General features: G+C 38.2%; 2 protein-coding genes across 3 annotated transcripts; both read left to right on the top strand.

The window, feature by feature from the left end:
- Positions 1-16198: 16198 nt before the first annotated feature.
- On the top strand, positions 16199-26853 carry LOC135683467 (carbonic anhydrase 7). The gene is made up of 8 exons (XM_065198728.2): positions 16199-16448; positions 22230-22259; positions 22569-22784; positions 23480-23586; positions 24296-24388; positions 24598-24670; positions 25747-25904; positions 26412-26853. Exons 1-8 carry the CDS (start codon positions 16394-16396, stop codon positions 26625-26627), a joined length of 948 nt encoding a protein of 315 aa, XP_065054800.2. The 5' UTR covers positions 16199-16393; the 3' UTR covers positions 26628-26853.
- An 8618-nt stretch (positions 26854-35471) lies between these two features.
- On the top strand, positions 35472-58923 carry LOC135683465 (major vault protein). 2 transcript variants are annotated; one of them, XM_065198723.2, is made up of 16 exons: positions 35472-35579; positions 36437-36613; positions 37213-37350; positions 37914-38094; positions 38786-38889; positions 39069-39191; positions 40092-40217; positions 40367-40477; positions 43350-43475; positions 45808-46193; positions 54750-54947; positions 55221-55362; positions 57268-57479; positions 57771-58014; positions 58206-58394; positions 58623-58923. In XM_065198723.2, the coding sequence occupies exons 2-16, from the start codon at positions 36464-36466 to the stop codon at positions 58734-58736; spliced, it is 2544 nt and encodes an 847-aa protein (XP_065054795.2). In that variant the 5' UTR covers positions 35472-35579; positions 36437-36463; the 3' UTR covers positions 58737-58923. The 2 variants fall into 2 exon arrangements, with proteins under 2 accessions (XP_065054795.2, XP_065054794.2); XM_065198722.2 differs by having other exon boundaries at positions 45805-46193.
- The last annotated feature ends 360 nt before the right edge of the window (positions 58924-59283 follow it).

Genomic DNA, 59283 nt, shown 5'->3' with positions numbered 1-59283 from the left:
TGGAGGGCTTTTTTGACATTTGTACATATAAACTTGGCACCAGATGCAAAATTTCAAAAAGTCGATTAGTTATAGCAGTAGCTTGCGGTGGTTAGCTAGTTTTAAAACGTCTTCTAATTTGCTTAGCGCGATGTTATGAGCAATGTCCTGTTCACTACTTATTTGCACAAGATCTTCAAGTCTGTCAGGAGACATAGCAGCCCGTAAATAGTTATTAATTATCTTGTCTTTGCTGTGAGTGCGCTCACATGATGCCACAGTAACTGGCATGGCTGCAACAATTGTAATAACCCGAAACAAGTCAGCATACAAATTGTGCAAATCATTCTTGCTAAAAATATCAAGCAGCGAGGGCAAGCACATCCAAGGTTTCCTTTTATCTTTCCTTTCCTTTACATATTTTTGGTACTTATCATATTCGCTTTTCCACTCACAGCATTGCTGTGATTGAGAAAAAAGGAGAAACTGCTGCCCTACCCGATTGCTATAAAGCTTATAAAATTTAGCTATTGCCTCGATTTTTGACACATTTGCTGAAAAGAGATTGCGTGGATGTAAAACCGCTGCATGTGACATCATTTCACATGCTTGGTCAGAAAAGCGCTTGTCGAGTTCACTCAGCATTTTATCTAAAAATGGAAAGTAGAGCTCTCGTCTGAAGCATTCCAAATCTGATTTGCCATCTGGTCGATTGCATGGGACACTTGATGTTTCAAGAATTGTTTGCCCATCTGTGACACGAGCTGGGACTGTACGCTGACGTTTTGATTGCAAAGCTGCTGATTTCGGATCCGTGAAGCTTGTATCCAGAATTTGGCCGCCACGCTTTTCAGCAAAAGAAGTCGCTTCGGCGAGAAAGGTGTCGAACTCCTTGTCAGAACGAAATGATTCCATCATGGCTCTCAGATCTCGAATGGCAGCCACTCCAGAAGTGAGATCCATACCTTTGTTTTGGAGATACTCTGAAGCATATTGACTCAATGAAAAACATTTCTTGAGTATGAGGCAAGCTGCTACAAATCGAAATTGCCTAAGACGAACCAGCAAACCAACCAGTTGCTCGGAATACTCCTTGAACATTGACAACAGGACAGGGTACACATTCAAAACAACCTCTAAGTTGTCTGAGCGAGCAGACCACTTTGTATCAGAGAAGGCATGCAAAGCGATCTTTTCAGAAGTGATTCCTTTTGCCTTCAAGTGGTTCTCGTAGTGACTTTGGGTCTTCTAGGCGACCCTTCCATGAAGCGATATATGTCTCCAATGGTTTCGAAGATTGCTTTGATTTTTTGTACGTCCTTTACGCTATGCTCAAGAACAAGATTAAGTCTGTGGGCAAAACAATGAAAATATATTGAAAATTCGGCACCAGCTTCTGTCAAGTGCAGCACCTTGCAGCACCATCGAAGCTTTCCCAATTAGATTTTTCAGCGGAAGCTTGAGGTCGTCCAATGTCTCGATTAACACTTCAGCTAAAGATTTTCCTTTCAGGCTGGACACCTGCACAAGCCTGATACACCGTTAAGTTATTTTAAAATCTGTCACATACCGAAGTATAATTGACATGAAAGCTCTTTTGTGAGAAGTTACTTCGTCACACTCAAAAGAAAAGTGGTTGGCTACACGTACTTCGTTGCAGATAATCTCAATGATTAGGTTGCTGAGAATACCGATCATCTCATTCTGGCTCATGTGGGAGAAATATGTAACATTCTGAGGATGAGTATCCATCCATTTCCTCAGGGGTGCGTGGTACTTTGAGACAAACTCGAGTTCTTCCAAAAAATTTCCTTTATTCTTGGACTCTGCCGATTCGTCATGGCCAGGAAAAGTGGTGTTCTGTTTGGCCAAATGTCGAACAATATCAAAGATTGTCTCACCAATACGTCGATTCTCGATCCTTTCTTCCTCTTTTCTAGCCCTCATTTTATGGGCAGCATCATTAAGCTGGACGTCGATAGGAGTAGCTGATGTGAAATTGTGTCTACGCTCTACAGAGAGCATATGCATCCTTGAATTCGCATGTTTCGCTATTTTCCCCCTCTCCCCTGCAGCATTTTTCCAATGACCAAATCCAGATTTTGTGAAGGCATCATCTGAGCTCCCAACTGAAATTTTTTTTCTAAAATAGTTACTAGAGCTCTTCCTGCAATTTTTAGAATGAAATGGAAAACATTCATCAATCAAGGAAACAACACCTCAAAAACTTGTTCTAGGATAACAAAGAAGCTTTTATTAAGCTGTGCTCTCATTTAAAATCTTTCATCAGTAAACTAAGCACTGGGAGAAATTTATTAAATAAACGCCAAATATTCAATTTCACGGCAGAGTATGAAAGCATCACAATTAATGCCTTGGTGAGAGCTTACAAAACCTTGAGGCAAATTATGAGTATCTAATAAACTTTCATTCACTCGGCAAATTCTTAGTTTCTTTATGAGAATTACAGGAAGAATCTGAGAAACGAGTGACTAAAGAGGGACAACATGATTGAATTAATTTCTTTTTACCAAGAGAGCCAAAGCATCTGCAAACGAAGCAAAACGCAGCGTCTTTTGAGATAGAATATTCAAGCCAATTGAATTCTTCGTACCACGTTTTTTTAGAAACATAAACTTTCTCCCTGCTTGTTCCGACTGTGGAAAATCTATTTAAGGTCTTATCGGACCGGTTTCAACGACAAAGGCTCTGTTCGCTTCATTCACGATTTAACAGGATGTATCTCTTCCTTCAAACATTGTAAACTCAAAGAATTTAGGACTCTTTGCTCGGCTAGTTGTTGATCATTTGATGGCAAACTAGCAGGAGTTGTGGTATGAGCGGACACAAAACGTCATGAATCATTGAACGTTACATTACAGGATAGACAGGATGTAATAAAGCAAACCGACACTTTTAGAAAAATGCCATTAGAATACCAGCCGGTATTACTTCTAGATATAGTTTGTGATTGAGATCCATTATAAATTATGGCGGAAGCATCTGTTTGTCTTTCAAAGGAGTCAGCAATCAGCTATTCAGTTACAAAACCGAAGATCTATCGACACATCATTCTGTTTCAGTATGAGGGCATTCAACAAAAGATAGATTAGATGAAATATCGGTGTTTTTTGACAATTTCTTCATCAAGTAATTTTCCATAACCTAAAGTGGCAGTTTCTAAAGCATAAAGTTTCGGGGGAAATGAAAGTACCTCACAAAGATCTCACCCCCCCCCCCTAATAATTTCTCCTCGAATTCTAGACGAATTACAGAATGGATCCCGGCGAGAACTGGGGGGGGGGGATTTTTCATGCTTTTTAAAATGAAAATAATTAATTTCCACGTACGGAAAGAAAAACAAAAAACAAGAAAATCTTTATTGCCAAATTTGTGAGCTGCTTGCAAATAGTCTTGTTTTTCTCCGTCGCGATTGTTTTGACCGAAATGTTATTTTATGGAAAAGCCAGTGATGGTTTAGGAATAGAACCGGCTTGGGTGGGGGAAGGCTAAATTTTAACCGAAAACTTGAGATTAAGATTCTGTGTGTCATTTTCTGCAATACATCAAAAAAGTTTTGCATTTCAGTTCACCTTTAAACTGAAAAATCTCCTTCACACAAAGCTGACCCTTGACACCCCCCCCCCCCCCCTAAGAAATGTGTATAGCGCTGCCCTTGACACCTACTCTTGAGTGTCTATGATTGGCTCAGCACAACACGAACTGGCTAAGTGGCTTTCTGAAGTTTTGGACCCTGTTCTTCAAAAATATTCAAAACATTGTATCAAGGGCTCTTTTACGTTCGCTGAGTTCATGCAAAACTCGAACATCGAAAACGAAACATCTTTCATGTGTTCTTTCGACATTAGCAGTCTTTTCACTAATGTCCCTTTGAATGAGACCATCAAAATATGTGCCGACGCTTTGTACCGGAGCGAGCTTAATAGCCCACCATTCCCAGAGGAAGTATTCATTGAACTGATGGAAACTGCAACACGTTCAGTTGAATTCAGTTTTAACAATGAAATGTACCAACAGAAGGATGGTGTCGCTATGGGTAGCCCTCTGGGACCGGCCTTGGCCAATATCTTTGTTGGCTTTCATGAAGAGCGTTTGTTTGACTGCGACCAAAAGCCAGGTGTCTATTTTCGGTATGTGGATGACACATATACTATTTTCAAAACCGAGGCTGAATGTGATATTTTCCTAAAACGCCTTAATGGCCTTCACACAGCCCTACATTTTACATTTTGAAAGGAAGAAAATAACTCCTTGCCATTTCTCGATGTTTTGGTTGAAAAATCTGACACTGGATTTCTCACCAGTGTATACCGTAAACCCACATTTTCGGGGTTATACACTCGATGGAGCTCGTTTTGCCCAAAACAAAGAAAAATCAGCCTCATCAAAACGCTTACACATAGGGCACTGATGATTTGTTCCAAGTCTAAACTCGACTCGGAACTTGAAAAACTAACTAGGTTTTTTCTGGAGAACGGCTATCCAGAAGATGTTATTTCAGTTTACATTAAGGAGAAGATAGGAAATTTCTCGGCTGACGTAAAATTTGGTCCTCAAAAGTGCCCGGTCTATCTAAAACTACCCTGGATCGGTAACAGCTCCCTACCTTTTGAAAGCCAAATAGAACAGGCCATAACAAATTGTTTCTTCGCGGTTAACCCACGTGTTGTTTATAGTACAATAAAGGCCCTTCCGTCCATTCAAAAGGACTGCGTTCGTGCCACAAAAAAAAGTTCTGTTGTTTATGAATTTACGTGCCAGTGTGATTCTGGCTACGTAGGACGCACCACCCAAAGATTGGAGGATAGGATAAAACAACACGTTCCATCTAATATTAGAAACAAAACAGATCCCCAAAGAGAACAGCCACCTCGGTCTTGCAAATCTAAATTTACAACTAAAACCTGCGATTCTGCTATCGGGCAGCATTTGCTAGAAAACCCAGATTGTGCAAAAAACTATAATGGCGACATGTTTCGGATTATTGGTAAAGCTCGATCGTCGTTCCACCTAGCAGTTTTAGAATCTATCTACATAAGCACGAAAAAACCGCTACTGTGTAGACAAAAGGAGTTCGTTTTCACCTTAGGACTCCACTGGTAACATTCTAATAGGTAAGCGGCACTGATTGGTCAACCTTTACAGTCATGTGCTCGTGTTTCTGATTGGCCTATTTCGATCCACAACTGGGTATATATATTTCTTAGCGTAGAGTTTTCGATCTATGTTCTGACGTTTTAAACTCTGAAGAGTGTCAGACGAAAAGCTTTAGTTTACTAAATGTTTGCTTTTTTCAAAGCCATTTACTCTTGAGTGTCTTAGTTTCAAACTTCTTTGTTGACCTCAAGTACTTACGATTCATTACGCAACGCCCTATTTCCTCGACACCCCATTTCTTACACTTGACGCTCTGGAACCCAGGATAATCCAGGGAGTGCAGAGTGCTTGAGCACCGGTCAGATTTTCAAAGAACTGTTTCCTGACCCTGTTTCCTGAAAAAACAGTTAACGATTTCTACTAATTAGACGTTTTCTTCTATTGTGCATGTAAGATCTTATTTTATCTAATGAATTTTCTTATCTTTGACAATCGTGGCATATCCACCAGTACGAGATTCTGGCAGAATCCAAGTGCTGAACAACAAGATGGCAAGTGACGGAATCAAATGCAATATTCGACGATACTCCGAGCACCTATGGGTGAGTAAAATAGAGTTCTCACGAACGAAGCTAGCCAATCAACTATTTTCTCACTGGCGCTCAGATCCAGCATTAGCCAATCATTTGCATTTTCACCGGTGTTTGACGTCATATGAGCACATGTCAAGTAAGATCAGTGGCGTAGCGTGAGCGCAGAAATATACGGCTATGTTGAATGAATATATTTGTAATTTCAGTTTCTTAAAAATACAAGCGGTAACTAATGATAATCGTGATAATAAATTTTGATTTTGAAAGTAACAAATTGTTTGTACTCTAACTCTAATCAATCAAGGTGTCTATTCTTTGCATTAGAGGCTCCGACACAGGTTGGAAAGTGAAGGGGGGGGGGCGGGGAGAAAAATTATCACCCATGCGAAAAGTTTTTGAAAAAAGCTCAATCGTTTTACAAAATTTTTCAGAATAACTCCTTGTTCTAAAACCGTTTCGCAAAAGATCTCATTCATTCTTATTCATAGTCCTCAAAAAATGGCATCAGCTAAAGCCCACCTGTGTAAGAATTTTTATGCTATAATGCAGCTGGGGATTACCACAAGGAAGAGCTCTCCACATTGCGAAATTGTTAACACACTGCAAAGTCTAGGCGAACAGGAGCAAAACTTTCTGCTCACTTTCTACTCTCATAGTTAACGAAGATGACAATAATGAGCCGTGAGTGTTGTCAGAATTGAAGATGCGTAATGGTTTCAGAAAGTTGTTCTTTGCCGGCGGATGCAGTTGAATAGAAAGAGTACACCCACCCTAGTCCATGATGCTAAAAGAACACCCTTTTCACTGACAATGAAAATCAGAATGACCCCCTTTTCATTGACATCGATCGGTCTTCTGGATGAAATTAGTACCCTTTTTTAGATACCCTGATCTCAGAAATACATTATATATATAAAATTATATATATCATAGATTGAAGAAAGTAAAATTACATGGTTTATCTCTACAAGCCTGTTTCGTGAGTAACTCACTCTTCAGGAGATGTTGAGTATATCAACATCTCCTGAAATTCATATGTACATACATATGAATTTGAATATATATATTCATGGTGTGATCAAACATAAGTATTAAACCCATCTATTTTAACAAATAATCACAGTTTGAATAAATTATCATGCTATGGAATGCAACATCACTATTGATCAACTTTAATGGTTTGAATTAATATGAGAAATTCACCCTGTAGCTAGAAAAACAAAACTTTAAATAACCAATTGGTGAAGGGGGTTTCTTGATGTTGAGGGTCTTATAGATATGATACATTGCTTGTGAAAAGGCTGGCTATAACATATATATTTGGATGTCCAATGCAAACATCTAGGGCAGAAAAGTTCAGTAACTTGAAAAAGTTATGGCACCCCTAACCAATTTTACCCTTGAACACATCGCATTTGTCTATGTTTCTAGGCGAAAACACAAAAGCACTACAGTGTATAACACTCATCATTCTAGTTGACGCCAAATTCTTAGGTAGAATAGGCCTAATTGGCGCTTAACCTACACTTGGCCTATACCTTAAACATTTAAGCCTTCCTTGCACAACCTTGGTTGACCTCTAAAAACATACATGAATTTTACATTAACATCCATTCCATGAAAATACGAAACATTATCATTACGTTTAACTAGCGAGCCAGCGTCTTCAAAATATTGAGCACTTTTTCGGATGCACACCCACACAAGCACAATCCAAAGAAAGCTCCTTCCTAGCATCAACGCTTATCTCGCAAGAAAAGGCCCCATTTCTTTGTAACTCAGGGGTGCTATGGGGGAGGACATATCTACTATTTTCACTATGACAATTCTGTATGCGTATTTATTCATAAATCCTTACCATGGCTTTTTCCAGCAACATCATAACTTCGTAAAAGCTTAATCTGCAGAAACTTATTTGTGAAAAATGCAACTGCCGTTTGAGGTAAATTATCAAAAAGTATGATTTTCAAATCATGGTCCCTTTTCCCGTGTAAAACCTGGTATCTGAAATCTAAAAATCTACTCTGCTGATCTCAAAAACATATTCTTTTTGCATCAGTCAGATTTTTCTCTGGACCAAGGCCTTAGCTGTGTCATAATTAACTATGGTGGACCATCCTTATGCTGAAGTCATGGAATGCAAAAAACTTGGTCCTTGCTTGAAAAAAATACAAATCTGCTTCTACTAGAAATTTGAGCCAAGAACAATTGCTGAATTTCTGCACCTAAGTTACAACATTTGCTTCGGGTATACTATTATGGCTGCCAAATATTTAATCATCACATTGGTTCTGGAAAATGTGGTATAATAAAATGGTCTTCAGAACAAAATGAAGAGGTATAACAAATTTGTCTAGTTGATGTCCCTCAGAGTTGAAAATCCAGGCTACTAGCAACTTCTGTAGCAACTTCATTGGGGATTTTTAATCAGTAGACATTATGAAGGGAAATATCACATGACTGTCTAAGGCACAATATTATAATATGCAAGTTTTCTTAAAACTGTGCATAAATAAGCTTGTACAGTAAAGCTTATTTCAACAAACAGTTTTATGTAGTTATTCGCCTTTCCAGTTTGCTACTTTTATTACTTTTATAACAAGTACTTTTATTCTTCCTGGATATTACTCATTAAACTATTATTTTACATATTTTATAGTTGTTCAGTTACTTTGTGATTTTAGAATTTGTCTAAATTTGCCTGTTTTTCAGGATTCTAGGACCTAGGATTCTGCTCATTTAATGCCCATTCTCAGTGAATATACGGACACGGGTGGTGTAACTTTTTGCATAAGACTGCACCCGCCGGGCAAATCATAGGCAAGGTTTGCGCTCAGGTCTACCGCATGCCCTGGTCCGTAAATTCTGACTATACTGGAAAGCCTTTTGACTTGAATTACGGAATATGGATCATGACAAATAGACTTTGACCCCACTGTGACGGAACTTTTTCTACTGTTAACAGTCACAAAGTAAAGAATGGAAACTAATTAGATTTAAAATGATGTATCACGCAAAGAATATTTGCAACAAGCAGTTTATAGGCAGAAAAATGTTGGATTATCAAATATTTGGGAATGCTTGCGCTAAGGTTGACCGCAAGCTCCAGTCTGGAAAATTTTCACTTCTTTTATATGCTATCTCGAGCTGCACTGAAGCTGCACTGGAGCATCGCATGTTAGACAGGCAAAAAGAGTGATGTGTAAGAAGGAAGAACCGCAGGATAGGCTGTCCGCCAGATTCTGTGAAACTTGCAATGAGTGATGTTACGAAAGATATTCAGGAACAAAGCAATATGAAGACGAGAATCCAATGTCACAAGATAAAATTTTCAAAATAAATTAAAGTTAAGGAATATACTAATATTTTGCCCCGGCATACACATACAGGGCTTCATCAGAGTGAATGAAACGAACGAGTGAATGAATTTGAAATGTGAGATGGTGATGCCGGATTGGTGGATGTTGAATTGTGTGAATGCAGCGCAGTGGAGAAAAAATGGGATGATGGAAGTGGGGGAGAGAAGGGTGGTGGGTGATGTGAGGGGATGTGGGTGGTGCTATGGAGATTGATGCAATGGGATGATAATGATGACTATGAATATGAATATAAAAAAACAAAAAAAATAATAATAATAATTATGATTGAACTGAGAATAATGGAATGATGATGACAGTAATGGTGGTGATAATGATTATAATGGTAGGGAAAAATGATGAGGGCGGCGTGATAGGTGATAAGTTGTTTTGTAAAGTTAACGGCCTATGGTTCTGTTCATGCCGTTGGGGGTGAGGGTGTTCGCCAGGCCAATGAGATATTGATCCTTAGCTCGACAAACACTCTCTCGTTTGTCATTAAGTTTTAGTAGTGGTGTGATGGCAAGGTCGTTGATGGTGTGATGGTGTGGGCTGCAGAAATGTTCTGCAACTCCAGACTTGTCTTCTTTTTTGTTGATAATGTCCCGTCGGTGTTCATTAAATCTGTCTTTAAGACGTCTGCTAGTTTGTCCGATGTATTGGCATTTTTTGTTTCCTTTATGTAGACAGCGGTTGCATTGTAGTGCGTATATGACGTTGGTGGAGTTGCAGTCCAGTCGTTGTTTTATGTTGTAGTTTTTGTTAGTGTTAAAAAAATTAAAAATTGTAGTCCCGTCTGTGATATGTTGACATTTTAAACAGTTCCGTCGCGAGTGGCATTTGTAAGAACATATGGGATCACTGGGTTTGGCAATTTTTAATTTGGCACGAACCAGTAAATCCCGGAGGTTTTTCGGTCTGCGGTAACTAGGTATGGGTGCGTCGGGGAAGGCTACTTTACATGTGTTAAAGTTTGTAGTATGTCAAGGTTTTTTTTATTATTATTATTATTATTATTATTATTATTATTATTATTATTATTAGTCGTATTGAAATGAGTAACCAAGATCATAAATCTAAACTCGTTTCTCTTTTCTCTACTCTTATGAAGGATATTGACGACTTACCTCTCCATCCTAAAAACAAACTGCTATTATACCATCGTTATATTCTGTCAAAAGTTTCATGGCATTTTACTGTTGCAGATCTACCAAAGACCTGGGTTGTCCAAAACCTAGACAATCTTGTTTCCAATTACATTCGCCAGTGGCTTGATCTTCCTGTTTCTGCAACATTGAGTGGAATAATCCTCTCAAAAAATCAGTTTGGCCTAAATCTACAACTGCCTTCTATCAAATTTACGCAATGCCAAACTGTCTGTCGCAATGCCCTAAAATCTTCTCCTAATATTGACATTCAAACCCTATGGAAAAACACCAGTCATGGCACGAACCTACAGTACGACATCTATCGTAATACTAAAGAGGTATTAAAGGCTGTCAAATCAGACAACAAAGAACGTCTCTCCCAAAACTTAACATCTCAGGGAGCCACAATTACCTTCCTACTGAAACATTCACTGGAAAAGCTGAACGGTATTTGGTCAAGTACACAGAGCAATTTGCCTAGTAACATCTTTAACTTTACCATCAAGTATCTTAACAACACTCTTCCAACTCGAAAAAATCTGCTGAAATGGAACCTTAGTCAAACATCTGACTGTGAATTCTGTCTTCTTCCAGAAACACTTCTACACGTTGTTGCTGGATGCAAAGTGTACCTTGACCAAGGACGCTATACTTGGCGTCATAATTCTGCATTAAACTTTCTAGCCACTTCCTTCCAAGCAATAAATGGGTCTTCTCTCTACGCAGATTTACCAGGCTTTCTTTCCCCTTCTATCATAACTGGAGATCAACTACGCCCTGACTTACTTCTCAAAACTAAGGAAAACTGTCTGTACGTTTTAGAGCTAACCATAGGCTTTGAAACAAATCTCAACTGCAATGCTGCCAGAAAGTCAGGGAAATATGCCACCCTCGTATCTGACTTAAAACGTCAGTTTAAGTCAGTCTCGTTTGTCAATCTTTCCATCAGTTCACTTGGTATTTTTGGCGACTCCTGCAGCTCATTCATCGACATGTGTGACTCTTTGTCCATTGATCATCAACAGAAACGCTACCTCATCTCCAAACTTACAAGCATCTCCATTCGCACCACATACTATATATTCTGCTGTAGAAACAAAACTTGGACTAATCCAGAGCTACACCCCTTTTAACAATTTTTTTTTTTTTTTTTTTTTTTTTTTTTTTTTTTTTTTTTTTTTTTTTTTTTTTCTCATTACTACGATGTAATAGTTTTTATTTTGTAAACACAGGCTAGCCAGTTACAAATTACCTTGTAATAGTGAGATTTGTAATTGTAGTTTTAACAGGAATTCAAAATGAAAAGTTTCCATTATTAGTCGTAGAGCGGTCGCGTGCGGACGCTGCTGTACACGGCTCCGGTTTAACTTCATTTATCAAGCCTGGATTTATTTGTTTCTATAAATTGTTTCAGTCAATCGATCAATAACGGTTAAAGGACTTTGGAAAGACATGGTTCGATCTTATATTATCTCAATTCTCATTCTATTTACCATTTGTTCGTTTTGTGGAAAGGACTTTGTTACGTTAGGCCGACATCAATGGCGCTGTAAACGACAGATTCACAGCAAAGATACTGGACCCGATGGAGCAATTAACATTCCATTGATTAACACCAGATCAAATTCTGTTGTTTTGAACAGTCAACAATGTGTTAAGTGCTGCTGTGGCAAGTCCTGCAAAGGGATCAAAGGCCTCCGCATTCATCAGAGAAATTGTAAGGTTTTGAAAGGGCTTGGCGAAGAGCAACTGCATGAAATTGTGACTGATGATGATCTGGATACCAATGACAACCCTGATGTGCCTCTTGAGGAATATTTTGAAATAAAGCCAGGAATTCGCCTACCTAGTTCTGACAATGAATGGTTACTCGCCAACTCGTATTTTCAATCTGCACTTGTAGATGTGTCCATAAATGAGTCATCAGTTGATAACGTTACCAGGTTGATGATGGATTCGATTTATGATTATTTTAGGGACACATGTGGTGTGATTGAAAACTGCAACAAAGACCTGTCTACAAAATACAAGGACCACTCAATTAAAAGCTTGAAAAAACAATTAAAGGCTCTTAAATATTCTAAAGCCCCCATTCTTGAAATTAAATACGTATCTGGACTTATTCGAAAGAAGCTCAAGACAAACATTCTACAAACAAATACTTCTGACACAATTGATCATGATAAATACATCGCTAAAAATTTTTGGAGTTACGTCAAACGCTTTTTTCAAAGTAAGTCATCACTTCTGCCATCATTTTCTGCTACACGGTGCACCGAGTACTTTAGTAATGCTTTTTCTGCCCTTTATCCAAATAAACGATTCACTATTCCTTCTTGGATACCTTCTTTCGATGAACCATCCTATCCATTTGACACACAACCTCCATCATATCAAGTGATAACTTCTATTATACGTCGCATGAAATCCTCCACTTCTCCCTGTCCCCTTGATAAGATATCCATCATTTGTTTCAAACGTTGCCCTTACCTACGATCTTTCCTCACCAAAATTATTCATAGCATTTGGGTATCTGGCAGTGTTCCATCCGAATGGAAAAAAGCATCAACGATATTGATCCACAAAAAAGACAATACAGATGATCCTTCTAACTTCAGACCAATAACCTTAGAATCTGTTCCCTTGAAAATCTTCACCTCCTGCCTACGTAACTCTGTTTTCAACTTTCTGAAACAAAATGGTTTCATTGAAAGCCAAATTCAAAAAGGCTTCACTCCCAAGATATCAGGTACTTTAGAACACACGGCACTTATGGGTCATATGATAAATAAAGCTCGCACAAAACAGCGCTCTTTGGTTGTTACCCTGCTTGATCTCAAAAATGCTTTCGGCGAGGTCCACCATAATTTGATTCCCACTATTCTTTCGTACCATCATATACCATCTCATATTCAGGCTCTGGTCTCCAGCTTATATTCGGCCTTCAAGACCTCTATCCTCACAGATACATTCCAAACCCCTGCCATTCCCGTTTGTCGTGGTGTTCTTCAAGGTGACTGCCTCAGCCCTCTTATCTTTAATCTATGCTTCAATACGTATATTCAATACATAAAAGCAGAAAAATATAAACAGCTTGGCTTCTCTCCCCACGACGAAAACGATCGCATGTTCCAGCCAGTGCATTGGTTCCAATTTGCTGATGATGCTGCGGTTGTTACTAGTGGTGAAAAGGAGAACCAACTCCTGTTAAACTGCTTTACAAGATGGTGTCAGTGGGCAAACTTTGTAATAAGGGTTGATAAATGTGTCACCTTTGGCATTAAGAAATACTCAACAAGATCTCTTCAGTTCCAGCCAAAGCTTTTCGTGAACAACCAAAGCGTGCCTGTTGTTAAAAATGGAGAATCTTTCAAATACCTCGGCCGCTTCTTTGACTTCGAAATGACCAACGGCAGTCATAAAGAAAAACTGCTATCAATGTTTCCCAGCCTTCTGAAAGAAATTGATGACTTGCCTCTGCATCCCAAAAATAAACTTCTATTGTACCACAGATATGTATTGTCCAAAGTTTCTTGGCACTTCACTGTTGCAGACCTATCGAAGACCTGGGTCATTGAGAACCTCGATAATCTTGTCTCTAAATACATTCGCCAGTGGCTTGATCTTCCCATAAGTGCTACTTTAACTAGTATAGTTCTTTCTAAAAATCAATTTGGTCTCGATCTTCAGCTACCTTCTGTCAAATTCACTCAATGCCAAACTGTTTCACGCAATGCCCTCCGAACTTCTCCTAACACAAACATTCAAGCTTTATGGAAAAACACCAGTAGTGGGATGAATCTGCAATACGACATTTACCGTAACACCAAAGATGTACTCAAAGCAGTAAAATCAGACAGTAGAGAGCGCTTGGCACACCAATTACTATCCCAGGGTGCTATTATTTCATTTCTGTTGGACCACTCTCTTAAAAAGCTCAATGGTCTTTGGTCTGTTGTGCAGAGCAACCTACCCACGAACATCTTCAACTTCACCATCAAGTACCTGAACAATACTCTCCCTACGCGCAAAAATCTAAGCCTTTGGAACCTAAGCCAATCATCTGATTGCGAATTCTGCCTTCTTCCCGAAACTTTACTTCATGTCGTTGCAGGCTGCAAAGTTTATCTCGAACAAGGTCGTTATACCTGGCGTCATAATTCTGCTCTAAATTTTCTTGCAACCTCCTTGAAAGCAATAGAGGGATCCTCTCTTTTTGCCGATATACCTGGCTTCTCCTCACCATCCATCATAACTGGAGACAATCTGCGCCCAGATCTACTTCTGCGTACAAAGGAAAACATTCTTTATGTTTTGGAACTAACGATAGGATTTGAAACTAACCTTAACTGCAATGCAGAAAGGAAACGTTCAAAATATGCTCGCCTTGTCTCAGATCTAAGACCAAGGTTCAAATCTGTCATATTTGTAAATCTCTCCATCAGCTCTCTTGGCATCTTCGGCGACTCATGCAGCTCATTCCTTGAAATGTGTCACTCTCTTTCCATCGATGATCAACACAAACGATATCTCATTTCTAAGCTTTCTACGATATCCATTCGTACCACCTATTACATTTTTTGCTGTAGGAACAAAACATGGACTAACCCAGAGCTACTCCCCTTTTAACGTTTTTTTTCTTTTCTCTTTACTACGATTGTAATAGTCTTATTTTGTAAAAACAGGCTAGCCAGTTACAAATTACCTTGTAATAGTGAGATTTGTAATTGTAGTTTTAACTGGAATTCAAAATGAAAAGTTTCCATTATTATTATTATTATTATTTTCTCATTACTACGATGTAATAGTTTTTATTTTGTAAACACAGGCTAGCCAGTTACAAATTACCTTGTAATAGTGAGATTTGTAATTGTAGTTTTAACAGGAATTCAAAATGAAAAGTTTCCATTATTATTAAGTAATTATTATTATTATTATTATTATTACTTAATAAGTAATTGTAGTTTTAACAGGAATTCAAAATGAAAAGTTTCCATTATTATTATTATTATAATTAATTACTTTTGCTTGTGCTTGTAATAGTCTTTTTCTTTGTAAACCCAGGCTAGCTAATTGCAAATTACCTTTGTAATAGTGAAATTTGTAATTGTAGTTTTAATTGAATTGAAAATGAAAAGTTTCCATTATTATTATTATAAAATAATTTACAGTAGGCGAAGCAAATTTTTTTAGCTAATATAACAGCTAATTAAAGTCTACTATTTATACTACATTTACAAATCTTGAATTAATCACAATGAATGGATAAATGATATAGAAAATGTACAAAATTAAAAGGATGACTCATTAGATAAAAATATACAATTATTCGATGACTATTTCAAGAATCCAATCTGCGCAACGTATGGTTTGCATAGTCTGCAGTTGCATTTTGTATCTTTCCAAGTTTTAATCATTTTCTTAAATATTGCGAGGCTAGAAGATGTTTTAATGTCATTTGTTAGCTCTTGCCAGAGCTTGGATCCCATAAAGGTTGTACTTTCTATACCATAACAATTTGATTTTGGTTTTGATAGCGATAATGGATAATTTCGTTTAGAATCTTTGTTAGTAAAAACACCGAATATTGTAAGTTAATATTTTATTACGTTACCCCACCCTCACCCCTCTCCCACCTAGAAATGCCCGATTCTGTTAGACGAAAAGTTTCACGATTTGCCCACGGCACCAACACTGCCCTTTCTGCCCTAATCTTGTGCAGGCGTCCCTGAATAATGCGTAATTCGTTACACAGGAAATATAGAAGGCAAGGCTGCAGAGGAATGTCTATTCCTTTCTATAAGCTCTGCGATGGAATCTACTTTTGGGATTGATTTGGGATTGATTTGGGATTGATTTGGGATTCAGAAACTTTGGGATTGAGGACTTGCCAGCACTTGGCAACCCTGGATCACACCCGTTTAGCACTCAAAACGACCGCTGCTGGATGTTGCCAGGGACGCATCGGAGGAGACGGGGCGTGCAAATGCAGTGATTCCCTTGACAAAACATAACTTGGGAGGAACAAGACGAGCGCGGGAACACAGAAAAAGAGACAAAAGGGGGTAAAAGACACAGTTTTGAACAAGACAAAAGGGAGAGCAAGACAAAGAAGGAAGGACTACAAAAGGGCTCAGCGACTCACATCAGTTCTTTCAGCAAGTTCCAAGGTTCAGTAACAGGTACTTCAATTTACGCGATGAGTCTTGAAGTCTTCTTTGTGCTGTTTGCCAGTGTTTGCCAAGTGCAACAAGGTAAGTCAAATTCTTCTAACTCAAAATATTATTTTTGAAGCAAGCCGTTACAAAATGAACCAAACTGAACTCGAATGCTGGATCCAAGATTTACTAAAGTAGTTGAATTGTTGTGGGTCTGACATCACAAAATGTTATGTCTTTTAAACAATTCTGCCTCATTTCTGGTAGACAGTGTCACTCCAACCTCGTTAGCTTCAATTGTACTGATCTTTGAACACACTTTCTATAATGTTATCCTTTGACCAGGCTAGAAAACTTGCAAATGCTCGGCAAATGCTACGCTGGATTTCTTGCACTGGATTACGGATAGCCTAGCTCATAGTATCCGTAAAGTTCTATTCTATACTACTGTTGTTTACTCGCAGCTCAAATGCTTTCGCTCGCAGGTCGCAGCTGCTGGCGATCTGTTTCGGACAGTTTGAAAAGCATGGATGTTTCCAGCGTTGTCCTCATGACAGCTGTTGTTTACCTTGCTCAACCTATTGGTCGTGTCCGCATTTTATAGAACTTTTGGAGTTCAAACGAAAGTATATTATTTCTAAATAAAGGGAAGTTTGAGATCGAAACTGCAGGAAGAACCTTTTCAGGATTCCAAAAATATTTGCCAACATGCATTATCAAGTTTTATTAGGGAGTTGCCAGTTTCCTTGTCAGTACTCGAGGCCCTGAGACGGGGGTTTTCACATTACCTATTCGGTAACCTTATGCGTTTCGGTCCGGGTACACAAAGGCATGGCAATTTTGGTTATGCAAAAACGTACCCAAGCACTTAAACAATAGGGTACCAAAACTAATAGTGGAATTTAGTATGCAAAACTGTCCGCGTACACAATCGTAGGGCAATTTTGGTTATGCAAAAACGTACCCAAGCACTTAAACAATCGGGCACTAAAACGAATGGTGGAATTTAGCATGCAAAACGGTCCGCGTACACGAACTGATGGCGCTGATTACAGACCCGTGGTTCGAGTAGGTAGTGCGGATCTGTACCTTAGGAATGCTAGATCTAGAACAAATAGGGACCCCAAGCAGTTATCTGCCCATTCTTAGTAATGTTCGGCCACGGCACATGGTGAAAATTCAGTTATTGAACTCCTTTTTTTATTCACAACTCCAAGACAAGTTCCGATATCAAGACGTTGTTCCAACATTCAACTATTTTGCTTAGGTAAAATCGCTTCAAAGAGTGCATTATCCAGGGAACTGGAATCACTCATATTCACAAATTTCTCACCCTTCTGCGGCAACCAGAATTGAGACGTTTGTTTTGATTTGAGGACGCATTCTTATCTTAAAAAATTAAGCAAAAAATTCATGAAGAGGCAAAGGTTTTAGGCTTCTAATTAATTTTTCAATGATTCATGAAATTTATTTTTTCTCAGTACAATACACTTGTTGATATATGCCTGGGCCTGGGGCCCTAAACATGTTAATGTGGCCCTGTTTGCATATAGTTTACATTTGATGGAGTGGGTGGAGTGGAGTACCGGTGCAAGTTGGCGCAACATTGATTAACTTTGGCGTATATATGCGGCGTACCAATTTTATACTTTCCAGTATGGACTCAATGATTGTCAATTTAGATCCATTTTCCATCTTTGCATTCCTTTTGAACTTAAAAAAGATCTGGAGCTCGTTGTAAGTTGCCGTTGGCGCTTCTACTATGAAAATTCAGGGAAAATGGACACAAGGCACAATTTTACCTAAGGGGGACCTTGTTTTTGGGTTTAGATTAAACCAACGGAGCAACTACCTTTGCATGATCCTTTATTCATTTTAAGACGTGTTTCTTCCGACTCTGAACTACCTCAACTGTTTCTTCCGTGGAGCAGATTTTGGCTAGAGTTACACTATACCGGATTGCTATCGGAGCGGAGCAGAGCGGAGTAACTTTTACTCCGGAGTGATATTTAGGTTAGCAGTTACACTACGACGCTCCGCTCGCTCATAAGCCTTTATTCCTTTGCATTTCTGGTACACCAAATCCACCAGATTAAATTTTTTGACGATATTTTCGGATCTTTGTGCTGTTGCGAATTCTTTTTCAATAGCTATGCATAAAATGACGAAAACAGCCTTTTTCAATAGCTATGCATAAAATGACTGAGAGATAAATGATGGGGTTCGTAGGAAGGATAGCGAGATGTTATCTGATATGTTAAAGTATTTTTTTCGTCCAAGGGGCATTTCATTAAAATTCTTGAAGAGATGAAATCCAAATACGAAAATGTTTTGACGATTTCGATTTGGCATTATCCAACAGCAACAGAAAGCGCCATTGTTCACTATCGATCGAATTGCTTCAAGCAGAAAACAATAAGAAACTGGTTTATTTCAAAGTTGAGCATATCGGATTCGTGCGATTACACTACAACGCTCCGCTACGGAGTGATTTTCGTATCACCTCCAGAGCGAAGTGATTTTCACTCCGCTAATCAGAGCGTTGTGTATCGGATTGGTGTGGCGTAGTGTAACTCAAACCCCTATCTGATATGAAAGTTACTCCGCTCCGATAGCAATGACAAAGGCAGAATAAAGAATACATTTTCAATTGTTGGCTGCTTTGTGTCTGGTCAAATGCAACCAAAACATAGCGTGACCAAAACAATTTGCGGTTAATGGTTATATTTTAATGCATTTACATGCGTCCAATCTGATTTAGCGTCCAAATGCCGAGGGGCAATTCACTTTCCGAAATAGCGTGAGAGATTATTACAAAGACAAAAGGATTTATATGGGTTTTCTAATAAAACAATAGCATTTTCACAAAGGGTGTACGAGAATTGCCCCTCGATTTCCATGGACTGATTTGCCCCTCGCAAGATGCAACACTGAAGCATGTTGTAAGGGCACCCAACTAGATCAAGACAACTTTATACTTAATGAAACCATAGATCCTCGAATTCCTCCCTTTCTTATTTTTCCATTCGCCGATTGAATGTGTTTTTATTACGGAATTCATTACTTTATAAGGCCATTGGGGAAATTGCCCTCTAGCCTCCTCCTCGCAGCGGCCCTATACAAGGGAGGTAGCTTGCATTTGTGGTGCCATGCTCTAGAGATTAAAAAAAATTAGACCACGCCCCTTTTCTGTCGAAAATGCCCCCTAATTCCCCCACTTGAATGTGTCCCTTCAGTCTCCCAACTAAGTTCTTTATTATGGACCGCTTGTTTTGGATACGAAATACGAAAAGTAGAGTGACTTTCCGGGTGAAAACTAGGTTGGATCCATTGAAACCCAATGGGTGGCTCAAGGATGCAACAAAGTGTATTTTAATTACTCATAAAAGCAGCTGTTTCTTCACAAAAAAGACTATTTGAGATTGTGTTGAGCAAATTTTACACGGCATGCGGCACATTAGAAACATGCCTTTATGCTGCAAAAAACCCCCTTTGATCCTCGATTTAAGGATTAACTTTGCGCAGTTATGCCACAGAAAAGAAATCAAAATTTATGATTCATGAACAGTTTATGATAATAGAAGAATTTGCAGACTGTATTGTTTATTTTGAAAGCCAAAAGCTGTTATTTGAAACTTGTCGTCTCTTCAATTTTCATCAATCCTAGGTAGTGTTTGTTTCGTTTTCTTATTTGCGATCCCACTCCGCAGCACGCCTGTTTTATAATTAATAATTTGCTTTTTATCAAAACACAGGAAACTAATAAGATGACATAATGCTTTTGAATCGAGTTATTTACTATGTTTAATCTGCTGTGTTTCCACTTTTTACTCAATCAGTTTCCCGAAAACATCCTTCTATTTGCTTAAAATTCCTTCCAAAATGGACGAAAATTCTTCCGAATTCCCTGTTACTAGATTTTTATGGATTAATTGCTTTCACTCGTTATTTTGCCTTTCTTTCTCGAGAAATCGTTACTGGCGTTACCTTGAACACACGCGTTTCATTAACTTATTTTCTTTTGTCTAGTTCCAAACTTTTCCTTGTTTGGTTTCGAAAATTTCCTTCTTCGAAAAATGAGCTGCGAAACTTTTCGAAAATTCCGATGCATTTAGAATCGGGGGGTAGTGACAATAGAGTTATTAGGTGTGACGCCATTATTTTAATTTTGTAACACATTACTGAATAGAACACCACGAATTACTTCTAAATATGGAATATCATTTAAATTGTTGCAAATTTTGCGAGCAACGACAAATAAATGATATATTGCTGCTATCCTGCCATGGTTCATCAAATTTAGAACAGACACAAAATTAGTTTGATTTGACGGAACAGAGCCTGTGATTAGATTGCCATAACGTAGCCATTACATATGAACAGATTATGTAATCCAAATTAGAAATTGTAAAAACAGCTTTTTGTACAGTAATAACATTGAATTTGCCAAGCCAGTTTACTAGCCACAGTTTGCAAAAACCTTGAAACATTTCCATTGTGATTGGCCTGCTTACTGTCTGACAACTTCATTTTCTAATTTATAAATCAGAAATGTTATCCCTATTTCTTAGAGAATCTCTATTTTTCTTTCTAATTTGTAATTTCTGCCCTTTTTTCTTCCAATCGATCACAATTCCGGAAGGAAAGGATAATTCCTTCCAAGTGGAAGCAGTGTTAAATTGAGGGCTGTAAAGTTCTTCCCCATCTCCTCTCTGCATCGAGGCTCGCCAGGCAGAGCACATCCTTTCAACTTCTGATAAGAGATAGAATTTATTCTTTATGGCAATTTCAATGTCAAAGACGAAGTAAAGGAAATTTTTGACGTGCTGTATGAAATGAGATGCAAAACTAGTGTTAACATAACATTACGACATCGGAACTGAAATAAATAAATCTTTTGATACATTCAGATGCTCTTGCGTTTCTTTAGCTTTAAATTAATTCCTTTCAAAGCATAACAGTTAGATAAACATAGACAATCGTGTTAAATTTCTGAGAAGACCAGAAGTTTTCCAACAAAATAGCAGTTAAGCTTTACAGGGGGGTTTGCCCCCTCCGACCTCCCTCTATCTACGCCGCTGCCACTAGAGCAGTTACGATACCATAGCAATTTTAGCGACCATCTTTTCAAAAACTCCTGAGGAGCATTCCCCCCACCCCTTAGAAGCGTCTGCCAAAGGAATGCTTACTATTTATTTTTTTCGTCCTGACCAGGGGCCCGTAAATCCTTTCCGAGGCACTGCTTGTACCAAACACTGCACTATCAGGAAGGAAACTTTTGCTCTGTTTTGCATGTTCTTCCCGATAGTGTCATCAGATTTGAAAAAAATTCGAAAGTCTAAATTTTGCTGACAGTGCATTTTTCATGCTTCCGGAAACGCAACTTCCGGTCATTTGCCAGAATGTTCCCAGGGCTTAAAATGATCAGTGGCTTTTACTCTAATGATTTAAACTTTGAAAACTTCGGTTACCTAGTTTGCTAGATTGTTATGAAAATTTCCTGTCTAATCGGGTAAAACATCAAAAACACTCCATTACACTCCTACCCCAGTCTAGGATTGCAAAATGCCACACTTGTGCTAATTTATTCCCAGGAAGGCCTTGTAATGATAAAGGCATTTACATCACTTGCTGACCACTAACAAACATTTTCACTGCCTTAAAGAGGACTAGGTTCGCAATATTCCAAGTATCTACACAATTTTCTAGATTTTAAGAAAATCGCTATATAATACTTCTGCTGTATAACCAGAACAACAAGGTTGTGATTTGCGTAACCTGCTTTGTCTGTCCGTGACTAGGCTTATAAAACATTTCATGTTGAGGCAGTTTTTTGCTTTTTAATTCTATATATGATCTATCGTATCTTTTTTTCAGCAACATCTTGGGGCTACAGTGGAAGTGAAGGTACGAAGACTCTTTTCTTTGAATTGGCATCCACTGATTGGTTGATACAGCAAATAACAAGACTTCCATTGTTTTCATCTTGTTGTTTTCAGCAAACATCTGTCTGGGTTTGTTTGCTCTTTTAAAAGCCATGTTTTAAGCTCCGAAATTAAAGCCAGCTTAGAAGGGCGATCAAAGGCCATCATTTTACCTTTTCACGTTTTTATCATTAACAAGAAATTTTCGTTTTGATATTGAAAATCCAAGTCCTTCACTGTTGGGTTTAGTCAACATTCAATAATTTTCTCGTGGTAATCTTGTTTCGCCTAGGCCCAGCAAACTGGTATAAAAGCTATCCAACCTGCAACAAGAGGCGCCAGTCACCGATCCATCTGCTAGAGTCCGAAGCAAATTACAAGAGTTTCAGCCCTTTCCAATTCACTGGCTATGGCCTAACTTCATCCTCCAACTTCCAACTAGAAAATAATGGACATACTTTACAGATGTCTTTGAAAAATTGGAATGGGATGTCCGTTCGCGCTTTCGGTATGTTGTGCAGTTTAACCTTTCTCTAAGAGCATGCCTGTTTGAAACTAAATCGCGCAACATAATTAGAGTTTTTAGGGCACACTTCTCAGTCTACAGGTGAAGAAGTGCCCTGTCTTTTTAAGGAGAACGAGTCTATTTACATTTTCTATATATATATTTTATATTTTTTTTACAGACGGTAATGTCAAAAACAAGGCATTTTTGCTTTCTATGAGTGCTTTTTTGTCAATCTTCAAACCTGTTGGCAAAAAATCATGGCTCATTTTTTTTTAAACATGCCCCTTCAGCACAATAGCTGGCGAGTAAACTGCTTAAAATCTAATATTATAAGAACGAGTTAAGAACATTCCAGCCTCGAAGATTTGTGAAAAATTAAGAACAGCCAACCTGAACTTCAATTTACTGGTTCTGATATACTCTAAGATGTGTCCGTTGTAAGCTGTAACTGTTCGCGGCAGATTTCAATTTTAACGAAATCGGGGTTTCAGTGTGAGGTATATATCAAGGGGACTAAAGGTAGATTTTGCTGTTTAATTCTGACAAATAACTAAAGCTTACGAAATTTTCCGAAAAAAATTGGTTCTTTAGGGGGGGGGGGGGCTTTCCTCGACCCGCCCATTTCTCCCAACTACTGCAATTCTGTAGAAAGATTAATTATTTGTGAACAAGAGACATCTTGGCGTTGATCGTAGGTAAGATTTTCAGGCCATGGCAGATTCATTTTCATTGGGGAGCAACCGACAGTGTTGGCTCGGAGCATTCAATGAAATATCAAAATTCGCATCTCCATCCGGGTGAGGTAATGTCTCTCATTTCCTGATTTCTTATTTATTTTGAGATATTATTGCAAAAAAGGATATCAATATCTATTTAATTCGATTTAACTGATTCTGATCATGCAATAGCCTGATGTGAAGTCCATGAAATACAATTTTTCTCAGGCCTTGGCTGCTTAGCATCAAATTATTATATTTTGGAAAACAGCAAAGTAACAAAAAGCAGCGAACTCTACAACCAGCACTTTACCTATGTCGTTTGATAACAAATCACTCAGCAAATGTCTTCTCCGGAAATGTTTTTTTCTATTTCTGATGGTGTAAATTCCCTAATCAATTGTGTTTTCATAACCAAATCGTTTTTCAACACAATGTTTTGTGTTGAAACCAATTCAAAATAGTCCCCGTGCTGAAATCTGTCAGTTTGATTGCCGTTTATCTAAATCAGTCTTGTCAAGTCTGTGTTACTTGCTGGTCGTCAAGTCGTCAATATATACTGCTATATATAAACAGGGCCTTTGGAAGCGGGTGGGGGTGATAGAGCCAATAATTCTCATACTGAAGTATAAACACGATACTGAAATACAATAGACAGCGCCCCCAACCCCCCCCTCTATTCTAATATGAATTTAGTTTCGACAGCACTGTTAAATAAAGATGTGAATTGGTTTATTCCAAACATAATTGGTGAATACTGGTTTTTGTTCCAGTTAGAATTTTTTGCCTTCGTAGATGCATTTTGTTCACGTGAATACAGCCTACGACAATGTGTCTGTTGCACTCACCAAATACGATGGCTTGATGGTATTCGGTACGGTTATGGAGGTTCGTACTATATTGATCTAATGTATCTAATGCAGACAATCCTACCTTGTTAATCTTTTAAGCACCAAATTATTAAAAAGTAAATCCTTCCCGCGATCACTTAGATCCATTGTGATTTTAGCGTGCCCACTAAATTATTAACTGAGAAAAGGATAGATAAATTCGGAATTTTATCACAATCCAATAACAACGTATACTGTTTTTTTTAGATCGATCCAAACGGCAAAAATAACTCGTTTATTAGCAAGCTGACTCCTTTCTTGTCGAATATCACCCTGGGAAGTAAGTTAATCTCTCATTGATATCTTTTGCTACCGTATTAGTGGTTGCTACGGAAAAATACTCTTTTAGAATTACCTAAAAGTTGATCGATTTTTGTAGAGGTTCAGGGGAGTTGATTGACGAAAGTTGAAAGGGTTTCGAGAGAGGTTACGGGGGTATTACCAGAAGAGAGGTTACGGGGGTATTACCAGAAGAGAGGTTACGGGGGTGTTACCAGAAGAGAGGTTACGGGGGTGTTACCAGAAGAGAGGTTACGCGGGTATAGCCAGAAGAGAGGTTACGGGGGTATTACCAGAAGAGAGGTTACGGGGGTGTTACCAGAAGAGAGGTTACGGGGGTGTTACCAGAAGAGAGGTTACGCGGGTATAACCAGAAGAGAGGTTACGGGGGTGTTACCAGAAGAGAGGTTACGGGGGTGTTACCAGAAGAGAGGTTACAGCGGTATTACCAGAAGAGAGGTTACGGGGGTATTACCAGAAGAGAGGTTACGGGGGTATTACCAGAAGAGAGGTTACGGGGCTGACATCAATCTCTGTGCAAAATTTAAAATCAATATCTGTATTTGAATATTCCATAAAATAGTTGCTGTTACAGAAAACAAATAGGTAAAGTTTTTTATGTTTATGTTTTCAATTAAGGCGAAATGAACGGCAAAGCGCTCTTTTTAAACTATCGACAATCGCAAAGTTGTACATAATTTTTCAGTAAATGAGTCTTTGTGATTAAGGTAATTTGAAAGTTTTATGTTCGTTGTCAACACCTCTCAAGTGTGCACGGTATTTTTTTCAATTTTGACCACATTACATAGGACATCTTAATAAATTTCTTCTAATTCTTAACACCTATATTTGATTTCGCGTTGTCATCAAATCTATATTTAACAATTTTAGAGAAAACAAATTTGTGACGTCATCACTCTATTGACTTCCTCGACTTCGCCTTTGCATAGCAAGATAAATCTACTTCCAAGTGTCGTTTAATCTTCTAATCTCATCCTTAAAGAAAGTCTAAAATGGAAATTCTCAAATCATATTCGGTAATGATTATTTCCCTTCATGTTCTTTAACACTTTGCAGAAACAAATGTGGAAATACAGCCATTTCCTTTGAACGATGCGTTCATGGTCCCCAACAACACCTTCTACCATTACAATGGATCCCTTACAACTCCACCTTGTAGTGAAGCGGTTCAGTGGGTTGTCTTTACAAAGGAAATGACTATCTCCCATGCACAGGTACAAATACAATTTTATTGTCTCTACAGTTAATTTCTTCTGGGTGAAGATTTTATTTGGTAATGTTTTCTGTGTCATGATCAAAGGAAGCGCCAAGAGACATCCAGTCTCAATCTAATTCTTAATGGAATCCATGCCCAAATCTTTCTTTTTACGCCAAATTCTACATGTCGTTTTGCTTTCCCTATAGCTAAAAATGCGACATCCTTTGAAACAGAACTTCTTTGGTATCTGTGCTGAGAAACACCTTTCTTTTCTTTATAATGTATGTCAGTTTAGTTGCCTTTGGCACAAGGTAGCAAGGTACCAAGAAAAAGTAAGGCTGGTACTTTTTTATCTTGATGGTACTTATAGTCCCTTGTTACTTACTAAGGAATTCATTGTGAAAATTTCTGGGAAGGGATCTACATTTCTTTTGTTTCACTTTTTCATTGTTGTTTGATTGCGATTTCGGGTTAAAAACTTTTCTCGTAATTACTACCAAATTTTTGCATTCTGCATTGACAGATGACGGATTTCAGAAAGCTGCTTCACCATAAAACCATGAAGCCGGCAAATGAAACGGAATACCTTAGCAACAATTATCGTCCTATTCAACAAAGAAACGGTCGAACCATCTACCGCTCTTTCAAACAAAGCCCAAGTAGCGCAGTCTCGATTCAGTTATCATTCTGCGCGTTGATGGTAATCTTAGCCTCGTTTCTCTACCTAAAGATGGAATGATGTTGCTGCAGGAGATAGGAAAAGAGCAATGGAAGACATGAAATTAAACTTTAATCGACATGAGGCGTTGCTTAAAATTCGTTTTCATACCTTTAGAAGTGTATCATGGTAATTAATATCACTTTTTCATTTTTATAATCTTATATTTGTTGGCTTTTGCCATTATTTTGATAACACTCAGTTTGTATATCTCTCATTATTGTTTAACGATAAACTCGATAATCTTTTCTTTCGTGTTCGTTCATCTTTTCTCTTCCCACATTGAATCCCAGTCGTTCTGGTATTACGTCCTCTATAAATATTTCATCAGAGCATAGTCAATGATCAGAGAAACAACACTCGTCACCCCGTGCTCATCACCTCATCACTCAGAATTGGTTCATTAACGATGATAACGCTAATGAATTTCATGAATTTTGGACAGGCAGTATAAGTTTCCTGGATCTTTTAGGCTGATGATAAAATCATTTGCGGCGATAATAGTTTTGTTAAAGTTACCAAGACTTGGAATATGACCTATTTGCTATATAGATAAAACTAACTACAAACAAAGGGAAATCATGGTTATTCGCGCCAACAAACTACAAAGTTCTGTACATCCCACAACAAGTGATCATGGCGAACCGGCTTAAAATGGTTGGCTGTACGGAAACATTTAGTTATCTTTACTCAAAATCGCTAAGTCTCATGTGTAAAGCCATGGGGTGTAATGATACATAATTAGAAAGTATATAAAAATAAATCAAGCGTGGTACGTTTCCCCTGTAATAGAACATAAAAAGTCCAACAAGAAACGTCTTCAAAGGTCTTCAAGATAACATCTTCAAAAATCAACGATTTCTAAAAATATTGAACACAGAAAAATTTGTGTTTGATCATGATATCAAGCACTAATGTCAATTCTGTTGTCAGCTGATGACAGAAATAATTCTACTTGAGCCCTGTAGAACTGATAGTTTTTCAAGTGGAGAGGTATTTTTAAGGATTTTCCACTAGTAGGGTAATTGTGTACAAAGAAGTATATTTAGTGGGTCGAGGGGGAACGCATTTATATAAATATATATGTTTAGATATTCAGAAAAAACACTATCGCTTAATCGTTTCGACCGAAGTTTTCATCAGTAATACTTTACAAAACAAATGGAGCTAACATATACAAAATCAATACAATAGAGTTAGTACAATAGAGTCAATGCAATGAGGAGGCTAGAGGAAATTACTTATTAAAGTAGTTCTTTCGGTGTTTTTGTTGTTACACATATTATTTGCAGTCCCCGTGAGACTTGCACTGCCGCCGACTTTAGCAGCACCTTCTCTTGTTTGCTTCTAATTCTCTCTTTTTTACGTTTGTGTGTTTACGTGTGTTTACGTGCGTTTACGTGGTTCTTGAAATCCAGGTTCTTATCCGAAGTTACACCTAAAAGTTTTTCTTCATCAGATTCTGTTATTGTGGTTGCACCAATCTGCACTGATACGTCAGTGTTTTTCTCCCCAAAAATCGAAAGATGACATTTGTCAGGATTCAGTTTAATACAGATATCAAGAAACACATAGAAAGCTTCTGAGCATCTGTTTCAAAGCTAGATACGATACAGTATGCTCTACAATGCCTGCCAAAAGTCTTGAAACACTGACATCAATTTCCAAGGTCAAAACCAATCATCCCCCTCTCCCACACGGAACAATGTTGGTTTATTAGAAAACGGGTTAGGATTTTAGGAAGCACTTTCTTTTGCGCTTCTTTTATGATATTATGATATTTTATGATATCATGAGTTGTACCAATGGAGCAAACAAATCAAAACTACCCATGTTTTAGATAGATTGGCAGCGTCATGTAAAATGCCAAGCGAGCTTGAAAAGTAAATGTGAGGTAGAGGATTCCATGTTTTAAAAGTAGCCATTTTCGACTATTCACTTTGATAAAGCACAGATACTTTCTTAATAAAATTTGCTTACTTTCTTAATAAAATTCTGGCTACGTAGTACGCACAACCCAAAGATTGGGGGATAGGATAAAACAGCATGTTCCTTCCAACATAAAAAACAAAACTGCCCCTCAAAAAGAACAGCCTCTTCGATCTTGTGGGTCTAAAAACACAGCAAAAACTATTGACTCTGCCATCGGTCAACATCTTTTAGACAACCAAGATTGTGCAAAATTCTATAATGGTGACATGTTCCAGATAATTGGCAGAGCCCGGTCGTCTTTCCATTTCGATCCACAACTGGGTATATATTTTCCATCGTGTTCTTTCGGACCCTTATTCTTACGTTTTATGCTCTGAATAGAGTTTGACGGAAAAGCTTTCACTCTTTTTTTGTAAGAACAATTTTATAAGAACACATGCCTCAAAACTGGTCAAAACTTAAGAACAAATTAAGAACAAGCTGAGGCTAAGCTTCTGCAAAATGCAATGTTGAACAACGTTTTTTCTCAAAATCGAGGATTTTTAGCGATGTGTGGGTGCTTTTTTCGATGAATATTCATATTTGACAGCAAATTAAGGCTGTCTCACTCACTTTGTTGGCAAATGAGGCCTGAACACCTCCTTAGAGCGAAAAAAGCTAGCAATAGCACTAATAACGATAAGGGGTTAAGCTTAATATTCACGATATAATTGAGTGCTTGACTGAAGATTCGTGATTTTCAATAATGTTGCAATAGCCACTTGTAAAGAACTTTACTAAATTTATTTTCACTTGACATAGAACAAATTTCTAAGGGTATTTTATTCCATATTTTGATGCCATTGAATGTAATAAATTTTTTACGACATTCAGTTGTTACCAGAGGCAGGGAGAACTGATTCTGAGTGACTTGGCGAGTCTTAAAGCTGTGCCGTACATTGGATTTTCGAAACAGGTCACATAAAGTCGAGGTGATGTTATTGTTGTTAACATCGTTCCTGAATATTGCAGTTTCAAATTTATAAGTATCTTCAAATTTTAGTAATTCTAGTTTAGAAAACAAGGGCTTCGACTTAGCTCTATAGCCTGCAAAGTTCATAATTCTAATCGCTTTTTTAAGACTTTTTCTTAAATCGTTAGTAGCAGATTTTGAAGCACTACCCCAATTAATGATACCATAGCTGAGATGAGGAGAAATGAAAGAATGATGCAATTGTTTTAGTACATCTAATGAAACAAAGTGTCTCATCTTTGCCAGTATTCCGATGCTTTTCGAGATTTTTGTGTTGACATTTTGTGTATGTTGTTTCCAATTTAATCTATTATCAATAAGAACACCAAGAAATTTTATATGGACTTTTTCTTTAAAGGGAATATTATCAATTTTGATGTCTAGGATAGAATCAATTGTTTTCTTACTTGAGATAGTAAGGAAATTAGATTTATCAACGTTAAGTGATAACCTGTTGGTGGAAAGCCATGTTGAGACATTTTTTAACTCATGGTTAACAATGGATTCAAGATCATTTGGGTTATCATTAGAAAGAAAGATGCTTGTATCATCAGCGAAAAGATGGAATTTCAGGATTTTGGAGCGCGAAGGCAAATCGTTTATATATAACAGGAATAGAAGAGGACCAAGTACACTTCCTTGGGGTACACCATGTGTGATAATTTGGGGTTTAGACAAAGTTCCATTTATGCAAACTTTTTGTGTTCTTTTTGATAAGTGCGATTTGAACCAGTTTAATGGATTTCCTCTTATACCATAGTGGTTGAGTTTGTCTAGTAAAAGTTTGTGGTCAACCGTGTCGAGAGCTTTAGCTACTCGTGTTAAAAGTGCAGTATCTTGCCAGTCCACGTAGAATTGGCATCCTTGTCAGCTTTCCCTCCTTTTGTTGCTAGTTCAGTGTCGTTTTGTTTCAAGAACAAACTATTGAAACAAACTAGGCCTTATTTGCATTGACAATATCTTTGGATTTGGTCTAAAAGAGAAGCAGAAGATTCTGAAGAAAGTTTGAAGTCTTTTTACGTTGGCGGGAAGTTTGTTATTGTTTTGTTGCCCAGAGAAGACTTCGTTTTGGGCCTTCTGTCCATTATTTAGGTCATGTGACTGCAGTTATCCGGCACAGTGAAAACAGGAAGGCAAAGTGGACAACATTTGCGCGGCACAGTGTAAAAGCAAATCAATCCGAACAAGTTTTATGCGGATAAATTTTATCCAGCACAGTGTAAACGGGGTCTTAATTTGTTCACAACTCTGAAGAATTATAGCCTTTGTGAGTGAATGTTCCAACCTTTGATTCCTTTATTGTAAGTACATCTTCCATCTTCATTGCTTGACTTCCATCTTTATTAAAATCCACTTAATCGTGGTTTATTATCTCGACTTTACGCTTGACTTTTTTCATAACTGTCAAACTACTAGCACACCATGGATGTGTTCGAATTGAGATAAATTGAAGGCATCCAATATTTCATTGAATCTTTTACAGTCAGTACCACATGTGTGTTGAAGTCTTTAATTATAACAAATTTTGTAGATCTAACGCTTACTGTTTCCAAGCGAGGGGCAAATCACTCCCTATAAAATTTACAGAATTATTCATCAGTGGCTATTTTTTATGATTAATTTGATCATTTTGTGATTGATGTTATTATTTTCTATTAATCATTACTATTTAGATATTACTTTAGAAAGTGTGTCTGATTTTAATCAATGATTTGCCTCCTGGTTCTAAGTAGCCTGAGAATTACTGAAAATATAGATCTGATGTTACTGAGATCTGATGTTGCTACTCTTTTTAGTCTGAAGCTTTTGCGAAGTCTGCGAAAAGATCTTTTGTAGAACCACTGAATTGTATGAGGTTGCATTCGCTAATGTTCAGGGGATTCGACGGTGAAATAAAGTTTAAACGAATAACAAACGTGTTCTGATTTCCCAGCTCGAAAGTTCACTATCCCACGTCGACAAAACATCGCGAAAAATGAACAACTATACGCAAAACTATTTTTTGATATAATGCAGAAAACGATGCATGGAATTTTAATTTCAAGTTTTCGGTTACTTATTGTTGTCCGTTTTGACACTATTTTGCTCTAAAGCCTGACACTCACTAGGCGATTATCACGATTATCACGATTACCACGGTAAAATATTTCCTGACAGTAGTATGCTCAGCTAGATCATGTACTTACTGACGCGTTAGTCGTATACTCAAAATGGCTGATCACAGGCAGAGGCGCAAATGCAAATTTTTTTTAGGGGGGTGTTCTTTGAAGGGACCGAGTTTTCGCCACGACAGACCGATTTTTGAGATATAGATATTGTCGGGGCCGCTCTCCAGGGCCGTCGCGAGGCAGGCCTTGTTGAGGAGGGGAGGGGGGGGGGTGGATAACAAATTTACCTGATTGAAATATGATTGCCTGAAATTATATAGTTGCTGTCACGAGCCTCTGCAATATATTTTGTGAATCTAACTCTGTATATAATTCGCCACATATATTTTTATATGATAATAACAGAGTTTCCTAATAGTTTTGTCAAATCTCTATATCGGAACGGGTAAAGGATATAGTTACTACCCGAGGCGGCACTAGTTGCCGCCGAAGAAGAAGGAAATTTTCGAATTTTGATGCTTCCAGTTCCCTGGAAAATGCACTTTTTAAGCAAATTTAACTAAAGCAGTCCTCCTAACCCTATTGAAAATTCTTTCTTGCAAACAAATTGAACAGCAGTTAGAAACAACTGGTACAATTTTGCTATGGTCTTGAAAAAACCATGTTGTCAGTTACTTTTAGGTAACAAACAACGCTGGTTGTCAATTTGGATCACTCTTTCCATCTTAGCATGCCTTTTGAATGTTCAAAAAAATCTGGATTTCATTGTGAATTGCAGTTCGAGAAACTTTGGGGGAAATGGAAATAAGGCACAATTTTACCTAAAGAGGGCCTGGATTTTTAGATTTAATGCCAACAAGAATATCATATTTAATTTAACCAACAGAGCAACTACCTTTGTTTGAACCTTCATTTATTTTATGACAGGAAGGTCTCTGAAATACCTAAAGCGTTTCTTCCACCGTGCGGATTTTACCTGAAATTTTCTATTGAGATACTATTGAGGGAATGTGACTGCTGCTCTCGCATTCCCCTTGAAATTTACGCATCCAACGCTGCGCACAGCACGGAAACAAGATAAAGCATGTACATATGGCGAAAAGTTATTGTTGTCGGTGACAGCTAGAGTTTTTTTTCCAAAGCAGCGCCGGTTGGGACCGGACTGGACCGATTCTGTCCCCTGTCATTTTTCGGTGATTAGCCCTTCCTAGAAAATGCCCCACTATATGCCTTACTTTACTGCAATACAGCTATCAGCCGTTCATTTAATACGGCAACTTTAAACAAATTATTTATTATTATTTATATTATATTATTATTATGGTACCAGCAGAATTGGGACCAGCTTTGGGTGTGATAGACAGAAATACTAAGCAGATGGCTAGATCGGGACCGACTTTATTGCTATCAACTTTCAACTGGGACCGGGTAGTGAAATATATGTATTCAACAACACATATTCAACACGTAGACAGATAAGAGAAAAGGCAAAAAATTGAGAGAGAAATAAGAGATGGTTCTGGGTCAGAGGTATTTGCAAAAATAAAACATTTAGCAAATATCAAGAACTACGACTGAACGACCGCCAATTTCATTACAGATATTTTCTCACAGCTTCAAAAAGTTTCTCGTAGAATTGCAATTTCTCATTTTCCATTTTGAAATCAGAATGTTTGATGCGATATCCTAAACAAAACGCACAAAACCTACCGAATAACTAAAATTACAGTTTTTCAACATTTCCTTGGACACAGTGCCTTGGACACTCCTTTCTCTTCAAAAATTCTTCACATTATTTTGAACAAAACGATTGACGTCATCGGATCACGATTACCGCGAAAGGATATCAAAATTTGTTTATATCCATTCGCGATAATCTTGATGTCGTGAAATTATCGTCGAGTATTCGACCATTATCGGCATTTCATGCGACTCAGTGCCTGTTTTTACAAACACCATGCTTTTACCCCATGGAAATCACGCACGGACTGGACAGTTCAGTTCATCTTGTTCAGTTAATATTCGAGGAGATCTGCGTAGCCTTCGATCCAAGATACATGAAAGTTTGAGGCTAATGAAATTTAAGAAGGATATGTGTTGGCTGGCACTGGGTAATGTTAGGAAGGAATTTAAGTTTGGAAGGAATAGGCGCTTTTAGCTGCTCGAAGAATTTCTCTGTTCTGAAGGCAATCATGCTGTTGAATGTGGCGAATGTCGAGGGGCAAATCACTCTTTTATGAAAATCCTATTGTTTTTTCTAAAAATCCCTAGAAATCCTTTTGTTTTAGGCAAAATTTCGTACGCCATTTGCAAGAGTGAATCGCCCCTTGGCGATTGTGAGAATCTTTTCATTTTATCATGAATCTAGCTTCTTTTTCGAATAAATTCAAAATATCGTTACTTCGATAGATTGTTTATACATCCATATGAATCATGAACGTTATTTTATTTTGGGTTTGCCAACTCGTCGGTTCACCCAAGTTACAGAAGTGCAGCGGCCTGGGAGTTGAAAATTTTAATAAGTTGTTTTCCTGCAAATAACGACCCGTTCGTACCAGGTTCTTAACCCCTAAAAATCATGTGATTGAATAAGGAATATGCCGAAAATTAGTTACTTAAATCCGAAATCTTTACTGCGTATATTGAAGTTAATCAGGATCAAAGACCGATATCAGCTTTTTTAAGAGGGGGGGGGGGGCAGGCCTGATAAATAAGTCTAACAGGAGCCGTATTAAACAAAATAATAGTATTTCACTTAGGTTTCCAGAAAATAAAAAAATTTTGCCAATTTATTTATCGCTACCATTATATGATATGTTGGCCCGGCACTGGGTCCTGCAAGACGGAGGAAGGGCCTCAAACGCGCTGAATAATACGATATTCTTTTAAAATCTTATTATGAAAGGTTTGTAAAGGAGTCATAATCTGTTTTCCAATCAGGTTGTCGAAATGGAGCCAAAACCTACGCAATTAATGTATCGATGCTCTTCCGCAAAGTCATAAAAGTACGGCCTTCCAGACTGTCGTGTTACTCAAGTGATGTGAACATGGCCATTTATGACATCACGATTATGCAAAAGGCTCGGGCAAACTCGTCCGTGCTCGGTAAATGTTCAGTGGCTATCTTTGAAGCTCGAAAACGCGAAAACTGTGTTGAATATAAAAAAATTATAATGTATCAGGTATTTATGCTCGATATGCTTTCATTTGAGGTCAATTTAATTTTGCGTGTCAGCTCACCTTTAATTGAAAGACTGCGGGGCGGAACACATACACTCTTTTTTTATAAGAACCAGTAAATTTCAGTTCAGGCTGACTGTTCTTAAGTTTTTCGAAAATCTGAGGCAGGATCGTTCTTAATTTGTTCTTAAATTAAGAGGGCGTAAGCAGTGCTATTGCTAGCTTTTTCGCTCTAAGGAGGTGTTCAGGCCTCATTTGCCAACAAAGTGAGTGAAACAGCCTTAATTTGCTGACAAATTTGAATATTCACCGAAAAAGCACCCTCACATCGCTTAAAATCCTCGATTTTGAGAAAAAACGTTGTTCAAAATTGCATTTTGACGAAGCTCAGCCTCAGCTTGTTCTTAATTTGTTCTTAACTTTTGAACAGTTTTGAGGCTCGTGTTCTTATAAAATTGTTCTTATAAAAAAAAGAGTGTAGTGTGTGAACAGAAGAAATCAAGTGAAATGCAAAAAGGACTCGCAAAATGTTCCCTTCAAAATTGTCTTTTTCTTTGCTCGCCTTATGGGGGCCTCGCTGCTGAAGCGAGGCTTATTTATAATTTCGGCCTACCAATGCAACAATTACATCATTTTCAGCCAATCAGGTTCGCGCAGCATGAAACCAAGCGACCTTCCGCCTACCAAAGCCCACTGGATTCTTCCTTGCTGAAATCTGCACAAGTTGAGGGTAATCTTGAGGTAAGCAGTACTTTTCGCATACATTTTCTTCATTTTTAGTTCAAAGATTTTTGTGATATGCTGTATCAATATAAGTAAATTCCTCATCCACCCTTTTAGGCCCCCAAAAGCACGTCTGGCTGGTAAAATTGTTTGGTCGTGCAACTGACAGCCATTTCATTCGGCATGAAGTCCCTGCCGATTGTAGGTTATACTGTGTATTAAACTCGTCATCCTTTTGCAGCCTGTCTGACAGAAAACTCGTTAAAATATTATAATAAAACTACCATTAGGTTGATGAAAGGTGGCTACCTACTATTGGTAGCAAACGTGAAAACTGCAGCGTAAGCAAACATTCTTCGAGATAAATTTTTACATAAACTTCAAATGGTTTTGTTCATTTTTATGTTTTGGAGAATCCAGTTGAAATGAAAAGGATCCAGAATCAAGTATTCGAAGCCTATTACCCTGTTATACCCACGTTCGTCATTATTGCATCACTGTGATGAATTTTCTTTTCAACTTACTTTTAGGCCAAGTTTCTGATTATTTGATTCACAACTAGATGTCTTTTCTCACTTCGCATTTCGAATCCTTATTCTGGCATTTTTTTACTCTGAGGAATGTCAGAAGAAAAGTTTTTATACTGTAAAAGCTCTGTTTAGCCAGCCACTTTATGGAGATCCTCTATAACCCCCCCCCCCCCCCCCCCCTACTTTTGAAGCAGAAGTTTAAAATATGTCCCCATCTGTGTTATGTTCCTTGCTATTTGAAGAAGTGATTTAGAATCCACAGAGTGTAAGATTCCTCAGATCTGTGACAAGAAAAAAGTTAAATGTGAGCTATTTTTATATAATATATTTTATGCAATTTTTTAGGTTGGCTAAAATTGGATTGAAGTCAAGATGGATAAGAGAAACTCAAGAGGTGCACAACCAGATGACAGTCTGTTCCGCATTGCACCTTATTTTTATCTCCATGTGCTTGATCAAAATAGTAATGTTACAAGGGTTGAAGTTGGCCCAAAAACCTATGTCAGGCAAGACAATGAAAAGGTATGTGGAGTTTTGATTTAGAAGATGTAGGACCAAGTTTGCATAGTAACAATTTCATTCTTAAAAGAAACTGCTATTTTCAAGGTTATTTTAAAAATGTACAGTGCATTTTCTGAAGCATGAAAGGAGAAAATCAAACTAGCTGCCCATTGAAATATACTATATTTTCTTGGTTAGGCTGACTCACACAAATTGTTTGTTTAGGGCTACTTGACATAGTGGCTATAAATGTGACTTGCAGTATTTGGGACATGTCAGATAATTTCCTGTGTAATTATGTGTTGTTTGAAGGATGCTTTTTAATGATAAAAATTAAGAAATTGCCAAATTGTAAATGAACAGTTATCAATATTAGTATATTTCATTATAAATACTTGAAATGTCAAATAAACACAACTGTCTATTTGTGAATTGATATATATATTCTGAAAAAAGTTTTATTTTATAATTACTGAAATTTCCAGAAAAATCTTTAAATTTTTAGTCTGTTTCTCAACTTTTGCCAGTTTTTGGCCTACATAAAATCACATCAATTTTCTCCATTAATCATGTTTTCATTGCTTCCAATGTTCACTGACTAATCTACAACTACGTTACAGGTTGTTTTTGGCCCAGAAAAGATGATAACCATACCTCCAAGACACTACTGCATTGTTGAAAATCCAGTTTTGAAGGACAAAACTGGCAAAGTTATCCTTGATGAGCACGGCCAGGTTAAATTGAAACATGCTGATCTTGTGAGTTTTTCTTTAACTATTTTTTAAAAGTACTTCACCAAATTCATGCCTTTATTTATTTTTGCTGGAAGGCCCATTTTCATCTGAGAAAAAAGGCCCTTATGAGAGAGGCATCTTTGAGAAGAGCATCAGAATATACTTGTGCAGTGTTTGTGCCATTTATTAGAGCACTTGCTTTGGTTTTTGCTGCACTTATCCATTTACTGTGTGTTTGATTTCATTTTTTACCAGCACTAGAAAAAGTGATTTAATAGTACAGTTTAATGTTTACTCAGAAGCCCAGTTTTTTAAAAAAAATTTCTGTTATATAATCCAGAGGTGCCACCAGAAATCTTCCGACAGAGGGGTTGGAGCTTCCGACAGGGGGGCTAAAATGACTAAAATAAGCAATTTCCGTATGTTATTTTGTCAAATTTGCTCCGATGGGGGGGGGGGGGGGGGGCTAGATGCTTCCAACAGAGGGGAGCATCTGTAGCCCCCTCTAGCCCTCCCCTGGCGCCACCACTGCTATAATCTATCCTTTGAATGCTATATACCAAACAGTCATTTGATCTTTTTGTTAGGATGTCCGTCTTGCCCAAGACCCTTTCCCTCTCTACCCTGGCGAAGAACTCAAACAACCACCAACATCTCTTAGAGTTGTTCCTGCCAACTCAGCCCTCCGTCTGAGGGCTGTTCTTGACTTTGAGGATCAAAGCGGTGAAAAGAAAGTGGCTGGAGATGAATACTTGTTCGAAGGACCAGGTACATAATACCATATCTCTTTGCCATTCAGTTTTTATTTTCATTCAAATGTCTTGGTTTGACAGCACCCTCAGACAAGGCACTTGTACTATGAATGAGGAAAGGTAGGAAAACAGCAAAACAACATGAGGCAATCCAATATCTATTCTAACTTATCTAGAATCAGTTTCAAACTTTGTTTTCTCATTGTCTTTGTTAACCTTTCAACAAGATGTTGGGTTTTGTGAACTGTCTTTTTAGTCAAATGGTTTGATTTTCCTATACTGCCAAGAGAGTCTTTTCTAGAACCATCTTCTCTTGCCTGCCAATTGTTACCTTACCAATTTGATAAATAGAAATCCAATGCACCCTGAAAGCTCTATTTAGCCCTCACTCGTTTTTAAACCCCTATCCAATACGCTCAATTATAAAGTTTTACAATAACCACCCACTCTCTTTAGCCAAGAAGATCTCTTTAGTCAAGAAGATCGAAAATTTTATAATAGCTTCATGGCAGTTGTTTTGTAAGTTATATAAATTACGCTCTGTCATTCAAAATTGGTATAGAAAATAATGCCACTAGATCCGTTTTGCTATTGTTTTTATAACCTGTTTCCAGGTAATTGTATTGCAATGTCTTTCTTAATTGTCATTTTCATTTATTTGGCATTCATAAATAACTTCAGTCTTCTTCATGTAAACTTCTTCCTAGGAACATACATTCCAAGAAAAGAGGTTGAGGTCTTGGAGACTATCAGAGCCACAGTAATAAAGCCAAACCAGGCCTTGAAATTGAGGGCCAGAGGAGAAACTAAGGTGTGATTTGGCTAAGATTTTGATGATTGTCAAGCATATTTACTTAATGCCGTCAAGCAGCTTACAAAGTTGTGTTCAGCCATCAGCAAGTATCATTTTAAAAGATAGATGCAGGATTAATGTAGATAGTAGGGAAAGTAGATGGATAGAAAAATAACTGCTTTGCAAAATCATTTCAGGATCGCAATGGCAATTTTCGAGTGACTGGTGAGGAATGGCTTGTGAAAAAGGTGGGCGCATACCTCCCAGGTGCCTATGAAGAAGTTGTTGATATTGTCAAGGCTACAGTATTAACAGAAAAGGTACTTTCTCTATCACCTATTATTTTTTTAACATTTTTTGTATTTTCGATATACAGAAAAAAAAATTTTACATTATTAATTTTCCAAAATTCATTTGTGTATGGCTATATCTGCACGTTCATGTGAATTTTGAGCTGAAATAAATGTGCAAAATCATTCAATTTACATATGATGTTACTGTTGTGAAGTGAATCCTTTCATATCAGTGCTATCATTTCACATTTTGAAAGCACTTTCATATCAGTGCTATATAGAAATTGCATATCATCATTCATTCTGATTGCAACTGGCTTCCAGTATCAGAATGGAATCGCCCATCATTTCATGTTTTAATAGCTCTTTCATATTAGTGGGATTCAAAAATTCCATATCATGATTCATTCTTATATCAAACACCTAGCTGCAACCAATATTGATATTAGGCAACAATCACAAATTATTAGACCTGGATCAAACACTGAGCCTATCATGTGCCGAACCTATTTCATACCTTAAGCGCATGAGAGGAACAAAATTTCATTTGATTAAGCAAGTGAGAAACATTTCTGATTTTCTTTCTTAAAATTAGGCTGGGCGTGCACAAACAGAATGACATGTTTTTGAGTAGTAAATGAAACTACCCCATAACTAAACCGAACAGTGTAATCATTATTCAAACAAAAAACCACGTAAATTTCTAATGCTTCGTGTAATATTTCAAAATGTAATGACCTATTTAGTTTGATGTTTTAGGCTGTGCCAACCTCGGGATTCAGTCTTCCCAGTGTCAGCTTATCATAATGAGGATTGTCAGATGACTGGCTCCTTCTTTAATCTAGGCCTTAGTCAACTTTTCTTTATCTGTAAACAAAGACTTGCTGTTTGTCAAACCTGATGGTAGTTTACTCTTTTGTATTCTAGAAGGCGCTTCATATGCGCTCCACAAGAACCTTCACAGATGATCGTGGCAATGTTCGTAAAAACGGCGAAGAATGGTTAATTACTTTTCAAGACACTGAGGCGCACATACCTGGCATCTACGAAGAGGTCCTTGCCTAATTTTCAAATGTTTATCTTTTTAAAAGGCAGAAGCTAATAAGGAATAGCCCATATGTTTCGGGTTTTTTATTTTAATATTAGGACTAAAGTGAGACCCAAAATGGTATTCAAACTCAATGCAGTTTTCCAATTATTAGGTTGTTGATGTGGTCAAGATCACAACGTTGAACAACAGACAGTACTGTGTTATCATGGACCCTGTAGGAAAGGATGGCAAGCCTCAAATGGGACAGAAGAAGCTCATCAAGGTAAAACAGCCTATTTGCTAACTGTGAAGAAGAATATTAAATGTTGCAGGTGATTATCTGAAGCTAACGTTGTCAAGGTAAAAAAGGTCCTCTGCCGTGCCAGGTTTCCTTAGCTTTCAGTGTGATGATTTTAGTTCCATGTGATCTAATGTGATCTTGAAGGCCATTGTTTACAACTGACCTTTGACGAAACCTGTTTTCAGAATCAAATCGAGGCAACTTCATGTGACCAATCTCATGTCCACCTATAGCAAGGCATCATGAAAATCATGACTCGCTGTATTTTGGTATACCCTCTCCTTTTGTCATAGCTAACGAAGCAAAAGGGAATAGTTTCTGCAGATTCTGAAGAATTATCGCAATTATCAGTTTTGAGCTGTTATATGTTATTAAATTAGACTTTCCCGAGGTGAGGGTGTAGAAGGGGTTTCGACGATGTAGTAGGTGACTAACAGACTGTTTTGCCAACTGACTGACTAATTATTTGTAAAAGCCAAGCCAAAGCCATGTTTTTTTATTGACTTACTTTTATTGAATAGTGTGAATAATCTCGAGTGCCACATGTATTCTCATATATTCAAAATTTCTGTGCACTTGAGCTGAGAGAGAATCATTTCTACTTGACAAATAAGTATTATCATCAGGTCACAAAAGGAGCAAAGATGAGCTTGTGTTTGCCCAAAAACAACTAAGAGCAGGAGGAAAATCAACCATCCATTTGCTTTCCAATCAAAATGGTTGTAGCTAGCCCATATTGTCTATGTGTTGGCTATTGTTCATCGAGACGCTTACATATTGGGGTTCATCGAGACGATGAGATGGGGGAGGGGTTTGAACCCAAATGTTTGCCATCATTGTTATGGCCTATAGCTTCTGCTTATTAACTGGTAATTTAAGGGAAGAGTTTTGAAAGAGATTTTCCAATTTTCATTGCGCAATATGTTTTCTCTTTATGCTTTCCCTATGTTTTCACTCTTGAATGATATTGCTTTTTCTTTTGGCCCTCAAATATCCCTAAAAAGTAAAATCTGCTCTACGTATGATAACAATTTCCAAACGTCCTGTGACAGAATATTTTATATCACAATAGACCAATTCGACTTACGGCCACGTTTTTGAAAATTTCTCCAAATTTAATTATGCGACGCAACTTTTTTTAGCTCAGATTTGGTTTTATCACAATAGATTTAGGCTGGATACAATTTTTCATTTTGTTTGATCGCAAAGGATTTGACCGCAAAAATCATTCCGGGTGAAACTTTACCCACCTAGTCGCCAATCACGGCCAAATCTCTTATAAACTTTTTATCTTTATGTCGTCAAAAAATCAATATCGTGAGCAATACCATAATGAAAATTTCCAAGTAGACTAAAGCCTGATTTACACGAGACGAATTTTTTCGTGCGAAGCGAATTTTTCGCTGCGAATGCGCGAAAAATATGCGCAGAAGTGGACATTAGAAAATTCGCAGCGAATAATTCGCTGCGAAAAAGTAGAAACCATTCCTACTTTTTCGCTGCGAATTTTTTCGCCTTGTAAAATAAACCAATCAGAACAGCAATTGAAGACATCTGACACGAACCCAACTAGTGAACCAATGGGAAAGAAAGGGCTAGGCCGAATGGTGCTATGCAATGTAAACATATCTAAATCAAAAGTATGCAAAACGACAGAAAACTACGCAATGGTTCAAACAACAACATGGGTGAAGAATGAGTATCCTATGACTAGGCCTAAACAATGCTGGGAAAATCCCGCACCTATAACATAAACAATGGAATGGGACGTTTCTAGCAACAGGCGTCTTTGGTGCAATAAACGATAAAAGCTCCTCATATGTAGTTGGCGACATTCGAAAGTAATTATTCCTGACAATGTAAGCGTAAGTCATTTACCAAAAGATGAAACTCCCCCTTCTGTAGACGTTCTGAATAAATTTTTCGAACCAAGTACCCCTTTCTTTGCTTTTTTGCTCGCTTTTTTTTAATAACAACAATCTTCGAACAGACGCCATTTTCTTTTGCATTATTCGCGGCGAATTCGCAAAAGAAATTCTGCCAGTGGAAATTAAACTTCGAATTCCCAAAGAATTCGCAGGCGAAAAATTCGTGGCGAAAAATTCGCTTCGCGCGAAAAATTCGTCTCGTGTAAATCAGGCTTTAAATCATTGCTCTTAATCCGAATCGGAGGTTAACAATTTTTGAAGTTTTTTTCAAAACGAGGCCGTAAGTCGAATTGGTCTATTCAGTAAAAAACTCCTAAGAATCTTTTGGTATATACAACTATGAAACCACGTCAAAACTAAAAGAAATTGTGCTAAAAAGAAATTTTGACTAACTTGCACCAAAAACCTTGACTAGTGACTGACAAAGTCCTTTATCACCTGACTAATGACTAGCCGTATTCCCCCTTGTAAAATCTCAAAAGTCTATTTTTTGTTATATGGGTAAGGCATTCGTACTAACGACTATAACGATGCCGATTGTACAGTCTTGATTTTGCACGGATAGGGTGGGGCTCACTTTGATTTGTAGAACAGGTCGGTTTTACGTTAGTACCTTGAATTTCACTCAGAATTTCACGCAGATGGTAACAAACCACTGTATGTTTTGTCAGACAACACTTTGCCCTTGAGTAACACTACATACATTGTCTGATTCTTCATCATCAGAGCGCCAGGGGTGCATTGGAGGCTAATTTCTTGCTCGGACCAAGGCAATTTGTATTTTTGCTAAAATTTATGGCAACGTAGCAAACTTTCTGAATTATTTCGACAAATTTGTTGCGCTAGTGGAGAGCTGTAGCCATGGCGCCCTTGGTTATATTTGTGCATTGTGAATTGATGTATTGTTTTCAACTTTTTCATTTAAGGGTGAAAAGTCTTTCTTTCTGAGGCCAGGAGAAAGACTGGAGAATGAAATACAAAGTGTGTATATTCTTGGTGAAGATGGCGGACTTATTCTCCGGGCTATCGAAGAATTCGAGGAGGAGAACAAGGTGAAAATCTACATAGTTTTCAAGTGTCTCGCCTTGTCTCTTTTGTTGGCCAGGATTCGCAGTCTTTCCGGTATTGTTAGCCCAAGTTTGCCCAGAATAGCTATTGTTGTATTTCTTTAATGCTTGCTTTATCAAAGATGGCGGCTTTCTTGTGAAATATTTACAAAGTTCAGAAGATTGAATACTAGCAGATGGAATAACTCTGACCTAAAACAGCCATGGTGTTTAAATCTTCAAAAGAAGTTTGCCATGTTCTTTAAGGTTTTATAAGGTCATAATCACATTGCAAATCCCCTCACATTCCTTTTTCCCAAAATTGGCGAAAAAACATTTTCATTTCATGAACCAAAAGTTTGCAGTAATCTACAACATAACGGTAGACTAGCCCCTCTTTCTTCAACTCCATGATTACGTAAAAAGCATCTTATAGTTTTTCATTCATTCAACGTTGTAAATTTTTTCTAATCATAGATTTTAATTATGCAATTTGGTTTTTGCAAGGCCTCCTGGGGAATAACACCATATCACATCATTAGTTATTGCCTATCGCTGTTTCTTTTAAACGTGGCTAATCTAGGGAAAACTTTCCCCCTCGTCTTTGCAAACAACAAAGTTACCACAAAGATTATTCCTTCTATTCTTACTGTCCTTTCTGCCCTTTCTACGTCCGGTCCTCTTTATATTCCACCCTTTCTACATTCCGCCCTTTCCACATTCTGCCCTATCTACATTCCGCCCTTTCTACATTCTGCCCTATCTACATTCCGCCCTTTCTACATTCTGCCCTATCTACATTCCGCCCTTTCTACATTCCACCTTCTCTACATTCTGCTTTTTCTACATTCTGCTTTTTCTACATTCTGCTTTTTTTACATTCTGCTTTTTCTACATTCTGCTTTTTTACATTCTGCCCTTTCTACATTCTGCTTTTTCTACATTCTGCCCTTTCTACATTCTGCCCTTTCTACATTCTGCCCTTTCTACATTCTCCCCTTTTTGCATTCTCCCCTTCCTGCCCTTTTCGCCCTTCCTGCCTTTTCTGCCCTTCCTGCCCTTCCTGCCTTTTCTGCCCTTTTTGCCCTTTCTGCCCTCTTTGCCCTTCCTGCCCTCTTTGCCCTTCCTGCCCTTTTTGCCCTTTCTGCCCTTCCTGCCCTTTTTGCCCTTCCTGCCCTTTTTGCCCTTCCTGCCCTTCCTGCCCTTTTTGCCCTTCCTGCCCTCTTTGCCCTTTCTGCCCTTTTTGCCCTTCCTGCCTTTTCTGCCCTTTTTGCCCTTCCTGCCCTTTTTGCCCTTTCTGCCCTTTTTGCCCTTCCTGCCCTCTTTGCCCTTCCTGCCCTTTTTGCCCTTCCTGCCCTTTTTGCCCTTCCTGCCCTTTTTGCCCTTCCTGCCCTTTTTGCCCTTTCTGCCCTTTTTGCCCTTCCTGCCCTCTTTGCCCTTCCTGCCCTTTTTGCCCTTTCTGCCCTTTCTGCCCTTTCTGCCCTTCCTGCCCTCTTTGCCCTTCCTGCCCTTTTTGCCCTTTCTGCCCTTCCTGCCCTTTTTGCCCTTCCTGCCCTCTTTGCCCTTCCTGCCCTTTTTGCCCTTCCTGCCCTTTTTGCCCTTTTTGCCCTTCCTGCCCTTTTTGCCCTTCCTGCCCTTTTTGCCCTTCCTGCCCTTTTTGCCCTTTCTGCCCTTTTTGCCCTTCCTGCCCTCTTTGCCCTTCCTGCCCTTTTTGCCCTTCCTGCCCTTTTCGCCCTTCCTGCCCTTTTCGCCCTTCCTGCCCTTTTTGCCCTTCCTGCCCTTTTTGCCCTTCCTGCCCTTTTCGCCCTTTTTGCCCTTCCTGCCCTTTTTGCCCTTCCTGCCCTTTTTGCCCTTCCTGCCTTTTCTGCCCTCTTTGCCCTTCCTGCCCTTTTTGCCCTTCCTGCCCTTTTTGCCCTTCCTGCCCTTCCTGCCCTTTTCGCCCTTCCTGCCCTTTTCGCCCTTCCTGCCCTTTTTGCCCTTCCTGCCCTTTTTGCCCTTCCTGCCCTTTTCGCCCTTCCTGCCCTTTTTGCCCTTCCTGCCCTTCCTGCCCTTCCTGCCCTTCCTGCCCTTCCTGCCCTTCCTGCCCTTCCTGCCCTTTCGGCCCTGTCGAATACAAAAAAAATCAACTTGTTGAAATGGAAAACTATGGCCATCTTTTTCGGCTGTCGACTTTGTTTATGTGAAAATAGATTTTTACTGACAGTGTAGTGAAGTGCAGTGAAAGGTAGCAGTGATGAAAGTTTTACAAGTTCACCGACATTGAGGTTTAGATGTATTATGCTTTGGCATATCTAGAATTGTTTAATTTTTAAAGTTGTTTGGTCTTATCCGATAGAAGATTAAACGCAAGCCTGGTGATAAGTGGATGATCAGAGGTCCTTGCGAGTATGTGCCCCCCGTCGAAGTAGAAGTCGTTAGCAGAAGAACGGCTATTCCACTCGATGCCAACGAGGGGGTATATGTGCGTGACATACGGACTGGCAAGGTTCGGGCAGAAATAGGCAACACCTACATGTTAACCCAGGACGAGGAATTATGGGAGAAGACATTACCTCCTGTTGTAGAAGACTTGATAACCCAAGGAAAGGACCCCCTCTCGGGGCGTAGTGAAAGGGGTGGAGGCAGTGATACAGGGAAGGCACGAGATAAAACAAAAGTAGTTACGTTCAGAGTGCCCCATAATGCAGCAGTTCAGATTTATGATTACAAAGAAAAGAAAGCAAGGTATGTATCAACGATTTCACTTTTTGTACATTGTTTATTACGGCCCCTCCAGCTTGAAATCCACGGCGTACCCCCCTGTTCAAGAATAAAGAGGTTGGAAAAAGCTCACTGCTAAGGCTCTGGCTGCGGCAGATTTAAAGGCAGTCTGTCCCCTCAATGATTGGCTAATATGAACAATAGATCTCCCCGCCTCAACGGATTTTGCTGGTCTAGTTACTGTAGTGGACGACATTTGAAACTGCGAGCAAAAAGCTATCGGGAATGGCAATAAGATTTCATTACTGAAATTGACTGATGATAACAAAGGCATTTCCTTTCGCTGTTGACATATCTGTCGCAAAAACCAAACTTTTTCTACAGGGAACCAAACAGGGAACAAACTTTTTCTAGCCATAGCTTCACTTCAACGGGAACACAGCCATTTGATTCAAAAGCTCTGGAATCCATGTTGTCTCTGATTGGTTTAAATCGTTTATCGATCAAGCTCAACGGTGCATGAATTTCTCTCCCGTGAAAATAAAGTTGAGCACAATAGGGGACAGACTGCCTTTAATACCTTTCCCTGTTTATCAATATTATTGGTGAGAGGAATGTCGCCTCAAATAACTACAAATTGGCTTAGATTTATTGCTTGGCAACTGTCTTAATAACTTGTTCATGTTTTGTAATCTCTTCTTTTTATCCGCTTTAACAGAATTAAACCGATTGCTTAATCGGATACTGACGTAACAAAGGCGGCCCTACTGACGTTTCCATTCGCCCATTAGATTGTCACGTTCAAACTCGATTGATTATAGTAACTATTCGCGAATAATAACCTAAGATTTTACGCGTCAGCCGAATAGGTTCTTATGTACTGGATATTATTAAGGAAAAGAGGCAGTTTAGTCTCTTAAATTGGTTCTTAAGGCGGGTTTCCACTTTCGCGAATCGAGATTTGGTCACGTGATCGCTGTCAGTGCCCGGTCGGCACTAGATCATAGTCAGCTAACGTACATGACGTTACACAAACTATGCCAACCTAATGCATGAGTGGTAATCGCATTCCAACCTTTTGATGAAAGGTTTTTGAGAGATGAAACTTTTCGACAAGGAATACTTCTTACAACATTTTAGGATGAGCGCTGATCGTCTTGAGGAACTTTTGAAGTATGTTGCCCCCTACCCTGGGTGCCAGAGCCTCAGAGAGTCAAAGGATGAAGGACGGGGGAAAGGAAATGAGAAGGTTCCTTTCTCCTTCGCAATTCCTTTCCCCGTTCTTCATCCTTTGACTCTCTGAGGCTCTGGCGCCCAGGGTAGTTTCCCCCATAATAACAAATTTTTTTCTCTGAAAAAAAGCCAATTGGTCCGTTTGAACCAGATACTTTTCTCAGTGTAGCAGAGCATGGAGTTGAATTTTTGGATAAGCGCCAAAGAAAACAAAAAAGGGTAATGCGGCATTTAACGTAAACCAGACAAAAAATCTTTTGGTGGTACAAAATTTGAAAATGGCTTTGAAAAAAGCAAAAATTTGAGAAAACTAAAGCTTTTCGTCTGACACTCTTCAGAGTTTAATACGTCAGAACATAGATCGAAAACTCTACGCTAATAAATATATATACCCAGTTGTGGATCGAAATAGGCCAATCAGAAACACGAGCACATGACTGTTGAGGTTGACCAATCAGTGCCGCTTGCCTATAAAGAATGTTACCAATTTAGTCCTAAGGTGAAAGCGAACCCCTTTTGTGTACACAATAGCGGTCTTTTCATGCTTATGTTGATAGGTTCCAAAACTTTTGGGCGTGCTTATGTAGATAGATAGATGGAACAACGATCGGGCTTTACCAATAATCCGAAACATGTCGTCCTTATAGTTTTTTGCACAATCTTGGTTTTCCAGTAAATGCTGCTCGATAGCAGAACCGCAGGTTTTAGTAGGTTTCAAGTTTTCAGGTTTCAGGATAGCAGAATCGCAGGTTTTAGCAATAAACCCCAAAAGTGCTGTTATAAGTATTTTAACAACTTCCATGGTTTGTTCACGTTAAACTACAGAATTTTTATGCTGGCCTTCGCGCTAACCAAAATGTATTTTATGCACATTTCAATGTTACATAACTGCCTGAGATGTGTTAATGGACGCCTCTCGACTTAGATAGGTCTACGGTATCGATATGGACACTAAATCGAGCAACCGGCTGGCCCAATTGAGCTATTAACATCTATTCAACTCCCAAAAGTAGTCACGCGACCGCCAGTGGAATGAGGAAGCACTGCCACTGACAGTGGCGAAGCGTGAGCGCAGAGCTTAGGCATGCGGTAGCATAAAATATACGGCTATGTTGAATGAATGTAATCGTTATTTCAGCTCCTTAAAAATACAAGTGGTAACTAATGATAATCGTGATAATAAATTTTGATTTTGAAAATAACAAATTGTTTGTACTCTAACTCTAATCAATCAAGGTGTCTATTCTCTGCATCAGGGGCTCTGAAACACGTTGAAAAGTGAAGTGGACCAAGGGAAAAATTATAACCCATGCGAAAAGTTCTTGAAAAAAGCTTAGTTGTTTTGCAAATATTTTCAGAATAACTCCTAGTGCTAAAACTGTTTCGCAAAATATCTTATTCCTATTCATATTCGTCAAGAAAAGGCACCACCTAATGCCCACCTAATGTAAAAATTATTATATGTTCTAATGCATCTGGGGATTCCCGTAAGGAGAAGCTCTCTGCAGAGCAGAGCCAGAGCGAACAGGAGCAAAAGTTTCTGCTCATTTTTAACATCATAGTTAACAAAGATGACAATAAAGAGCTGTGAGAGTTGTTAGAATTGAAGATACTTTCATGTGTAATTGTTTCAGAAGGTTGTTCCTTGCAAATCATCAACTATTTGGCAAGGCTTCCGCTCAGGTCTACCGCATGCCCTGGTCCGTAAATTCTGACTATACTGGCAAGCCTTTTGACTTGAAATACGGAATGCAGATCATGACAAATAGACTTTGACCCAGCTTTGATGAAATTTTTTCTCTTTTTAACAGTGACAAAGTAAAGAATAAAAAATAATTAAATTTGAAATGAGGTATCACGCAAAAATTATTTGCAAAAAGCAGCTTATAGGCAGAAAAATGTTGTGTATTATTGAATATTTGGGAATGCTTGCGCTAAGGCTGACCGCAAGCTCCAGTCCGGAAAATTCTCACCGCTCTCAGAAGCTTCTCTCGAGCTGCATTGAAGCTGCACTGGAGCATCGCATGTTTATCCTATTTTAGGCAGGTGATGTGGAGGGGATTCAGTTTTTCAGATTTTTCGAATTTCACAATTTTTGGCGATCTGTTTACTTGATCTGTCGTCTGTTTATTACGTCGATCTGTTTGGCGATCTGGAAAAATAATTAATTGGTATGTTTGCGCTGGAGTTCACTGCATGCTGCATATGACCAGAAAGAATAGCTGTTCATTGCGGAAAATTTCTTGCATTGATTTCAACACTACAATGTGTTTATTACCCGTAGAAGTGTTGCAAAAATTTTAGAAATTGTTTAGAATTGTTTACGCTTGCGCCGCGAGCTTAGCATACATGGACGCTACGCCACTGGCCACTGAGTTAGTTGCGCATGTCCAGAACAGCAGTCGCGCGACCAGAATCGCTGAAGTGGAATCCCGCCTTTACTCGGTGCTGGGCTTTCACCATTTTTTTGTTCCATTTCAAACTTCTTAGTGGAAGTCCCCACCGCCTACAGAAGATGTTTAGAACGTTAAGCAAAAGGATCTCCCAAAGACATGAATTTAAGTAAAATGTCAACATTTAAGCACTTTTGCTTTGGAATATTACATACTTAACAGAGTACTGAATACTGCATTTATTTAGCTATTTTGAAGCATCTATAACATCAGTTGAAAGTTCGATGACAATGACAAAGCAACTAGAGTTTTTATGTAATTTTCTCTACAATAAGAGCCTATTACAGATTTTGGGGTGGATGGTTCCTTTAAGATGGAGTTTGAATTCATAATTTCAGTCTGTAGATTCTTAATCTGCTAGGTTCGTATATGCAAGTGATTATTGTATGTAATGTTCCAATAGCTTTCCAAATTTTGAGCAGTAAAGTTTACTGTTCAAACGGGAACGGAACGATTCAGGTATTCAGGTATATGAAGATGCAGGTATTTAGCCTAATTTAAAAATTTTCAGTTTTTATTATTAGTTTACCTTTTCGCACGGGAACTTGACTGAGGAGAGATCTTCAACGATTTCTTATGTTCCCACTTTTCGCATCACTTCTTGACCACCAACTATAAATCGTTGTAGCCAAGTTTTTTTCATCGTTTCCTGTTGGAGAATATTCCTAAGTGCCATTTTTCCATTCTTCCTTGCACTTCTTCATCACTAGCTATCGATAATTAGTACTGTTCTCTGCGACAGTAACTTAAAGTAGATAACGATAGAAAATGCCTACAAGTGTTGTCTTGCTTTTACTCTTGAAGGTCTTCGCTTGAACTCTCGAATCCTTTGTGGAATGTGCTGGTTTCAATGCCCCTCCTCCCGCTTCATCGTATTCATATGTAATAGGTTGGGAGTTAATGGTGTTCTCAACCTCAATCAGAATGGTTTTTTGTTCATAATACATAATTCATGCGCTGCCTAGCTCCTTCCCCAAACATATTTTCGCAGTTCCAACCATTCTCTCATTAAACCCTCCTATCCAGGGAATCTTTGCTATAATAACCGCCAACCAATTTTGAATCTGACATAACTTGAACCAGCTCCAGATGTACTGCTGACGTCACACAACAGGAAAACGCTGTAATGAAGCACTTACTTAAAGTGCCCTCTCTTTTCCTTTACAAAAAGCGGTCCAGCAAAGTCCGTTTTTGCATTAGAAAGTGCCGGTGCTTGTCTTACACGAAAGTCTGGCAAATCGGCAATGGGCAAGCTCCTAAATGGGCAAGCTCTTAAATATCACCCCTTTGTAATCTCTTGCAGACCCAAAAATCGCCAATAATACCCTTTTAACGTTTTTGATTTCGGATGGAAAAATGCTTGAAATTAAAAAATCTTCAAACTTAACAAAAATATGACAGCACGATTATACGTAACATAATAATAATAGATTAAAGCACTCCTTTGTGGTTTACTAGCTGAAGCTCCCTTTCTAATTTCTCAAAGATCACTCTCCTTCTTCAAACCTTCTTGAGCAGACACAATCACACTCTTTCTGCTCCTAGCATTCTTCTTCTCTTAACTCCCCTTGTTTTTCGGAAATTCTCTTTCTTTCCTGCCTTCAAGTTACGAATAAACCTTAGCAGTTGCTTTATGCAACTTGTTCAAATTAGAGACCTATGTCAATCACATTTTCTACGCTTGGTGTGTCAAAAAAAATAAATATGCATGACAACTGACGATTTCATCTCTCTTTACTTTCCTTTGTCTCAATTTCCCTTTATTTTGTTGGCTATCCCTCCCTAGGATCCAGAATCCAACTGGGTTCCTTCCACAACAACTTATGTTCCTTCAATCCTTCAGCTTCTATTCCTCTTGACCCTACATCTGCTGAATTCTCCCGACACTTACAACATCCCCAATTTTCCTTCTTTGACACCTTCAATGTCTCATTCACTCTGTGTTTTACAAAATCCACTCACTCCTGTTTTCTATCTAGCATAGAACCGTTTTACTACCAGACCATAAACTTGCTTCACCTATCCTCAGTTCTTCCACAAGAGCCTTTTTGACTGTATCAACAAGTTGTGCTAACATTGCCATTCGATTTGATGAAACCAGTTTTGATGTTTATAGAGCTCTTCAAGTTACAAAGACAATTTTGAGAAATCTACTTTGTTAAATCTCGTGGTTTTCTATTTCAAAATCTGGTCCTTTTTTGTTTGCCAATGGGTAATCTCAAGTTTAACTTCTCTCAAGGCTTTTATGTTTAAAGTGTGCAGTGAAGCTTAATTTATTTCATACCTTTAATCTATTCAGACATTGAGAAAATACCCAGCATAATCTTTTTCTCGTGCAAATGGTTTTGCCAAAACTTTAAGCGAATTGGATATTTTGAAATATATCGTTTTTGAATGATATGTATATTTGACACTTGAAGCTCTAATGATGACAATGATAATAATAATAATGAACGAATATTTAAACTAGATAAAAACTTCAACCACCTAAAGCTGTTATAAATGTGTGTCCAGTAAAGTAAAAATATAAAAATAAAAAATGTAACTAAGAGGGTAAAGGAAGGAACTAGATTGTCTTTACAGTGATTTGTGATTACTTGTAGTAGTCATCTAAAAAGTCCGAAAAGTCTAGTCTATTTAGGCTGCGACATTCCAAAGGAAGCATGTTGAACAGCTTTCCGCCAGTAAAATGAAAACACTTTTACTCCCATATTCTGTTCTAATCTCAGGCAGTAATACCATCTTTGCATTATTTTAAGTAATGTTTAAGGCTCTATAACATCTCCATCGAGGCAAGATTTACAAATTGGCAGGCTCGCTTCTGGTTTGCACTGCTGACAGAGCGAATTTCCTTGGATTTTACTATTCGCTCTGCTCTTTTGTGTAGAGAGACCAGTTTACCTTCCTGTGTAGCTGTAAGACAAAGTAGGTGTAATCCGCAGTATGTTAACGCTGGTAGTACCATGGTTTGGTAGATCGACTTGGCAACATCAACATATATCAAGTTTCGCAAGTGACGTGACGTGACGACGTTTTCTTGTAACATTTGTCAAAGAATGGTGTCATGTTAAGGGAGCTATTAACAGGCACTCCAAGATATTTGTATTCTTTCGTTACAAAGATCTTTGACTTCTTTGCATAAATCTCAATGTCCTCGATGTTCTGCGTGGTATCAGAGTCCTCGATGTTCTTCGTGGTCTTTTTGGAAGTTCCAAATAGTAAAGCCTCAGTCTTACCTTGTTTAAAAATTCATAAGGAGTTCATTTTCTTCAAACCATTTGGAAATAGAAGATAAATCGATTGACAGCAAGTTCGAGATATCCTTCACATTTTTACCACTAATGTAAACAACGGTGTCGTCTGCATATTTGAGAACCTGAGCTTGACCACATCGACTAGATCATTAAAAAGTAGCAAAAATAGTTAGGGGCCTAGGATTGACTCTTGTGGCACTCCCGAGTCAATGTTAAATAAGTCAGAGCGCGCTTGCTTGTACTGTACCATAGCTTTGTGGTGAAATAAGTAATCGGTGAGCCAGGCAAGTTCTCGACCGTGGATACCATATCCAGGTAGCTTGGTTAACAAATTTGAATGGCTGATAGTGTCGAATGCCTTAGATAAATCAACGAAGCAGGCACCAACCATATTTCCTTTATCAACCTTCTGCCGTATAGAATCAAGCAATAAAGTTACGGCATGTTCAGTACATATTTTATTTCGGAAACCAAACTGGTGACTATATGTCAAATTTTTCTCTTCTAAGAAAGTTATAAGCTGCTCATGAACAATTTTCTCTTGTAATTTTTCGACACTGAAGGCAAAACTGAGATAGGACAGTCATTTTCAAAGTCTGATGTAGGTCCTGATTTATGAATAAGAATGATTCTGGCCATTTTTCATGCTGAAGGGACCACGCCAGTGTTGATCGACATGTTTATAATATGACATAGGTGATGAGTTCGGTTGCTTCCTTTCTACGCAGTTTTTTTAAGGTTCCATAAACTCCATCAGGTGTTGCAGGTTTTTGTTGCAGGTTTGCCTGTCTCGGTCATTCATAGCAGCCTTAATCTCTGGGGTAAGCCATGGAGCTGGTTTGGATTTCACTCGCTTTACAATTATTGGTGCGTGCTCACAAAGATACTACGTCTTATCTGGTGAAAAACCTTCCAAGCCTTATTAACATCGTTCGTTTCGTGAATGTCAGACCAGTCTGCAGTGGAGAGCTTGCAGTTTATTTTTGAAAAGTTCTATCGGATGTAATCACGCCATTTAATTTCCTTTGGTGGAAACTTCTGATGGTTGCATTTACGAATACAGCCCATTAAATAATGGTCACTGAAATCTGAAGGGAATACTTCAGTAGACCGTATCAGTGCAGGCTTGGTAAATGCAATTTTGTCAATAAGCGTTTTGGTGGTAGCACATGTTCTGGTGGTTTCCAGGCAATTGTTGGAACTAGTTTCTCTATGGTTGTTATTACATTTTGTTGTCATGTTCCTGAATGTATCGGCGATTCCCGTCCTGTTCTATACACCAAATAGCGTCTCTGCCTATGCGGCATCGAGCAGGCCTGTAGACAGTAATTTTTATTTTATGTTAAAGTATATTAAAATGTTAAGATGAAATGTTTTCTATAGCTAGTAAATCTTTCAACCTTAAAAGTTGCAGAAGCAGAATTTACATTTCGTTGCTTTTCACAGCTAAAGCGACTGATAATTTACCTTATTTCTTATAGAAATCTGTACACTCTTACCATGTCAAATTTCTGTTTCCAGTATCAATCATATAAGTCGTAAGAATCCTGTTGTTGTCTTTCCTTCAAAGTAGTTTTTGCATGCCAAACATATAGCAATAAATTCTCAGAGGATGACAATTATGAATTGTCGTTTTTCAGGGTTGTGTTTGGACCAGACCTTGTAATGCTCGGACCTGATGAGCAATTCACTCTGTTAAGTCTGTCTGGGGGCAAGCCCAAGAGACCAAATGTCATAAAAGCCCTTTGTCTCCTCCTCGGCCCAGACTTCTGTACTGATATTGTTGTTGTGGAAACGGCAGATCACGCAAGACTGTCGCTTCAGCTTTCATACAATTGGTGAGTCTATATGTTTGCTATTCATTTGTACATTTCTAGTCGATATTAATCAACGCATTTGTTTTTATTTCTTTCATTTATATTATTTAGCAGAAAGAAAATTTTAGATTGAAATTTAGAGTTACATCTGGTTTTTACGATACCTATGTGCCAATGCAAATGATACATGTGCCCCAGCCTTGAGACTTTCTGTCAATTACAATACTTTAGTTTTTTTTGCTTTGAGGCTTTTTGCACCCAGACTTAAATGTTGAGCTTATGCTTGCCTTGCAGGAACTTCTTTGTTGATCCAAAGAGTGACGAAGACAAAGCTAAGTTGTTCTCTGTGCCAGATTTTGTTGGTGATCTCTGTAAAGCAATTGCATCGAGAGTGAGAGGTGCTGTTGCCGGGGTCAAATTTGACGACTTCCACAAGGCAAGTGCTCTTTTATGTGCTTTGTTTGCTCATATGGATTGCTCATTTTTTTGCCGATCTTTTTTGTCCATCTTTTTTTACCATACCATTTCCTCATCTTTCGCTCCTCTCTTTTGCTCATCTTTTTGCTCCTCTCTCTTGCTCATCCCTTTACTTATCTCGTTTGCTTTTCTTGTTTGCTCATCTCTTTTGCTCATCTTTTTGCTCCTCTCTCTTGCTCATCCCTTTACTTATCTCGTTTGCTTTTCTTGTTTGCTCATTTCTTTTCCTTATGTCTTTTGCTCATCTGTTTTTTCCATCACTTGCTCATCCCTTTTGCTCCTCTCTCTTGCTCATTCCTTTTGCTTATCTCTTTTGCTCATCTTTATTGCTCATTACTTTTTCTCATCACTTTTGCTTATCACTTTTGCTTATATTTTTGCTCATCTGTCTTGTTCGTCTCTTTTGCTTTTCTTGTTTGCTCATCTCTTTTGCTCATCTTTTTTGCTCCTCTCTCTTGCTCATCCCTTTACTTATCTCGTTTGCTTTTCTTGTTTGCTCATTTCTTTTCCTTATCTCTTTTGCTCATCTGTTTTTTCCATCTCTTGCTCATCCCTTTTGCTCCTCTCTCTTGCTCATCCCTTTTGCTTTTCTCTTTTGCTCTTCTTTATTGCTCATTACTTTTTCTCATCACTTTTGCTTATCACTTTTGCTTATATTTTTGCTCATCTGTCTTGTTCGTCTCTTTTGCTTTTCTTGTTTGCTCGTCTCTTTAGTTTTTCTTGTTTGCTCATCTCTTTTGCTTTTCTCTTTTCCTTATCTGTTTTTCCATCTCTTTTGCTCATCCCTTTTGCTTATCTCTTTTGCTCATCTTTTTTGCTCATCAATTTTTCTCATCACTTTTTCTCATCACTTTTGCTTATCACTTTTGCTTATCACTTTTGCTTATCTCTTTTGCTCATCCCTTTTGCTTATCTTTTTGCTCATCACTTTTTCTCATCACTTTTGCTTATCACTTTTGCTTATATTTTTGCTCATCTCTTTTGTTCATCTCTTTTGCTTTTCTTGTTTGCTCGTCTCTTTTGCTCATCCCTTTTGCTTATCTCTTTTGCTCATCTTTTTTGCTCATCACTTTTTCTCATCACTTTTGCTTATATTTTTGCTCATCTGTCTTGTTCATCTCTTTTGCTCATCTTGTTTGCTCATCTCTTCTGCTCATCTCTTTTTCTCATCTCTTTTGTTTATCTTTTTTGTTCATCGCTTTAGTTTTTCTTGTTTGCTCATCTCTTTTGCTTTTCTTGTTTACTCGTCTCTTTAGTTTTTCTTGTTTGCTCATCTCGTTTCTTTTTCTTGTTTGCTCATCTCTTTTGTTGATCTGTTTTGTTCATCTCTTTTGCTCATCTCGTTTGCTCATCTCGTTTGCTCATCTTGTTTGTTCATCTCTTTCGTTAATCTATTTTGCTTATCTCTTTTGCTTATCTCTTTTTCTCATCTCTTTTGCTCATCTCATTTGTTCATCTTGTTTGCTCATCTGTTTTTTTCATCTCTTTTTCTTTTCTTGTTTGCTCATCTCTTTTGCTCATCTCTTTTGTTCATCTCTTTTGTTCATCTCTTTTGATTTTCTCTTTTGCTCATCTATCTTGCTATCCCCGTTTGCTCGTTTCTTATGCTCGTCTCTTTTATTGTCAAAAAGAGAGGAGGGCTTGGCCTTAAGGTGAAAGCACTTTGTGTTTCATATGCCTATTTAGTGTATCAGTCACATGCTTGTGACCTTATTGTTGTTTTCATGGCCCTACCTTGTTGCTATCTTCTTCCAACAAATTTTCCCCTCCAAATCACCCACTTCCTGGAATCTGTTATTGTAAACCCTTGAGTTTTATTCACCAATTTATGAATTAATGAAGGTCTTCCTATTTCAATCAACAGAACTCTGCCAAAATCATCCGCTCTTCTGTGTTCGGCTTTGATGACAAGATGAAGGTTCGTGACAAATTCACCTTCCCTGCCAACAACCTCAACATCACGAGTGTTGACATTCAGTCGGTTGAGCCTGTAGACCAACGCACCCGAGACGCTTTGCAGAAATCAGTTCAGCTTGCAATCGAGATCACTACTGCCTCACAAGAGGCTGCTGCAAGGTCAGTTGCAATCGTTTTGTTTCTGCCATTGTTGCTGCTGTTGCTGTTGTCGTCATTTTGTGTTTTTCGTTTCATGAACAAGTTTGACAGAAACCATAAAATCACGATACAACCTTTGTGAAGCTTAAGAAGCACGAAGAGTCACTCCCTTAAGAAGTTAATGTAAGCTCGTTTCGGTTTTATTTTCCATTTTTTCCAGGCAAATAGTAATGACTTGTCCACATGTGACACGTGCATAGCGTTTTGATTGGTTTTTTTATCAATTCGATTTTATTAAAATTTTGTTGTTAGACATGAAGCTGACCGGCTTGAACAAGAAGCAAAAGGGAGACTTGAACGCCAGAAGATCTCAGATGAGGCTGAAGCTGAAAAATCACGCAGAGAACTACTCGAGCTGCAAGCCCAGAGCGCTGCTGTTGAGTCCACTGGGCAGGCGAAGGCAGAGGCGCAATCTCGAGCTGAAGCTTCGAGAATCGAAGGCGAGGCTGCTGTGCAGCAAGCTAGACTGAAGGCCCAAGCTGCATCGATTGAAGCGGTTTGTTCCTTTGTGAAATTGTATACTTCTTTTTCTTGTTACAAAGTTCATGCAGTTTTTGTTGTAATCTTTATTTCTAAATTGAAAATGTATTCCCTGAAATTAGTTTGATGCCCAAGTACTGATCATGCTGTATATTTTAATGTAATTATACACAATCACCTGAGCTTTAGTTTTGTATTTTACTGTAGGACTCAGAACTCGGCAGGCTGACAAAAGCCCGTGAAGCGGAGACGCATTATGTGAAGGAGCAGAACGAGCTTGAAATCAAGAAGGCAAGTGAAATGGCAGAGATCGATAGCGCCAAGTTCAAGGAAATGGTTGACTCCATTGGGGCAAATACCATCCAGGCCATTGCAACAGCAGGTCCAGAGATGCAGGTATGCCTTTTTTCTGTCAAAATCAAGCACCTTTTGTGTTCTCTGGTATTGTATTACACAGATATGGTATGGTCTGGTATAAAAGTAATAAAAGTAATATTTTATTTCTAAGATCAGGAAATTGTTCCTTTATTTAAAGGTAGTTGTCAGCTTTACAACGACTTTTCAAATATTTCTAACAGAATTATTGCACAGGCAACCAATCATATTTTGGTAAATCTTTTTTAGGTGAAATTGTTGCAGTCTTTGGGTTTAAAGTCAACACTTATTACTGATGGCCAATCGCCCATCAACTTGTTCAATACTGCACAAGGACTGATTGGTGCTCTGGAGTCACCATAGGACCTGGTCAGAGATGAACATGTTGACGAAAAAAATAGTGATTTCACATAAGCGATTTCACTTAATTATATTTCTGTACACTTTTTTACAATACTGCAACGTCTTTTGAGGCCTTGGCACTAACTACACGTCACAATTAGAGCAATTATTGATTATCGTATTTTGAATCTCAAATAATATGGAAAAATTTTATGTTACTTTTTGCTGCTTCGTCTTCTTTAATCCAATCTTAGGGATTATGTTCCTGTTCATAATCCTGTTCATAAATGATGGGATGTCACATTAAGATGATATCCAGGCCACAACTTTATTTTTTGTGAAACTGAGATTCTGGAAACCTAGCCCAACGTTTCCTTTTATCTAGCACTTCGGATTACACCAGGAAACAAAGTTTCAGTCGTATAACTTGTATAGTTACAAAGCTGTGGAGCAAGACCCAATACAGAACTGGCTACAAGTACAATAGTCTGAAAATTGCTTTTGTGAAATTCTTAAAGCTGTTTTTGTATCTTATTTTATTCAGCACGTCAAATAACGGCAGAAAGAA

The sequence above is a fragment of the Rhopilema esculentum genome, chromosome 7, assembly GCF_057945365.1.
Source record: "Rhopilema esculentum isolate cy_ngs chromosome 7, ASM5794536v1, whole genome shotgun sequence".
Taxonomy (NCBI): Eukaryota; Metazoa; Cnidaria; class Scyphozoa; order Rhizostomeae; family Rhizostomatidae; genus Rhopilema; species Rhopilema esculentum.
The sequence above is the reverse complement of the archived record's forward strand: the minus strand, read 5'-3'. Positions and strand labels throughout refer to the sequence as shown.

Excerpts from the sequence above, each read along its gene's own strand:
- LOC135683467 (XM_065198728.2), top strand. The coding sequence starts at position 16,394 with ATGAGTCTTGAAGTCTTCTTTGTGCTGTTTGCCAGTGTTTGCCAAGTG. Across the intron at positions 16,449-22,229 it reads TGTTTGCCAAGTGCAACAAG|CAACATCTTGGGGCTACAGT; the intron begins GTAAGTCAAATT and ends TCTTTTTTTCAG. Across the intron at positions 22,785-23,479 it reads GATGTCCGTTCGCGCTTTCG|GTAAGATTTTCAGGCCATGG; the intron begins GTATGTTGTGCA and ends CGTTGATCGTAG.
- LOC135683465 (XM_065198722.2), top strand. The coding sequence starts at position 36,464 with ATGGATAAGAGAAACTCAAGAGGTGCACAACCAGATGACAGTCTGTTC. Across the intron at positions 46,194-54,749 it reads TACAAAGAAAAGAAAGCAAG|GGTTGTGTTTGGACCAGACC; the intron begins GTATGTATCAAC and ends GTCGTTTTTCAG. Across the intron at positions 58,395-58,622 it reads CAGCAGGTCCAGAGATGCAG|GTGAAATTGTTGCAGTCTTT; the intron begins GTATGCCTTTTT and ends AATCTTTTTTAG.